Source organism: Diadema antillarum, unplaced genomic scaffold (assembly GCF_040938485.1).
Source record: "Diadema antillarum isolate AM-2024a unplaced genomic scaffold, OU_Dant_1.0 seq00000369_RagTag, whole genome shotgun sequence".
Classification (NCBI taxonomy): Eukaryota; Metazoa; Echinodermata; class Echinoidea; order Diadematoida; family Diadematidae; genus Diadema; species Diadema antillarum.
This window is the reverse complement of record NW_027271370.1, coordinates 916,970-989,058: the sequence shown is the minus strand read 5'-3', so window position 1 is coordinate 989,058 and position 72,089 is coordinate 916,970. Positions and strand designations below refer to the sequence as shown.

The 72,089-nt window shown below is 39.1% G+C and overlaps 2 protein-coding genes and 1 pseudogene across 2 annotated transcripts; 1 reads left to right on the top strand and 2 right to left on the bottom strand.

Moving 5' to 3' along the window:
- Nucleotides 1–7,061, bottom strand: part of LOC139731404 (uncharacterized) — a 7,199-nt pseudogene extending 138 nt beyond the window's left edge.
- A 14,798-nt stretch (nt 7,062–21,859) lies between these two features.
- On the bottom strand, nt 21,860–34,479 carry LOC139731388 (protein C1orf43 homolog). The gene is made up of 7 exons (XM_071642276.1): nt 34,380–34,479; nt 29,397–29,613; nt 28,266–28,319; nt 26,667–26,836; nt 25,816–25,874; nt 24,610–24,706; nt 21,860–22,583 (listed from the first exon to the last, which is right to left on the bottom strand). The coding sequence occupies exons 1-7, from the start codon at nt 34,446–34,448 to the stop codon at nt 22,329–22,331; spliced, it is 921 nt and encodes a 306-aa protein (XP_071498377.1). The 5' UTR covers nt 34,449–34,479; the 3' UTR covers nt 21,860–22,328.
- A 24,102-nt stretch (nt 34,480–58,581) lies between these two features.
- On the top strand, nt 58,582–69,826 carry LOC139731387 (adenylate kinase isoenzyme 6-like). Its single transcript, XM_071642275.1, has 4 exons — nt 58,582–58,670; nt 63,529–63,680; nt 64,140–64,285; nt 65,195–69,826. The coding sequence occupies exons 1-4, from the start codon at nt 58,619–58,621 to the stop codon at nt 65,382–65,384; spliced, it is 540 nt and encodes a 179-aa protein (XP_071498376.1). The 5' UTR covers nt 58,582–58,618; the 3' UTR covers nt 65,385–69,826.
- The last annotated feature ends 2,263 nt before the right edge of the window (nt 69,827–72,089 follow it).

Sequence of the window (72,089 nt, the reverse complement as noted above, 5' to 3'; positions counted from 1 at the left end):
CTCAGCGAACTTGTCTGCTGAGGCATTGAGACTCTTCACATCCGCTTGCAGTCTGATTTGTTTGGCTTTAAGTCCATCCAAACTGTCCATCAGCGCTTTTCGCTTCCCTTCTTTCTTTGCCTTTTCTTTGCTGCGCCTCTCATCGTCCAGGTACATATGATAATGCTGGCGACCTGCAGATGCAGCCAACATGATGGACTTGTCAAGTTTGATGTTGTCAATACCTCCGACATGCTTGATATGGTCGTAAATGGCCCTCAATGATACAAGCGACTGTCGTTGGAGGTTGACCTCCTCCACTTCATTGTTAACGGAAAATCCTCGTTCGATAGAGGCTTGTCCATTGGACAATATGAGCATCATGCGAACTACATTCAATATTGTTGAATACCAAGACCCAAAAGGAACTGGCACATGACAGAGTCCAATCTGTCTTCCTTTGCATCGAAGTCTCGCATCTCTGGACGTGTTGATGCCTCATCACATGCTTCAGCATATTCCCTGATGATATCATCACATGAGTCCTCAAGCCTATTTGCGTCACTCAGGATGCTAAGCATCCGCTTCAGTTTCGTCATTGAGTTGTCCTTGTCTCTCGCCATGTTCCGAGGATTCAAGCACCCCAAATTTCTCACTAGACCATACTTCAGCGGACATCGCTCAATAAGCTTCCGGGTCATAGCAGCAAGAAACTTCTTGGCTTGTGTGCGAAATTCAAGAACTCGGTGGTCACTGATGATCTTTTTCCCCGTCAGATCCTTCAGCTTCTTCTCAGTGTGGAATCCGATGTCCATCTTGGTCAAAGGAAGCTGAATGGCTTCATCACTGACATCTATCTGCATTATCTTGTAAGGAGAAGTTATGGTGCTCCTGTCCAGCTTCAAGAATCGCTGCATAACGGATGCAAGCATGCGAGTGAGGTCTTCAGCCAAGAAGGGCAACATTGGTGCATCAGTCTGGTAGTCTGTCAGGAAAGGATTAATCAGCTTTGCCACTGATATGAAGAAGTGCAGTCTTGCCACAACATCTGGTATGCGAGTACATTTCAGAACAGTTTCGAAGGACTTGTTCTTTGGGTGAGGAATTTTCTTCTCTTCTACTGCTTTTACGTACATGCATACACTCTCCCAGATGTTGATTGCTCTCTCGGCAACAGGAAGGTTTTCCAGCCATCGGGTCTTGCAAAACTTGAGTGGTATGATATGATCTCCAGTTATCTTCTGATAATCCTCTCTTCTGGCTGGGGAATCAGAAAACAAGTAGTACAAGGATGATAGAAAGCTTTCCACCTCCCATTCAGCGGCCTTGGCACCTGTCAAGAAAGCTCCATTAACTATATGGAGCCCACATGAGCCGATATTCAGGATGGATTGGTTCAAGTCAGCAGTGTACTGTCGCGTGAAGTCATCATACATCCTCCAATTGACATTGGGACCATCCATGGATATTTGCAGTAACTTGTCCAAACCAACTGTGTGAAGAACTTTACTGATTTCTTCCTTCAGGTGAACAGCTGAGCTATGTCCGATAAACACAGACATCAAGTATCGAGTACAAACTTGCCCATATTGCCATGTTCTGATGAGGAAGTCCATCTGCTTTTTCTGCAGCTTCTGATTTAGACTTTCATCAAACAGTATCACATAGTGCTTTGATTGCTTGATGTTGTCATACAGGAGGTCTTGCACATACGGGCCCAAACCAAATACAGTCATGTACCGGCATTTTGTTTCTGATAACTGGAACCCTTTAGCAATTGCAGAGTCGGGAAACATTCTCTGGAATAGGATGTTGTTATGATGACAGGAATGGAATGACAAATGGTCTTCAACTACCTTCAGACACCATAGAATTTCTGCTTTCAGCGTATCTTCTCTGGTAGCAACAGCGGCAACTGGACTAGGTGTTACTTTGTAAGATGGAGCACAAGCGCTTGTACTTGCATCAGAATATTGCACACATGGAACTGATGAACCCATCTGTTGTTTTGGCTTGAAGAATGTGTTGATTGTGAGAACTGTTGATTCTACAAAACAAAACAAGAACTAGACCCGGAATTTGTCAAGACTGACAAATTAGGTGATCCGATTTTTTTTAAATCAATGATTCGAGTTTTCACCTGAGATTAGGGACATTGGTCGTGTGATGTTTGGATTCTCATTTTGAAAAGGGAGTCAGACCTGCCATCTTGGGTACCGAATTCCGTATACACTATCAAAGATGCAGAATGAAGTATATTTGACCTTTGACCCCACTTTGCACCCCCAAGATGGCATCTGAGCAAAAAGTGGTTATTTTGTGAAATGATTCTTGTAACATGGTCTTTGCGTGTGCAAAATATGGGAAAGATAAGACATGTATTCACCAAGATACAGGATGAAACATTTATGACCTTTGACCCTAGTTTACATACCCAAGATGGTGTCTGATCAAGTAGTTGTTATTTTATGAAATAATGTACGTAACATCAACTAAACATGTGCAAAATATGGGGTTGATAGGGGCTATTTTTCTTGAGTTATTACAAAGAAAATTGGAAAAAGAAAGAAATATGAAAATACATCGAAGATAATCTTTAATTTCAACCACGTTTTTGGACGTGATCCCGACACCATATGAAAAACAAAGGGAACACGTACGATAGCGCAAAGTCTCAGCTACAACATATTAAAATCTGGGAGAAATTCACCAAAGGGTAGGTGAGCTAGTGAACGATAAAGACAATCATGTCAATTTTCACATCTAGAAAAATTCCCTCCCATAGAGATAACACGTCATAACGAAGATAGAGAAAGAAGTGCATATGACCTCTGACCCCGATCTGCACAGACAAGATGGCATCTGAGCAAAAAGTGGTTATTTTGTGAAATGATCCTTGTAACACGGTCTTTACGTGTGCAAAATATGGGGAAGATAGAACATGTATTCACCAAGATACAGGATGAAACATGTATGACCTTTGACCCTAATTTACATACCGAAGATGGCATCTGATGAAGTAGTTGTTATTTTATGAAATAATGTACGTGACATGACCTAAACATGTGCAAAATATGGTAGTGATAGAGTATGTTTTTCTTGAGTTATTGCAAAGAAAGTTGGAAAAAGAAAGAAATATGAAAATTCATCGAAGATAGGCTTTGATTTCAACCAAGTTTTTGGACGTGATCCAGATACCGTATGAAAAAATGAAGGGCACACTTACGATAGCCCAAAGTCTCAGCTACAACATATTAAAATCTTAGAGAAATTCACCGAAGCATAGGTGAGCTAGTGCTCGAAAAAGATAGTCATGTCAATTTTCATTTCCAGAAAAACTGCACTCCCATTAAGATAACACGTAAACTGGTCAAATTTGACAAGATTACTTTCAATCCAATATTACGAGGTGATGCTGTCATCTAATCAAAATGTTGTTACTATATTAATGAAAGAGCATTTAGTAAGCTACAACATACTGAACTCTGGGTAAAAATTGGCAAAGGATAAGTGAGATACGCTCGAGTGAACTTGTAATTTGATGACGTCATTTTGAAAATTTACTCTTTTTATTTTATTAAGAAATTTGATATCTTTTAATCATTTTTCCAGCATCGCCAACCCATGAAATAATATGTAAAACTCATCTGCTTTCAGAATATGTAAAGAAAATGGGGGGTCATTGTCCATCTTGATGAGTAAAATCGGATTTAAAATTGGCAGTTTTTTTGCCATTGTTGCACTGTATATCGCCATTGACGCGCGCGCGGAATTTCAACTTTGACGGGCCCGAATGACGTCATATTGAGTCGAATTGACTTGAAACTTGGTAGACATATTCCCTGACATTTCAGGCAGGCGATAAGTGTGAAAAAACGGGAAATTTCTATTTCATATGAGCTGTGCGTGCGTATATGCGCGCGCGCGTACGCGTCCGTAAAATTTTTTCAATTTTTCAAAAAATGCTCTAAATGGTCTGAAACGTGTGCAAAAAAAATTTGAGCTCGATTTGAGCATACAAATATTTCAACGCGCGCGTACGCGCACGTTTTAAGATATAGATGAATTTTGAGAATATGAGTAAAATGCGCTTGACTTGAAATATATGTGACGTAAATTTCATTGAAAAATTCCATTCCATTAATGAGATATGATTGAGAATGTGTTTTCATATAATGACGTCATAGTGACGTCACGGTCGACTGATCACTTTGATTTTAGTTCGATTGCCGTGTTTGGGAGACGATACATATATGGTATAAGTTTGAAATTGATAGGAAGAGGACTTTCTGAGCTAATCGATGCACAACTTTTGGGGAGAAATAAGAAGAAAAAGAAGAAGAAGAAGAAAGAATCCGTACAAAAACAGAAGGTGATCCGAGAGGATACTCGGATCACCTAATAAGTCAAGAGTAAATCCATGGTGCAATGTCATGAACAAATGAACACATTTTGAGATTGGCTCATTAACTTTTGATTCGGGGCTCTGAATGATATAACTACATTACATAAGAAAGAGGGGGAGAAAAAAAATCTACACATAGACTTTCTTCCCATATCATTAGATTAATTACGCACATGCACCATTTGTCGTTTGACTTACAAGTTGTAGGTCATTTTTAAAATTAACAATATCACTTAAATTGTCAGAAATCTAATGTAGTTCAAAGTTAAAAAAAGCTTTTTTCCTACAATTTTTTTTCCTGCAAGTGACTCCCTCAGCCGCGCTAGCCCCGGGACGCTCCCGCTTGCGAGAGCTGCGTAAGCGGCCAAGCAGGTCGCACCAGCCGCTGCGGCCCAGTGCTTTATCAATACATTACGCCCTCATCGACGGCTGTGCGTACTATTATACTACGAAGACAGTTCAGGCAGTGGACTACGTACGTACATGTGCTATATTAAAGGGGCATAGTCCCGGTAGTGTAGAGGGCGCTGTTGATGATACTGCCGATCACCGTTAGCAATTGATACGAAGATTACCGAAGTTGAGCTGTCATCAAGAGTAAAGTGCGTAGGTGTTGCTAAGTAACGTTGCCTTCGTTGTCTTCTCTGCGCATCGCGCAGTCTGTAGTAATGCCAGGGTGCGTGCATATGTGCTTGTTATTATGACATCACAAAAGAAGTTTGCTAAAGCTGTCATCCCCCTCAGCCGAATCATAAGCCGAACTGTGATCGGACCACTGACTACAGTGGATCGGACTTCTTCGGACTTGGGGATGTGGGCCAAAGCGTAAGCGCTAAAGAGGAGTCGATAGCGTAGGTCTGTATAGGAAACTTGCGCCGTGCGCCCGCGTACGCATTTGACTAAAACACCGGGACCATGCACCTTTAATATACACACATCGCATCACCTTATCACCGCATGTATACACATACTGTACATGTATGCAGACGTTCATTCAATGTACACTTCAACGAATTATCACGCTACACATACACCATACATCTCGTAGTTTATTTACAATGCCCGACAAACAACAATCGATCACCACAAATGCATTTTAATTATTTTACAATAATAACAAAGAAACGTAAAGTTTGAAATATGAAATCATTTGTTTATTATCATTTGCATATCTCACAAAACATCACATTAATGTCACAATTTTTTGCATTTCCATGACTTTCCATGACATTTTCATCAAAATATCAGTTTTCCATGACATTCAAGGCCTGGAAATAGACTAAGCCAAATTCCATGACTTTCAAGGTTTTCCATGACCCGTACGAACCCTGTTACATCATGAGCATGTTGGGAACGGAGGTGATCAGGAAGTGTTTTTTTGCGGCTTTTCACATACCATGCAAAAAGCAACCTTGTACTTCCGGCGACAAGCATTATCTGTTTTCATTACTGATATCCTTTCATGGTTTCTTCCATGAATTTCTGTGCTGCTTGACACGTCTGCTTGATTCTGATCAGCCATTTCTTTATTTCCTGCTTTACTTGTTGTTCTGGGTGCCCGAGGGATGAGAAGAAATTCTTCGGACGAATCAGAATTATCTTCAGATTCACAGATGAAATCCGGATGCAGATCATCACAGCACTCAACATCACAACTATCTGTACTCTCCTGGACTATGTTTTCTGTCTCCCTAGGACTCTCTGAAGTTGTCGTAATCTCCTGGACTATGTTTTCTGTCTCCCCAGGACTCTCTGAAGTTGTCGTACTCATCCGGACTATGTTTTCTGTCTCCCTAGGACTCTCTGAAGTTGTCGTACTCATCCGGACTATGTTTTCTGTCTCCTCAGGACTATTTGAAGTTGTGGTACTCATCCGGACTATGTTTTCTGTCTCCTCAGGACTATTTGAAGTAGTTGTACTCTCCTGGACTATGTTTTCTGTCTCCCCAGGACTCTCTGTAAATGTTTTACTCTCCTGGGCTATGCTTTCTGTCTCCCCAGGACTCTCTGAAGTTGTCGTAATCTCCTGGACTATGTTTTCTGTCTCCCCAGGACTCTCTGAAGTTGTCGTACTCTTCTGGACTATGTTTTCTGTCTCCCCACGACTCTCTGAAGTTGTCGTACTCATCCGGACTATGTTTTCTGTCTCCTCAGGACTATTTGAAGTTGTTATACTCATCCGGACTATGTTTTCTGTCTCCTCAGGACTATTTGAAGTTGTTGTACTCTGCTGGACTATGTTTTCTGTCTCCCCAGGACTCTCTGAAGTTGTTGTACTCTGCTGGACTATGTTTTCTGTCTCCCCAGGACTCTCTGAAGTTGTCGTACTCTTCCAGACAATGTTTTCTGTCTCCCCAGGACTTTCTGAAGTTGTCACAATCTCCTGGACTATGTTTTCTGTCTCCCCAGGACTCTCTGAAGTTGTACTCTCCTGGACTACGTTTTCTGTCTCCCCAGGACTCTCTGAAGTTGCCGCAATCTCCTGGACTATGTTTTCTGTCTCCCCAGGACTCTCTGAAGTTGTTCTTTGCTGCTTATCAGAAAATGATGGAGGTGGAGGAAATTGAAAGTTCTTTGGGACTCCATAATCATACAACAATTCTTCATCCTCCTTGATCTCCTTCAAAGAGAAAAGCACAAGTTCAGGTTGTCCGCTTTTGTTCTCTATAACCTTCATTCTGCAATTAAATTGACCTCTCCATCCATGATTTACTAGTCTTCCCAGCTGTGGTCCTTCTGTTGATCTACTGAAGCATCACGACTGCAAAGAAATAAAAAAAAATCAAAATAAGACAATTAATACATTGCACCTTGTACATAAAACAAACACTCTGACTAACATAAGAAGGAGATACAAACATCAGTGCCTTTTTTCAGAGAGCTAGGATGTACAATCCCTGCAACATTCCTGGATATCTTGATCAACTACTTGACAAGTGGCACTTGTGTGAAAGCATGAAAGATTTTTTAAAAATACAAGCCATTTCATGAAATTGACTGGAAATAGTCGGGGTACAGTGATATGACCTCAAAACAACAGGCCTTTGTCAAAATTTCATTATGCTCTACAAATTATGTGGTTAGTTCCCATTATGAAATCTTAATTCTCAATGACTCAAAAAATATGGAAACATGTCTTACTACGATATAACCGAAAACAGCAAAAAAAACCTGAAGTTCTGATATTTCGGGCTTACAAGTACACACACTTAATGTACAGGTAATTCACATTTTTCACAATGTTTCCTTACTGAGCTTGCAGATATATTAATGGACCAGGGTTCAAGAGCAGTGATAACATGAGCACTCACCACATTCTCTTCCCTTTAAAGGGAAAGTAGAATCTAAATCTGGATTCATACGCCACATCTCGATTTTCCCCCTCTTCTCCACTTATCAGCTCTCTGCCGTAAGCTAGAAGGGGTGTTCCTTTCTCAAATTTAATTGTGGTAAACACTGCTCTTTCTGTAATTATGTAAATAATAAGATAAGCACATTTATAAAAATTGAAATATTATCCATCATGTACTAAGAATAAATACGACAACAATCTCATATGTCAGAGTGAATCTCCACCTTAAGTGTGCACGTTCTTCCAAAACTATACTCACATTAGAACAACTAACTGTATGCAGTTAAAAATATATGCCTTTGGTGCAATATCATCCTCTTCATGACTCCATAGTTCATTAGCTGTTGTATTTTACACTTTCCCATGAAGTTTTTTTAAAGATATATTTATTAGATTTATTATACATGTATTTTTATAGTTATTGCATAGTGACTTGTCACATTCTCTGCAAATACAATTGCATCATACATCACACACCAACAAATTTCAACACATATGACACTCTTTGAAGATTTCACTGGTGGTGGAACATATATGAGTGCAAGGCTTCACGGTATACCAAGTTATCTTTCTTGAAGCAGTGTCTACATGTGGTCCTGAAAAGGACCTAACCACTCTCGACGTTTTGGTAAGCATGTTCTTACCGGAGAATGAAGTCAGTAAGAACATGCTTACCGAAACCTGGAGAGTGGGTAGGTCCTTTTCAGGACCACACACTACTTCAAGAAAGATAACTTGGTGTACCGTGAAGCCTTCCACTATACACTGTAAAAAATAATGGGTAAAATTTTAACCAGCACTAGGGTAATTATATGTCCAACCAACTTTGGACCATATTTTTACCCAGTGGGGAAAGCATATTGTCCAGTTTAGGTAAAAATAAGAAGTAATTACTTTAGAATGGGCAAAATTTCCATCATATTGGATAAAAAGAAATGCCCAAAAGAAATGCCCAAAGTTGGTTGGTCACATAATTATCGCATGGAACATTTTTACCCAATATTTTTTTGAGTGTAGATGACCTTCACTGAATGTTATAAATGAGCTTTCTTCACCTTTATCTGGAAGATGCTTGATGGTAAAACCTTCAGGATCTTGACGTAATACATCTCCAAAAGAGCATTTACTCTTAATTGCCTTACTTCGCAGATGTCGATTCTGCAGCAAAATGAACAAGAACAGAAAAAAAAAACTTATTTAGTATGCATATATGCTTCTCTTGTCAAATAGTAGAATTTCTTTTGTTAAAAAACATACAACACCATACATACATTCCATTAACATCATCATGTTAAACATGTGGCTCCACATTTCCAATGCACATTGTAATGTTCAGTATCCATACATGTGCAGTAGCTCCACATTTCCAGTGCACACAATAATGTTAAGTCTTTTGGTGTTACATTATGTGCCTTTGAGGCTTGTACATCATCCACGTAAATGAAAACTTACAGTTGTTTTTCAGTACCAGGTGGGGAACCCAAATATCATGTTAAGGTTATAAAATCAGGAAAAATCTAGGAAAAGGGTATCACGTTCAGAGGAGTGATAATGCAATCACTGAATAAATTCTCTATTCAAGGCATGGAAATCGAGATGTTGGACATGATTTCAGGTTTAGTGTATAAAAAGCACCCCTACTTAAAACCATGTTCTAGGGCTGTTATATGAAAGGGGGTAATGGGTGATTTTTTTCAGCACTAAGTGGAGAAAATCAGAGGCGATGATGTAATCCTTGGATAAAATAAAATCCCTTTTAAGGATGAAAATGAAAGATGTACATGTGTCCCTGCTTAGGATATTAAACCCACTGCTATGTTATCCCTGTTTAGGGTGCTTTTCAGAAAGTGATTTATGCAGATGATGTACAGGCCTCAATGTGACAATGGGGGGGGGGTGGTTCAGTAGTATATGGACAGGGCTGTAATTTACTATGATTTCCATCAATGCTCTGTGCTGTTTTGGGGGAAAATAGTGGTAATCCATGCCAAATCAACCAATTTTAAGACAAAATGATCACCCGACCCGGCCCTCCAATAAATTCCCACCAAATATTACCCAGAGTGTCTGATGGAAAATCTCAAAACATCATGCCCGAGGTTAAATGGTTGTGAGATACTGTAGAGCCTTACATGGCAACCAACGCTTGCTCTGACATGTATGAATTCAAATAAATCTAGGCACTTATGGCAGACGGTCGTAGCCTGGATTCCTACGTAGCAGTGTTCATGAGCATCTTATTTTTACGGACCTAAGCGCTATATAAGAGGCCACCATTATTACTTTTAAGAACTTTACACTATTTGTATGAGAAATTGACCATGACACATAGTTGTCGTTTCGGATCATCACCTTTCAGGTCACAGAAAATGGTGTTAAATGTTAATTTCAAAATTTTCTTCACAAGACTAAAGTGTGTGCCAAATTTCATGAGTATTGCTTAAAACATTACGCAGTTCATTCTGCAATGTTTCCCCTTGATTTATTGCAATTGCAACATGCTGTTACCATGGCAACGCAGTTTGTGACACATTAAAAAATGATGTCTTGCATGTTTTCCCTCACAAGACCATGTGTAGTGCTGGAAATCAGCCCAGTCCAGGTCCTGGAAACTTCCAGTTTTAGCATCCAGACTATGTTTCTCTCCAGTCCAGTCAAAAGATTTTTGAGCCTGGAACCCACCCCAAGGGTTGTATGTATACAAGCTTTATAGACCTAGTTGTTTTTGCATATTTAGCAGCGTTATTGCTAATTTGAGACTTTTAGAGATGTCAGTCCAGTCCCATCTAGGTTATACATGTATCTGAAACTGATATAGTGAAAATCCAGTCCACGTCCAGTCCAGATTTTCCTTCTGAACTCCCAGCACTATCAATTTGAGTACCAATTTCAAAAGCATTGCGTGAAAAATTAGGAAGGAGTTTGATTCGCAATAATTCCCTGATTTAATGGGTCATAATATGAAGTTACCACAGCATTGAATAAGCAACCGTCAGACCGACCAACCGCCCACCCGCCCGCCCGCATAACAGTACTCAGATTCCTATACAGTGCGTCCCAGACAAAAGGAAACCGGGATAGTCCATTAATTTTCTCGCGGGAAAATATGAATTATGAAATATCAAACATGTCATGATAAAATTAAGATTTTTCTCTTTTGTTTGACACCTTTTATGATACAAAAGGATCATGCATGGAGGAGCAAAAAGAGTATAGAATGCACGTGTCAAAATAAATTTGCACAGAATAATTGGTGAAGATTTGTATGGAAGCTCCAAGTTTCTCCAACCCTGCTTAAGAAAAGGATCATTCATTAACATTCATATTATGTTCCCGAATGGAACTCTTTAACAAAGAACACAAAAGAAATGCTAACACACGATCCCTTGACGTCATTGTGGGTACCTACTTGAAAACTGCGACAAAGCTGAGGGGCCCAACTATCCTGAAATATTACCATATTTGGGGGTTTTCTTGGCAACATGACTTTTTCAAAACTTTAGACAGATGATTTTCAGCTAATATAATCATGCTCTTTTAAATGAATGAACATTGTTCCAGGATTGGGTACTCCCTTTAAACATTAATTGTGTACACACCTTACTGCACGTTAGGCACCTACACTTTGTTAAAAGCACGCTTACAAGAAAGGGTAGAATATGTCATAATGTTGCCCTCTGTTTTTGTACAGTGGTCTATTAGAAAAACAAGCAAGAGGATAACAAGGCAAATGTTCCCTCCTCTGGTTATGGATTTGAAGAAGCGTAGAAAATACAAATCTTTATTCTGTAGCCACAAGAATGTGTTAGTGGAGTCTGAGTTATACATGTATAACTGTTAGCAGGTATTAGTGGTTGAAAAGAAATGGAATAAAATAGCATATGGAATGACTCACCATAAGATTTTGAAATGTACAGTGCATGCGGGGACATTTTCTGTCTATAGGCTCATGTTCTCTGAGATCCGAAAAAAATGGAACATTCAAATGAACATTGGAACAATGAACAATGGAACATCCATAATGGTTTCGTACCAGAGCAGAGCGGGCTCTGAAAAATTCGAACGAGCCGTTAGTTTGACTCGACGCAGTACCGTGAGAATCTATATACACGTATTGTACGAAACCATTATTGCATGATTACTAAGACATGAGAGCACTTTGGGGCGAGTAAGTCTCACAGTGTTAGTTATATGAAAGGTACTTTAACCTGAAACACAAACTAAGACAAGGAAACTCAGGGGAACTTTTGAGGTACCAAAACTTTATATCATCTTTAAAAGTAAAATGGTTTAAAAAAGAATATTTATTCTGAACATCTTTCAAACCCTCGTACATAATTATCTGAACATGTGATAGGAAGTCATCCCACCCTGTCCCTTTAGGTTTCTTCTATTGTCACTATTTAATGTGAGTCCTGCCTCGGGAGAAGGCATGCTTGTATATGTTGCAGAGACTCCAACTCTCCCGTTTTCGACGGGAGATCTCCCGCCGAAAACCCATTTTTGCAAAATCTCCCATTCTCCCGTTTGAAATTTAATTTCTCCCGCCCTGGCTCTTTGTCTCCCGTTGGAAGGGATTTCTTACTTATTTCTATCGTATGTTGAAAAAATAAGCCTTAGATAGCACAAGAGAGCATCTAGAACCCTAGGAACTTCGCGCCTCGCACACATCAAGTTGGAGTCTCCCGTTTGCTAGGGGTTTCAGGCGGGAGAATCTCCAGATCAGAAGGTGCTTTGGGTTGGAGTCTCTGTATGTTGTATTTTGTCTTTCACTTCTCCTCTGTTGACACAGGAATTTGCTATGTTCAATGAAGAAAACAAAATTTAAAAACAGATATCAAGAATTGTTCATTCTTGGATTATTGTCAAAATTAAAGTACCACCCAGTGCCTGCAGTGTTATGCAAATGACACAATAGGACACACACACAAAAATAGTCTACAAGAAGGCATCATTGAGGTGCTGAGATTTCTTTGATGAAATATTCATGCTATATATTCTAGAATATAGCTATCTGTGTACTAGTATGCAAAAATAAAAAGAAGTGCACTGATACATGTAGTCTTTTCATTCTGTGTTTTTGTATGTGTCTTTGTTTTGTGTATGTGTTGATTTGTCAGAAGTGTCTGGGAAGGAGTGACTGGGCAGGTATTAAAAAATAATGATAATAATAACAACTATCGCTGAAGGTGATTAATACCTCCGCTCCAGCAGCTCAGGCTCCCATGAAAAAGAATTGAAACAGGGTTTGGTAACAGGTTCTGTTTGTGTGTGTGTGTGTGTGTGTGTGTGTGTCTGTGTGTGTGTGTGTGTGTCTGTGTGCAAATAACCGGTGTTCTTTTTGTGAGCAATCGGTAGAAACATATAAACATTTATTTTGGGATTGTGTGTATGTTAAGAATTTGTGGCAGGAAGTGATAGATAGGTTTGAGATGGCAGATCTTCGAAATATAGAGTGGAGAGATGTTCATTTTGGTGTTACGGGAAGGGATCCAAAAGTAAAATTTTATAATACAATAATTTTTATTTTGAAATATATCATTTTTAGATCTAGGTCGGAGGGAAAAATTCCTACTTTGGAGGAAATTTGTAAGAGAATAATAAGTTTTCGGGATGAAGAAAAAGAAATTGCTATAAAAAGAAATAAGTTGGGATTACATTTGCTGAAATGGGAAAATATTTCTGAAACGAGAACTTAAGTATTGTTTTGTTTTCTTTTTCTTTGTATTAGTACAGTGTAGTTATCAGTGGTGAAGGCAATATAATGTGTCATTGGCCGCGTGCGGGGAGGGATAAGTTTTTGGTGGTGTAAAAGTTATAGGATTTTGTCTGCAGCTAGGAGTTTGATGAGTTTTGTTTGATGAATTTGGATGGGTATTTGGAGCGGTATTTGAGTGCGGGCGGACGATGCTTTTCTGCATACGGCCCATTACACGCTTGTATGTTGTACGTATCAATCAACATTTGGAAGTCGTTTTCATTAGGAAGGAAGGTGGTATCGCTTCGGGTGTGTTTGTGTGTGGGGTGTATGTGTGTATGTGTGTTTTTGGTGTTGGTGTGTATGTGTGTTGGTGTTTGGGGTGTATGTGTGTGGTGGTTGTGGATGTATGTGTTTGGGGTTGTGGTGGGGGTGTGGGATAGGTTTGAGTGCATAGGGGTTGGTGGGATGGGGATTTAATTTTCAATGAAATGATTTCATTCTAGTTTTGTATAACGTATTTTTGTTGCTTTTTTTATGTATATACCCTTGTATATATATACCCTTATATACTCGATTTATAATCAAGTTGTTATGTTGTAGAGAGATGATTGGCAGTATAAGTATACCATAGTCAAAGATATATATATATATATTTTTTTTTTTGTACATGTCAACACTTTCTCGTGAAGAAATGGTCAGTAGGATTGATTTATAATCGAGTTGTTATGTTGAAGGGAGATGATTGGCAGTATAAGTTGGTAATGGATTTGTCTTTTGAATGGCATTTGTACCGTTTTTATGTTCATGTTACACCCAGAATGGGTTGATTTATGATTGTTTTGAATGAAATCAATAAAATATCATTGAAAAACAAAAAAAAAGTATTTGTATACAGTAGTACTGTGTGAGTACCTTGTGAGTTTGATCTGGTCTGCCGTGCTCTTTCTTCTGCATCCAAATTCTGGAAGCATTTTGCTCAATTGAAAGATTTTTCAAAAAATGTGTGGTTACCACGGCAATGCATTGTCAGGCACAAACACAAGCATTTTGCAAAAAAACACCTACACTCACAGATCTTCATACACACCAAATTTGACCTTAATAGCTTAAATGCTTCAGTTTGATGTAAGAATGTGTGATTACCATGGCGAGGCCTTTGTCTAATACAGTGCACTCCCGTTACAACGAACACGGTTATAACGAAGTAAATCTTCTGGTCCCAAAATTATCACAATTAAAGTCTATGGTACAAAATTTGCTTATAACGAACATGGTTATAGCAAAATTTTCGAAGTCTTTTCCAAGCGCCACAGACAAAGAAAAACAAAAGAAATGTGCTCCATTATAATGAAATGTGAATTGCTTTCGAAAATACGTAGCGGAACAAGCATATATAGCGTCTCTGCATGGGTGAACGCTTCACACCACTGTGTGTTCGCTCCTTGTGTCACGCACAGTTTCTGAGGGGAACTTGCGTTTAATATTGTAATACAGTTATGCCATCACATTTCACATAGCTTTCCAGTGTATGATGAGTGTTCAGCAAACAGAATATGATATATATACGTGGTTTCCTTGTTTTCGTTATACATTGTATTTGTTCGGTTATAACAAAATTTCGTTATAATGAAAGAAAACTGGCGGTCCCGAGCATTTCTTTATAACGGGAGTGCACTGTACTAACACAGGTGTTTTGCATATCTACACCTATAGATCATGTACATACTACTTCATGTATGCAGGGTATAATAATTTGATGAGTTTCTTTTTCAGCAAGCCTGGCTGTGTTTTCAGGTGATGGCACGACACAAATACATGTAGAATACAAGTTTGCTTGTTTTTTAATCAAATTGTAGGCCTACTATTAAACCAACAACCATGCCAAGATCTATCAACTCAAAACTTAGTTTAGTAACTGTAATAACTGCAATCAAACCACATTTAAATCTTCACACATTCAACAGTCTTGTCTGCGGATTCACAACATAGACCTCCATGAACATGGGAGGAAACTCCACTCATCTAGCACTTCTTTTCAGAAGTCTATCATACATCTCCTTCTCTTTCAATTCACCCACGTTTTGCTCCACACTTCTGTTCACCAAAGAATCTCTTTTCTTCAACTCTCCACTCATTATCCTCTTTCATGCTGGTGCACTCTCTGTAAAACACAATTCATGTGGGGATTTGCTGTTTAGCGGTACCAAAAATGAATTGTTTAGTATTTAGGTATGAACAATAACCAAATTTAGCTCGTAACTGCAACTTGCTCACTTGAAGCAATGACGAAAACAGTGTGTGCATGCTTAACTACTAGTAGTTGTCTTTACACCCAGACTGAGGCAAGCTACCCCAATTTGTTCCACAGAATACATACCGGTATTGAATTTCTTGGTCTCTTCACAAAAAAAAGTGTTAAATGTTGGGTTAAGTTACACTTTTTGGAGGTCATGTTTTTACTTGTGAGTTTTCAGAGTCAACTACTTCCCAAGCCAAACTACATGACCGACATTCAAGTAGCACTTCACAAGTGCATCCTAGGAAATAACCAAAATGTCATACTGTTACCTTGAACAGACACTCCCAACTTTCACCTGATTTTGACCTAAGCTTATTGCGTGAATAGTCCTGAATCATAATTTACAGTACAGTGCACTCCCGTTATAACGAAATGCTCAGAACCAGCAGTTTTCTTTCATTATAACCGAACAAATACAATATATATAACGAAAACAAGGAAGCCAAGCATATATGATGTTCTGTTTGTTGCACACTTGTCATACACTGAAAATAAAACAAGTAGTTATTCAATTTCAGATTATTGTATTACCATAACGTAAGTTCCCCTCGAAAACAGTGCGTGACACACCAAGTGAACACACAGTGATGTGACACGTTCGCCCATGCAGAGACGCTATAAATGCTTGTTCCGCTACGTATTTTCGAAAGCGATCCTCGGTTGGCTATAACGGAGCACATTTCTTTTGTTTTTCTTTGTCAGTGGTGCTCGGAAAAGACTTCGTTATAACGAAAATTTTGTTATAACCGTGTTCGTTATAAGCGAATTTTGTACCATAGACTTAAATGGCGATAATTTTGGGACCAGAAGTTTTACTTAGTTATAACGAAATTTCGTTATAACCATGTTCATTGTAACAGGAGTCCACTGTACTATGCACAGATATCACATTCATAAAATAGATGTAATGACAAACTGAGGTATCACTCATTATGACCATAACATTGACTCTGATTATTAAGTTCTTTATTAATTTTTTTTTTTGCCCATTGGGGGGAGTTCATCTTTCAAAGACATCACTATACTACACATCATAGACTTCACTTTTCCAGACACATTACTATCTTTGTTGACAATTTAAAGCAAAATCGAAACAAAACAAAAAACCCAAAACAAGGACCTGCACGCACAAGAGTATTGCAAGTTCATCTTCCTCACATGCTTGCGTACTATTACCTTAGAAGAACATAGCAAACTTGAAATCTTGCTCGGAATTTGGTCCCAGCTGAAACGGGGCCACCCCTGGATCTGCCATAAATAACTTTTTGTGTATGTCAGATCCAATATAAATAATATGCATCACTGTACTACACGAATGTCATTCTTCCATCAATATCATTGTTGAAATTTGAAAACAAAAACAGAACAAAACAATATATATCAATGCATATATATTATGTAAGAGTATCTTTTTATAATCAACTGTTCAGCTATAACAAAATTTTGATAGAACAAAAGAAAACTGCTGGTTCAAAGGATTTCGTTAAACCAGGAGTCTCCTGTATATAAATTTTGATGAGAATTCCACAATGCAATTTCAAGAGGATCAAAATGAGAAAATTGCCCCCTAAATTGCTATGAGTTTGGTAAAAGCTGACACACAACGCGAAACACACGATGGCTGCAGGAGGATGAATGATCACAATAGCTGTGAGCAAAAAGAAAGGTTAAGGAAGGGCTGAACAAATAATGCCTCCAGCAGGATCCCTTGCACTATTTGGTATAAGAAAATACTGGGGAAAAAAATCACTGGAGTTGGAGAACAGACATATTGCATTTAAGCATGACAGATAGGAAACCAAATTAAACATAATGTACTCTTCTCTTAAACTGACTTTCAATGTCTCATTGATACACTGAAGAAAGTTTATGGAATAGAAATTCATCCTATCCATTTTAAAGGCGCTTAGTCCAGGTAGTGTAGAGGGCGCTCTTGAATGATAGCGCCGATCAACGTTAGCATTGATACAAAGATTGCTGAAGTTGAGCTGTTATCAAGAGTAAAGCGCGTAGGTGTTGCTAGGTAACGTTGCCTTCATTGTCTTCTCTGTGCATCACACAGTCTGTAGTAGGAGAGTTGATCGTATCACCAGTTGCTTTTTTTGCGTGGCTCTGAATTTCGTACTCAGAAGACGAAATTTCGGGCACGAGTTATTCACAAAGTCCTGAAAATTACAAATTCGGCAAAATTATGAAAATTATTCACTCTGATTTTTGGAAGATAGACTTCAAATATACTCCTCTCCGAAAAAGTTGTCTTTTTGCGCGGTGTAAAGTCGCATTATAATTCCGGACACGATTTTCGTAATGAAATAATCGACGTCTTGTACCTTGTCCTCACGCCAGATTCACAATTCATCCCACAAATCACCATACACAGCAGATGACAAAGAAAAAAATTGGCAAATGAGGCTCAAATTTCGTATTTTACGGTAAAATGTCTATCTTGAACATTTCAAACAGTTCACGCAATAAAAAATTGACTTCTATTTTATGTGCTTTGTGTATGGGAGCGTGGGTGACGAGTTGCGGGCCCCTTCCTTAGCACACAACTATTATGCATCATTCATGTTTGAGGACGATAGCTGCAAATTTCCTGTATCGATCAGTGAACTTGTGGTTCTATTGGAATCTTCAGCATTTTTCCTGTATGTGAGTGGGATTTCATGGAATTTCAGTGATGAAATGTGATTCAAACATGCATAAATATTAACTATGATGAGGTGCGAGTCACTCAACTATAAATCTGAGGTAAAATGTGAATTTCTTCACGTTTTTACATTTCTTTGTTGCTTTTTTTGCGATTTCGGTCCACACAACGTTCTGTGACTGTGAGGCTAATCTAGAAAGTCTTGCACGTACTGAATGTCATTAGTCTGCAAAAATGTGCATGTCTGGAATTACCATGCTGTCAGGTAATACCATACCTGTATATAATGCCAGGGTGGGTGCATAAAGGACAAGTTCACCTTTATAGACATGTGGGTTGAGTGAATGCAGCAATATTAGTAGAACACATCAGTGCAAGTTTGGGGAAAATCTGACAATCCGTTCAAAAGTTATGAATTTTTAAAGTATCTGCATAGTCACTGCTGGATGAGAAGACTACTACAGTGTATGATGTCATATGCGAACAACCATATAAAGAAAATAAAAAGAGAATTTCACAAAACTTTACTTTTTGAATAAAGTGCACATTTCTTCGACTTGTTACTGAAATTATGTTAAGGGTAATATCATTCCCCCTGCCTTCTGAAAGAGAGAAGTCAAGTGTTCTTTTGTTGTGTGAGAAAAGTGAAAATATGTTGAATTTTCTTTATTCTTTCTTTATATCGTTGTACTCATGTGACATCACAAGCTATAGTAGTCTTCTCATCCAGCCTTGAGTGAGCAGAAACTTCAAAAATTCATAACTTTTGAACGGATTGTCCGATTTTCCTCAAACTCTCGATGATGTGCTCTACTAATATTGCTGCATTCACTCAACCCACATGTCTATGAAGGTGAACTTGTCCTATAATATGTGTTTCTTAGTATGACATCACAAAAGAAGTTTGCTAAAGCTGTCATCCCCCTCAGCCGAATCATGAGCTGAACTGTGATCGGACCACTGACTACAGTGGATCGGACTTCCTCGGACTTGGGTAAACGGGTCAAAGTGTACGCACTAAAGAGGAGTTGATAGCGTAGGTCTCTATAGGAAACTTGCGCCGTGCGCCCGCATACGCATTAGACTAAACCACCGGGACCATGTGCCTTTAACAAAAATATGGTACTTTTCAGGGTTAGCAAATGTGAATTTCAACAGTTCACCCATCATTTGTAAAAGTACTGGTATCTGTTGAAACACTATGTCACAATAATCATTTGCAATGTAAACAAAATATAATACAAAACATTTTTTCTCTTACCTCGGTGAAGGACTTTTGATGGGAAAATACATGTAGTGTATAACATAAAAGTAAACTAGAAATGTCGCTATTGCGACTGATGCCTCCGCCATAATGCATGATTCTCCCAATAGGTGTATATAATTCACAATGTGTGATGACGGTTTCACATAACTGGCAAAATATTGAAATGACAGGTTTGTCAGAAATATCTTGAATGTTCACTTTCCTTGAACTAGGTTTGCTATAATGGTCTTAAAAGTGCAGGTACATTGTACATGTATTTGGGGAATTGAGGATTTTTACTTGACTTCTGACCGACCCTTTTATAAGTTTATGCATTGAGTAATTTTCAAGGTATGAAGAAAGAGTGTAATTATAGTATAAAATATATATATATTTTTTTGCATTTAAACCTGGCCTTTGACCCTCAACCTTTGACCTTTGACCTTCCAGCTGGAAATTTCCCAGAGAATCTCCATTAGGTAATACATGTACAGTGTATGTATCAAGTTTTAAGAATAATAATGCAAGCATTGCATGTACTAGTATATGAGGGAAATAATAAAATTTTGAGGAGCTGACCTTGACCTTTGACCCCCTGACTATTGAACCCTGACCCCTACATTCCCTACATAATCCCTGCCAGTCAGTAAATGCGTATGTACCAAGTTCCATGAAGATACATTGAACCATTTGTGAGAAAAGTGAAATTGTAACATTTTCATCTAACCTTTGACCTTTTGACCTTTGACCTAACCAAATTGCTTACCAAAAACTCTTTTGGCCTTTTACACATACAATAATCAAATCCATAATTACAATACGCGAACCGCGAGTGATTTTCACCTACCTTCATCTCGTACATCTTTTTATCAACAGTGGTCCTATTCTGTGGAATTCTCTCCCCTTTGAAATACACAATGCTAACTCTTTGAATATATTTAAATCTGGTTATAAAAAAATTCTCTTTAATGATTACAACCAAATATATTTAAGTTAAGAGCATCAGTTTTTATCCTTTATGTTATGAGACATCAGGTATTTTGTTATTGTCATTGTGTGTTGATTGTCACGTCTTAGTCTTGTCTTGTTCTTATGTTTTACTTGCTTCCAACACATTGGTAACAGAAATTTAATGAATGTTTTTAGGTCAGCTGAAAATAAGGGACATTTCCTTTCTGGCTGCTGCCTACCATAGCAATTCCTTTTACACTGTTTAACTGATATTTTTCTAATTGTATTCTAATGTTGTTGTATGTGTTTGTTTGTTTTTATATCTTCTTTGCTTGGTGAAATAAAGAAACTTAATATCTCTAAACTTAATACCTTATGACATGAAATTCTCTACGGAGAATCTTCATGCACTAGTACATGTCTACACTAAGTTTCAAGAAAATACCTTTGGTCATATTGCATGGATATGGGGGAAATAGCAACATTTTTAGCATTTGACCTTGACCTTTGACCTTTTGCCAATGTCACTAAAATCTACTCAACTAATTGCGACATCATACATCATCCTTGGACCAAGTTTGGTGAAAGCTGCTTCAGCTGTCCAGTTTTGAGTTACCACGTAAACAGATAAATTTTAGGATTTGACCTTGATATTTGACCTTTGACCTCTATCCAATTTCATTCAAAAGCTAATCAAGTAATTGCCCCATCATACATCATCCTCAGACCAAGTTTGGTGAAATTTGCTTGATCCAGTCTTGAGTTATCGCGTAAACGGATAAAATTTCAAGATTTGACCTTGACCTTTGACCTTTGGCCGATTTCACCCAAAATCTAATCAAGTAATTGCACCATCATACTTTATACTTGGCCCAAGTTTGGCAAAATTCCAGTCAATATTACTCAAGTTATCACGTAAATGAATGTGGACGGACGTACGGACGGACGGACAACCCGAAAACATAATGCCTCTGGCACCACTTCGTGGCGGAGGCATAAAAAAAATCTATAACACAGTCCTGAAGAGAATGCTGGACAAATAACAAGTACTATGTAAACAATGTTACACACACACACACACACACACACATTCACAACAAATAAAGTCGAATCCTTCATAAAGATTCTAAGGTGGAAATGAGGAGAGCTACATAAATAAATTATGAACTATGTTTACTGTCCTGTAAGAAATACAGCATTTTAATGTGCCAGTTAGTGCATTTGGAGGATTTATTTCAACCTGTCATATTTTCTATACTTGTCCATTCCTGACCATTCTCACTGGAATTCTTCCCAGCTTATAGCTTACTAGTGAAAAGAAAACTTTTAATTTAGAATAACTTTCCACTTTTTAATACTTAAATAGTTTCTCCTACCTCAATTAGAGTTTGTCATATATGAATAACAAGACAGACAAATTTTTACTCTATGGTAGGAATGAACAATCTAGCTTTCACCAGTATGAACAATATCCCACAAGCTCCAATTTTGATTCTTATCACCAAGGTATATAATATTCATATATCAGCAGCAAATGCATGTCTCTATGTAACCATGTGTCATCAGTCACATCTGCTCATTTTTGGGTATTTCTCCTCTGGAGCCAAATTGAGATCACATCAACGCATCAATCGGTTTCCATTAGTTTTCCTGGATGATCACATTCTGGCATCACAGTTTGTCGCATAGGAACTCCCAAAATATGGGGAACACTCTGTCTGTGAGTCTGTACCACAATGCAGACTCTAGCTGCTGTCCTTTCTGTGATGGTAATGTAGGCGGTCAGGATTCCTGATCAGATGTATCCTCTCCGTACTGCCATCATAGATTGTCTGAGACTGTGACTGCGAGCTGCTGCCGTCGGTAAGCCTGGTCGTCTCATCCGCCGTGGACACTGACCTGGAACCTTGCACCGCAGACTTGTGGTAAAGACTAGCACCAGAGGGAAGAGTTCGGCTTCCTGATGAAGGGGTGTCTACATTTGCTGTGGCCCCTGATACCTGTGAAAAGCACGGAATGCCAATAACCATGGACATATCCAAAATCTCCACAAATATTGAATATTCACATCTTTGTTAATGCACAGAACCGATGATATTATGCCAAACAATCACTTCATTCAGGCCACTGAATAGACTCTTCATCTTCTGATTTCTTGTGCTACATCATATTTATGACAAAAAAAAATGTTTTAAAACAAGTTGTTTTATACATTTACATCGTTACAATTCTGCAAACCTGGCAAAATGTGAACTAAATTAAAACCAAAGAAACTGTCATTAGATTATCACTTCTTTTCTGAATCTACAGTCTACAAATACAGGGGAAACTCGGTATAACGAACACTGCTATAACGAGATATCGGTTATAACGAGGAAATTTTCTCGGTCCCAAATTTCCTTCCACACAAGTCTATGTAAAATGCTACTCTTATAGCGAGATCGGCTATAACGAAATAACTGCTATAACGAGATAAATTTTGTGACTTCCAAACAAAGAAAAACATAGTAAATCAAACCTGCTATAGCGAGGTAAAGCAAAATGCCTTCGGTAAAGCTTTACTTCGCCTGTGCTATCATCTTCCGCGATTGTAAAGCTTGATGCGCCAAAAACTGTCTTGTACACACATAATCATTTTCTTCAGTGCACTCCAGCTAGCACTGCATGTTGTACGAGTGAAGTGTGTGTGTGCACGCACACTGATACATGCAGAAAATGTGGTGGGACGGCCATATGTATACATGACATCATCATGACGTTTAGCAGGTGTGAGGCAATCTGATGCTGTGATTGGCCTTCTACTTTAGGGAATTCCCCGTCTTCACACACACGCAGTCATAATGTACATACAGAATGTGTCACATACACACACAGCATTGTGCAGACCATATTCAAGCTTTCCACACAACACACACCCATAGGCCTACGATAACCACATACCAATCCACAGACGATCTTGATACAATCGCAAGCTATATAAATTTACAAATTCAAACATCTACAATTAATAAGAAACACATTCTTGATATTGGATTTCCTTGGCGAAAAACATCTTCTTAGCCATAAAGGTGAGTAATTCCCTCACCCACAATATCAAGTTATCAGTATTGATTGAAATATGATGGGTAGTCCCACATGTGCAAATTAATGTCTTTATTTTATGCCTTCTTTTATGCCTACTGATATAACGAGATATCGGCTATAACGAGGAAAATGACTCGGTCCCGACCATCTCGTTATATCGAGTTTCCACTGTATTGTGTTAGAATTAGATTCACCTTCAACAGGTCAGGAGTGAGGGTGCCACAGACAAGGCATCACTATCTCTATAAGATGTGTGCTGAGTTTAAGTACATGTCAATTGTGAGTGCTTCTCAGTTTAATTCTCTCATTTCACATCAACTTCACTAGGAATAACTGGTGTAAACTTGAGAATGGTAACAGTAAACTTGGGTAGGGAATTAGTTATGTCTCTCTTTTAGCTGCCCCTCTCCCCTAGAAAAAAAAAACAACAACAAAGCAACAGCAACAACAAAAAAACCACTGAAAGCATGGGGAATGATGATGTTGAGAAAATATCTGTATACTGCTCTATATACATCTGTATCCTACATGACACAGACCTGTGAAAAAACATTTTTTTTTTTAAGCAAAACATACTTTTCATAATTTGACCTTTAATTTATGGCATTTTTCACTTCATATCCATCCTGCAAAAAATATCTTGTCCTCGAAATACAGTGAACCCCATTATAATAAACAAGAATACATTTCATTACGATGAGATAATTTTACCATGAAAAAAGAAATTTATCCTTATTTGCTTTGTCTGTTACAACGGGACTGAAAAACTCGGCAAAATATCCAACTTCACAAGATTTACAAGACATCTGGCATTCAACTGTCCTGCCTCATTTATTATATGTACCACTCCATGGCACACATGGCACATCACACCTACATGCACCATGGTTCCTATCGAGGCTTAGACCCACTTTTGTTAATACAGGTTTACATAAAACATACCTGTGAATATTGGCTTCCAATGCTGGATCGTGCACCTCCTTGTGAAGACAGTGCAGACTGGCTTGCCTTCCTTTTCTTGTGGCTTTTGTGTCTCAAGCTGTATTGAAATATGTAATAGCAGATGTCATGTGGATCCTCTTATGATGTCAGCAGTGTGTTTTACAGACAAATGTGAAGCCATGCTCTCCATACATTGATTATACCTGCATGCATTTAAAATTCTGCACAGGGCAAGACATTGCCTATGATAACAATATTACCTAAATCAATACATTATTTGTATCGGATTGATTTCATGCACAGAGGGAATGCATATTTATTTTGTTCTATATTGGCATTCTACTATAACACATGAGAGTACTAAAGATATTCTGAGAAACTCTTAACAATGTTGGAGGTATCCCTGAGTAGCTTTTAAATGTTTACCTCCCCCCTGCTCTTTTCTTTTTGAAACAGATGGGAAGGAGAGGAAAAAGTAAACACAAACACCAGCGTATGTTAAAACCAAGAACAGTAGGATTCTTGCAATTTTGTAAGCTATGCAAAAGCTCCAGCAGCTCTAATAGGGTGAGATCAGATGGGGTCAATTTAACCCTGTATGACCAAGGAGGTTCAACAGCTGGAGTCACAAGACTTATTCCTGTTTAACCCATGCTCAATGCCACTACTCAAAAATATTGGAAGCATGTGCCAAGCTGTTTGACAGTTCTGTTGATTTTAGAGAGGCAAGTGTATGGTCTGTTTGGTTTCTTTCAAACACAAATCTGTTGTAGACTAGTTACAACACAACAACAGGGTGGTCCACAACTTGAAATCTGAGCATGTTGCAAGCTCAGAATCTGAGAATATTGCAGAAATTGAATATACGCGGAGCGCACACAATGAGTACGTAGTACGCAATATTTTGCTGCTTATCTCTCTTTGTGCTGCTTACATTCAATGTTCTCTCTCATATTTTGCACAAAAATATCTAAGTACCAGGTAGTTTGATGTTTCTTATGTTATGCACATGTTTTGCACATTTTTGAATACTTTTACTTTGAGCTTGTTGCAAATTCTTGAGGATGTTGCATAACATGTTGCTGGCTTTTGAGGATGTTGCACAAGAATTTTAGCATGTTGCAGCGACATGCTAAAACCCCTCGTGGACCACCCTGCAACAATCTGACTGAATCAAGGATTAATCTCAATGAACTTTTCACTCACCAGCTGATGAGTTCATGGAGAAGAGCCATGTAGTTGTTGTATTCTGCCTCTCCAAATGGCTGAAAGAGAAAAGGTATGAAAAACAAGAGAAGTCATTTCTTGACAGACAATGATAAAAAGTATGATTACAATAAGATAAGTACAGATTGCTTAACTGTAATGGCAGTGTGCTGATCCCCCAAATGCTTCTTATGAGAGCATTCTTGTTCATACGTTAACTGTGTGCCAAAAGAACTGACAACATGCCTTCAGCTTTTTAGTATCTTGCCTTTTCATGACCTGGCGTTAATAAAGCATTTTTCTTGACCGGCTACAATTTCCTTTTCAAAAGGCCCTGAAAAATAGAACTGATACAGTTGGAAGCCAGAAAAAATGACTGCAGCACAGAAAGTACTACAATATCTGTGCCTTCCAATAAGATAAATATATTCTATTACAAGTAAACCCTTCATTCTATATTCACATGAAGTTCACTGACAGTGACGTTTGACTTTGACCTAGTTTGCACTAAGATTTATTTTCTGATTCATCCCCATTCTTCTTACCATCCAAAAACACAATCTCCCTGGACTTCCCTCACAGAAGGTATGGTCGAAAACGACATTCTTAGTTAAAAACAGCAGTGACATCTGACCTTTCATTCCAGTCACTCAATCTCAACTACTGTCTACCCATTTCTACTCTCTCCAGTCACTTGAAAAAAAAAACCAACAACAACAACAATCTCGAGACAAATTGATCATTTGGTCACATTTGTTTGATGGACAGTTATCTATCTGCAACAGAATTTTCAGCGGATTCACTACTAAGAAAAAAACAACAACAACAACAACAACAACAGAAATACATACCTTGCAACCAAATCTGGCATGTTCATAGGCATCTATGTAGGCTCTGCAGAGGGCATCACTTGCTCCTTTCAGAGGGGTCAAAGGTGAGACTTTCAATTGCTTAATGTGCTCCCTGACACTAACTCCTGTCGATCGTGCAAGCCGCATGTCTACTTTCTTCACTTGCTCCTCTGAAAGAATCCAAAAGATACAAATAAGGATTTAATGCAAGAGTCTCTTTCTTCTCTCTGTATGGCACCATGTGCCTGGTGGATACCATTTGCTGCCTATTGCTAGTTACAAGGGGAAATGAGGGGCGGCCCATTTTTCTGGCTATGCACCCTGTCCTTTGCGGGGAATGAAGTGGAATCTTTTAGTGCATGAGGGACTGAGTGTTTTGCCTCCAACCAGAGGAGACAGCATGTCAAACAACATTACTAAGCTAGACTCACTTGGACTTGCAAGAGTAATCAAGACGAAGGCAACAGATTTAGTCACAGAATGATGCTACTACAGTGCACTCCCGCTACCATGAACACGGTTATAACGAAATTTCGTTATGACAAAGTAAAACTTCTGGTCCCAAAATTATCGCCATTAAAGTCTGTGGTACAAAAGTTGCTTATAACGAACACGGTTATAGCGAAATTTTCGTTATAACGAAGTCTTTTCCGAGCACCACTGATAAAGAAAAACAAAAGAAATGTGCTCCGTTATAACAAAATGAGGATCGCTTTTGAAAATATGTAGCGGAACAAGCATTTATAGCGTCTCTGCATGGGAGAACGTGTCACATCACTGTGTGTTTGCTTGGTGTGTCACGCACAGTTTCCGAGGGGAACTTGCGTTACTGTAATACGATAATCTGAAATTGAATTTACTATTTGTTTTATTGTTCACATAGCTTTCCAGTGCATGACGAGTATTCAACAACTTTATGCGTGGCTTCCTTGTTTTCATTATTGTATTTGTTCGGTTATAACGAAATTTCGTTATAACGAAAGAAAACTGCCGGTCCGGAGCATTTCGTTATAACGGGAGTGCACTGTACAACATTTCTTTGGAGCCACTTAAGTTCACTGCCTTCACGTTGAAAAAGATTCTTAACTATGACATTGCACACTGGACTTTCACACAAAGCAGGAGCTGTTGATGTGCAATTACCAATCACATCACGATCATTTGTGTTTTCCATTGTCTTTTTTAAACTGCTCTGTGTGCTTCAGTGTGTGGGGTACAGGCCTCAATTTGAAACAGAATACAATCACAAACACTCTAACTTGCACAATGTATGATAGATGTATTACATCAACACATAATATACTTGTGAGATAAGATATACGAATGTAAACTTACATGCAAGCAGTGAAAGAAAAGAAATATAACAAACGTTTAAGTGAAAAACAGAAAGCAAATCAACAATACATTAGGTTTACCATTTCTGCCACTTAATATGAACAGCAATATCACTTGAATTGTGCATATTTTACTGGGGCATTTTTAATAGACTATGCGCAATATAGTTCAAAACTGAATCACTGATTCCATTATTTCAGGTTGAGTGTGATTTTTTTAAAATCTAACTTTCAGAGGACAATTGGTATAAGGCTTGATTCTCACCGAAATGAACAAATGCATCAACAGCTTTCATCCTGTACACATATGTGCATCTTTCTGCAAAGGGAGGAAAATCACATTATTTCAAATCATACCAACAGTATCATACCAACACTAAAAGTTATGTGCATTTGCTTGAACACTTAAATCACACTGAAAATCTAAACACTTACAAAAAGGCACACACAAATTCAGGAAAGGTTCATACATGCACTTGAAAATTATGAATGTTTTATATCAATGAAAACCATTGCAGCACAATCTACATTGCTAGTGTCCACGGATCACTCTTCTACTGAGGTACAAAGTATGTCCATACAGTCTACTACTTCAAAAAAATTAGAATCATTCTTCCCCTGTAGTTTCATCACACTCAATTATTGATATAAGTTCTGTAATTATTGTTATCTTTCTTCATACCGCTCAATATCATGTATGGTGTCAAATTTTCACTCACTGTAACAATTTAAAACAACAAAACACTTATACCCCCATTCAACAAACATTTTTTTTTTCTAATCGGTCACTCATTGGAAGCAAAGTTTGTTGCTTGCGGTCACCCACCAGAGTGTATTGGATCGCAGTCTGATGAATCTGACTTTGTTGGTCGACTATCTGGCGAGTGTCAGACGTGTGGCGCATGATCTTCATCGAATGATCTTGCCTCATCGGATCACCACCCGACATGTCTGACACTGACCTAATAGTCGACCAACACAAGTCTGATTCATCAAACTGTGATCCGATACACTTTAGTGGGTGGTCAGAAGCGATAAACTTTGCTTCCAATGAGCGACCGATGAGAGAAAATCTCTGTGGAATGGGGGTATCAGATGCTACATGCACCATGCCTTACAGCACACAGCAGCATGCGATAGTAGTTATGAACATCTGTAACGGTGAGCCCCACAGTATTTACTTGAGACGGGCTCCAGATATTCCTGTAATATCGCCAGTATAGTTACCATTTATCTCTGCTACATTTCAAACAACTATACAAGCAAATCTATGGATTAATGTTGCAGTATAAAATTGGTGTGACCTTGACATAACATAAGTTACTTGACTATCCACTTTGTCTAAATTCAGATTGCAGAAATGTAATGTGCGACACAGCAAAAGTTTTGCACCCACCTGAATCTGTATTGGCCAGGTACTGAAGGCGGTAGTCATCATCAGAGAGGAGTCTGGGAAAACCCTTAATCTGCTGTGTGCGTTGCAATAGGTGCTCAATCTCCAGCTGCAGTCTTTTAGGGGCATTGTGACCAACAGTATTATGTGGTGCCCTCCGTGAACGGAATTTGAAGCGGGTAATCTGGCGCTTGGCGAAGAGTATGACCATAAGCAGAAACTGTAAACATAATTGGAAATGAATTTTAAAATGTAAAAGGGAAAGTGAGTATTGGTCTAATACACCACAAAATATACAAACAGCAAGCTAGTGTGCAGGCATGGAAGTATGACACAGTATCAAAATGGCCCATGTTCCAAACGCATTCAATTGTAGACTGATAAATCTGTCTCTTGTTCAATGGCCTTTTGTTAACTGTACGGTGGGTTATATGGTTGGCCCTCAAAACAACCACATTACAGTCTGCAAGAATCTTCCGCTAATCGAAGGAGGCAGGTGTAACTCTACGAAGGAGGAGGAGGAAGAGGAGGAGGAAGAGGAGGAGGAAGAGAAGAAGAAGAAGAAGAAGAAGAAGAAGAAAAAGAAGAAGAAAAAGAAGAAGAAGAAGAAAAAGAAGAAAAAGAAGAAAAAGAAGAAGAAGAAGAAGAAGAAGAAGAAGAAGAAGAAGAAAAGAGAAGAAAAAGAGGGCACCGAATGGAAAAAGGGGCAGATTTTATCTAACAAACCATTATAAAAATTAGCTAGTTCGAATGGGGTTACCTCAGTAAACATTATTTACAGAAAGAGTTCCATGTATTCCCCACTAACAACCTAGAGTAGGAGTCTGGGGTCTGCATTACCCAAGAAAACTCGAGATCAACATTGCTGGCCTAACCCTCTAACCCTATTAAAACTAGATAGGCTAAACTCGGTCTCTGCCGAACTCTAAACCTCACCTAGCCCGACCAGATGCCTGGTCCATGCGCGGGCAGGGCTGTGTATAGTGAAACTTCACCCTTAGGCTGCATTCACATAGAAGTATACGGTACCAGTATTCGCTATTCGGGCACCCCGTACACCATATCACCCCCACCGTCAACTCACCATCCCATGCAGTGAGGATTTCTTCCTCCTACATCCCAGCAAATCTTATTAACAATTTCTAAACTGCATCAGAATGTCAGTCTACATGCTTATTTTTGCTAAAGGGCAAATCCAGACCAAAATTGTCATTATTTCATAAACGAGAGACGATATACGCTTCAAGAAAATCGAACAAGCTGGATTCCCACTATGCTATACTATTCTGTACTTTCGAATAGTGTCCTCATAGGCTGCGTTCACATAGAACTTAGGAGTATACTATTCGGGTATTCGGTGCGCGTTTTCGAGGGCATGCGAATAGCTTGAATCGAACGATAGGATTTCCTAACACCGGTTCACATAGGAGGGCACTATTCGAAAATGCCGAATAGCATACAGTAGTACCTAAGGTTGATAGCACAGTGGGAATCGCGCTTGTTCGATTTTCGAGCAGCGTATACCATCTTTTGTTTATGAAATGATGAAAATTTTGGTCTGGATTTGCCCTTTTTTAGCAAAAATAAGCATGTAGACTGACATTATGATGCAGTTTGCTAATTGTCATTGCTGGGATTGTGTAGGAGGAAGAAGCAGGGAGTTGATGGTGCGGGTGATGGTGTATATATTGCACTGGGTCGACTTGACGGCGCATAGCGAATAGCGAATAACGAATAGCAAATACCGTATACTTCTATCTATGTGAACGCAGACTTGTGAACCGGTGTTAGGAAATCGGCATCGTCCGATTCAAGCTATTCGCGTGCCCTCGAAAACGAGCCCCGAATACCCGAATAGTTAGACAGAAAGATCCGTCTGTCCAGAGGACTCTTTTTATATTTTGCCATTAACGCTGTCCTCCGTAGACAGACGGAAGGTTGCAGTACCCATTGCTGTGTGGATGTTCTTAACCACTGTCTCTATGGAAAATTGGGTGAGGTACCTCACCCTTCTCGATTGCGTCCAATTCACGGCCCTAGGTCGGCAAATTTAAGCTTGTATAGTGAAATTAGCTTTTTAAGAATACATTAAACTCACCAGATTAATGAATAATCCAAAATTTTAGTAGAATTTTCAACGTAAAACACAGCCTGTCGCGTCGTCACGTTCAAACTGCAGAAACATACACTATGAATCTATTAGCCAATCACATGCGAGGTAGTTTCTACGCGTTTGTTTTACTAAAACACGTACCTCGCATGTGATTGGCGTACAGATTCAAAATGGCGACTTACAGCTTGCGAACGGCGATTTAGCGATATCGATAAAATGTCTGCGTTATAACCGAGTTTATGTGAGTATTTCGATTGGACAATTGAAAAATTTATCCCAAATATTGCTGCATAATGTGTCATGTCATGTCAAACTTGTTTGAATGTAAAAAAGCTGTCTGAAATTTGGTTTATCGTAACGTTTGATCTGTGCGCGACTGCTCCACACAGGAGCCGCAATCATTGACTTCGGTCTCCGCGGAACATTCCCCGACGGACAGATACAAACCGATCTTTCGGTCAACCGAATAGTATACTTCTAATGTGAACGCAGCCTAAAGCCACCTAACTATACACAGCCCAGTCGCTGTACGTAGGTACGTCGCGACAGACAGCGTACTTACAGCGTCTGGTGGTCGGGCTAAAAGCCACCTAACTATAGACCGATTCAAGTGACCGTTCATGGAAGTGCGCCCTCTTAAGGCGACGCCATAACTGGGGGCCAAACAGGCTGGGTCGGCAAGCGCCCTGCGTGCGTAGCAAGGGTGCCAGCGGCAGCCAGTGCTTTTACCACCCGGCGCCAGCCGGCCAGCTAGCTATCTCTGGCGCTGGCAGCGATCGACGCATCTGGCTTTGTGACAACTAGAGTCTACATTTTTTTTTTTCGCTAGCTAATTAAAAACAAATAAAATTAAACAACTTATACCGACTATGAGCGAATCAGGGTAGATGACATACGGCTGTAGCCAAAACTTGAATTTCAAGGTAAATATCGGTACGATCCGTGAATGTTTGTAGACTATTTCTTTGGCGATGACTTGGGTACTCGCGTGTAAAAGCCCCGTAGATTCTTTGTGGAAGAGAATAAAAACCGCTCGGGAGAATTATTGCTAGGCGCAGGCAGACGTCTTGCTAATAAGCCTAGGCTGTTGACAAGTTAACTGATATAATTAAATACAAATAATGAATAAGAATCTTGAGCTAGATATGGCGCAATAAATTGCAAGCTATCAGTTAACTTAACCTTTTTAGGGCAGGCTAGGCTTTACTCGGGAGTGTCGGGCCAGCAGGGTACAATCTGTCTAACGTTAGATCTTGTCTAGAAATCTAGGCAAGAGTCCAGACTATATCTAGACCTATTACAATTGACTTCTAGAACCCTACACGACGGTTGTCGATAACTTCAGGCAAGCCTAACTAAGCAAACCAAACGGAATATAAATCTATAGGCATTTCTAGGCCGTATATGCCTAAACTTACGTAACGACTACGTCGCCTGATGTCTACAACCAAAACTTCTACTGTTTTAGGTCTAAGTAACCTTGCATAACATCACGCTAACGCCTAATATCATAATCTACAAAAGTGATTTTTAAATCATACTTTCTTAGTATGATTATGAAACGGATGTTTGCCGCCATCCATGGTTTAATATTTATAAGTATCACTTTATCAAAAGTCAAATTCAGAGTTCCAGGCCAAAATTGAATAGGCCTATGGTTAATTCAGTGGTGAACATTGAAGAAGTGCAAACAATATAAGAATTTAGCGCATCTTGAAACATTTATTTAGCTGTAGTGTAGGCTGTAAAATGTTTGTCATAATAATAAAGTCTAGCCAGGAAGTGTATTCTAACTTTGGCGAGTAGGACACCAAGGATTTGTAAAAAATAAAATAATAAACCAATGAATTATCAAATTCTTTGATCTTTGATCTAACCTTGTCTTCTAAGATGAACAACATATTTTACGAATATGCAGTGATAACCTAATCAAATAGAGAATCTAGTAGACAGTTTGTTTCGAAATCTGTGCATTTTTATACCGTTGTATTTCACTTAATTGTCTTAAATTTTGCCTTAATTTATCATGCGTCAGCGGTGTCTGAATTTCACACACTGCCGTGCAGCTTCCATTTCCATTTTTTCTGTTATTTGTGCACCCAACGACTGCACGATGTGTTTTCCTGATCCTTCCTTTGAAGCTTTCAAAGTAGATCAATATGTCTGAATCACTCAATTTGTCCAAAAGAAGGGCATTAAAAGCCGCTGAATGACTTTTACACAGTGAGTAAACAATCACAATATTAGCGCGGCGCCGGCGGTCGCCGGCCGCGGCGCAGCGGCCAGGCCCGGCTTACTATGCGCGATGGGTACGCTAGGCTGCTAGCTGCAAGTGCGACTCGCTGGGTAGCTAGCTCGCGGAAGCCCCCGTTGGCCCCCAGTTATGGCGACCGTTATAGCGCCGCTAGCGGCGGTAGGTGAATAGGTCATCGAAATTGAATCGGTCTATACACAGCCCAGTCGCTGCACAGCGTCTGGTCGGGCTAAAAGCCACCTACCTAGCCTTGCCCTAGGCTCAGGCCAGAGCCTAACACGGTTAGGTAGGTAGGATCTAACTTTAATCAGAAAATCATGGATTGCTTGTAGAATGGTGAGGTACCCACACCTTGTCAGGGGCCCTAATACCGTCACCCTGCGTAAAATTGTTGGTAGTATAAGTGCACTGAACAAAAATGTACGTCCAAATGACTGTCACAGATATGATGACATGTTGATTGTTGGCGAACCCAGCCCGACCGGCCCCCGGCCAGCCCGGCCCGTGCCGCATCAGCCCGAACACGAACTGACGTCTGGACGAGACGCCTTATTGCCAGGTGGCCGGACGTGTGCGAATTAAAATGAATGCGTTCTAGCAAAAATTATTTCGCACTTACCAGACTACCAAATCCTGCAATAAGGATAAGAGTTGTGGGTAGAATTGGTGGTAAGTACCGCACCGCCATTATTGTGATTTACGTCACCGATGGCGGCTGCCCTTCGAAATTCCCACGCCCGATCATCATGACACTGACAGTGCTGGTGTACGTGTGTACGTGAAGCTCAAGTACTAAGTATAGCAATAGCGTCGCTATTATACGCGCTCTCTGCATGTAGAAAGCGGACTCGACAGCGCGCAGCTCAAAGAGCGCAGCTGCTGTCCTGCGACAGTACTCGACCCAGAGATGTAGTATCGAGTCTATCGACCCGATCTTCATTGCATAGCCTACTCGTAGCTCCCTCGTCGGCCCGGCGCGCCGTGCCGCTCCTGCACATAGAATCAGGGAGGTGGGAAGAGATCTCTTCCCACTTCCCTGATAAAATGTAAACAAAAACGCCAATCAATAGTCACCATGCATCAAAGAGATTTTTCTCGGATCCTCACTGGGGAAAATCTCTTTGCCATGCATGCAACACGTAGCATGCCGTCCTAACGTTATTAAATTTTATCAAGTATTTAGTAGTAGGAGTATTAAAAAGTTGAAGAATTTATCCAGATTTTGTAAGATAATTATGTCGAAGTTTGACTAGAATCATTTTTAGTAGTGCCCAAACTGTGAAGTGTGTCAGTTGACACAGTGTGCTTTATTTGTTGCACTGAACTCTATTGGAGTTCAGTGCAACCCTTAAAGCACACTGATATAGAGTTCAGTGATTCAGTGTTGTTAAATCTTGCCGATATTATATTACATGTCGATAAACTTGGTCCAACTTCTTGGATCACCATCCCATCTAGCTGATGAAGGCTATTAAAACCATTATCCATTGTTCTGTCTTCATATTCAAGACATGGTTTATTGTCGCTGCGAGCTATATGTTGAATATGAACAGAGAAAGGGACTGTGTGGGTTGGCCTCACTGAACAGTTTTGAGTTCAGTGGTTGGCCTCTGTGGGAGTGACCAAGTTATCGACAGGTGACCAACGAACCATAGAAGGTTAGGAAAAAACCCTAAAACATAAACCTGCATTCGTACAGGCTGGCCTATTTACTGATGCCATCCACTGATCGAGGCATGCATTGTTCCTTCACAATACATGTAATTCACGCAAACTTGGAAAAAGTGCAATTTATCATTGTTGTCTTTAAAGTTCATGTGCTCGGTCATGCATGACATTTGTCGACATAATTAGGTATCAATGTAAAGAGGAAGAGTTCTTCTTTCCTCACAACCAATATTGTGCTCTCCATAGCTGACAATTATGAAATAGTAGTGTTACCCCACTCCGGCGGGGGTGAACGGAACGTAGAAAAGACGGACAACGAAGTGACAGATACCACGTTGGTGACGTTGTGCCAAGGAATTATTGTCCCAGGAATATTTTATCTTTGATCGAAAATCTTTTTTGAATAATTATTACATTCCATCAAAGTGGGCACCGGGATTGCTGAATTTCTATTTTTTTAAGCTCCGACGAGATGGAGGGAGCAGTGGCGTATCCACAGAACTCTTACACATAGAAGAATCACTCGCCACCCGTTTTGTCGCCGTCGCTCGACTCATTGTCACGTGACGTCCGCCATTTTGCTTAGCGGAACTTTTTTGCGTGCAAATCCCAGCAGACGCCATCCACATACAGTGACTGCATGTTGCACCGTGTTTTTCTGACGTTCCGAGACCCTGAGCGAGGCATTAAAATGCCGTATTGTGCGGCTGTAAACTGCACAAATCACTTGACAAAAGGATTTGGAAACAGGTAAGTTTGACACCAAGCCATGATGAGAATAACAAGTAATTAATTTCCCAAGTAACGTTACAATTAGGCGGATCGGTCGTATGTTGGCTTTCTTGTGAGCGCAGTAGCAAAGGTAGTCCCAGACACTGGATTTTGTGTTTGCCGTCGACATATCTGTTTACCACCAACTACCAAAATACGCAAAATAAAAAAGATCAAGTAGGCCTAATGTAGGCCCTGGGGCTATACACTCTGTACGTTGTGTGTTGGGGCAAGCAGCTTTGTACATGAAAAAAAGTACTATCTATTTATGTAAATTTGAGCTTAGGTGTAAACTTTACACGTAGATTTATTCTTGTCAAGCTAGAGTCACAGTACTAGTGGTGGGTCAGTGTCAGTGACAACACTGTCGTTTAGATACTAGATTGTCTAGACTGACTGTGTACTCTAGTATTATCAGGAGCTTTCCATGGACCATGTCCATGCATGCAATCATCATCATGCTTGCCATAGTTGTATTGTAGGTACACATGTTTTATGATTATGAATATGAGGTCTATACAAATCTGATATGGTAATAATTTTCACATGTATCATATGTTCTCTGTGTGTTAAAAATCCTAGATTTCCAAGAAGGGGTGTTGCTCTTCGCCAAAGATGGATTGTGAACATGAGAAGAGACCACTGGATTCCCAAACCATACTCTACCTTGTGTTCTGACCACTTTGAAGAGAAGTACTTCGATCGCACCGGCCAGATAACAAGGCTGCGGGCAGATGCTGTACCAACTTTATTCAACTTTCCACAACATCTCATGAAGGTACATGCAGAAGAACAAATTTTAATTTTGCATGTTAGGTGTTTGAAATTGAGTTTTAGTTTTGAAATCCGTCCGACCAGGAGCAGACATATACCCTTCTGTGTATGTCTGCTTCAGAAACGGATTTTAATCTACCATCACATCTCATCCTGGTCGCTGATGAAGAATGCGATGACTAACCTGTTTGGTGTCTTGTTTCTAAATAATGCACTTTCCTTGCCAGGATAAAGTGTTTTGAGGTCTATTGCCATTTTAGGTTTTTATCACATTCACTTCTGTTCCTTCAAACTATATTGCAGGATTTCATTTTAAATGGTGCTTAACCTAACAAGAGCAAGTGCAATTTTGCACTACATGTATATATGAATGTATTGCCTTTGTTATCATTGCCAAGAATGCCTTTCATATTCTTGCCAGACAGTGTCCATTATTCATGGATTTATTTTTATGTTGTTGCCACATTGCCAATTTAATGCATGTTCATGAAACATTGCTTTTGCAGTATGCAATATTTTTCATACATGTATTTGCGAGACTTGTCTTGCCTACATATTGTTGCCACGTTAACATTTCGTACTATACCATAGTATGTTTTCACACTCATAAGGATTTCATTTTGAATTGCGCTTGAAGCGAACAAGTGCAAGCATAGGCGTACCCAGGATTTTTTGGAGGGGGGTGTTCAGTGGCGTACCGTGGGTCAAGACATTGGGGGGGGGGGGGCGCACCTCATGGAAGCAACATCAGAATTGCATAACTGTACAATTAAATGCGAGCAAGCGGAGCGAGCGAGCTTGAAAATTTTGACATTTCACAGCCCCAAACTGCCGTTTGTAGCTATATATAATAATATATGTATTTGCTTTGGAAATAAAGGGGGTTGCACCGGGTGCAACTGCTGGCAGTTGCTGGCAGTAACATCAGGAGAATGGCATAACGATTAAATGCGAGCGAGCAAAGCGAGCGAGCTTGAAAATTTTGACATTTTAAGTCCCCAAACTGCCGTTGGCAGCTATATTTTTTCGCTTTAGAAATTAAGGGGAGGGGGCGCACCGGGTGCAACTGCTGGTAATTACTGACAGCAACATCAGGACAATTGCATAACGATTAAATGCGAGCGAGCGAAGCGGGCGAGCTTGAAAATTTTGACATTTTACAGTCCCCAAACTACCGTTTGTAGCTATATTTTTTCGCCTTAGAAATTAAGGAGAGGGGGCGCACCGGGTGCAACTGCTGGCAATTACTGACAGCAACATCAGGAGAATTGCATAACGATAAAATGCGAGCGAGCAAAGCGAGCGAGCTTGAAAATTTTGACATTTTACAGTCCCCAAACTGCCGTTTGTAGCTAATTTTTTTCGCTTTAGAAATTAAGGGGAGGGGGCGCACCGGGCGCTACTGCTGGCAATTACTGACAGCAACATTAGGAGAATTGCATATAACGATTACATGCGAGCGAGCGAAGCGAGCGAGCTTGAAAATTTTGACATTTTACAGTCCTCAAACTGCCGTTTGTAGCTATATTTTGTCGCTTTAGAAATTAAGGGGAGGGGGCGCACCGGGCGCTACTGCTGGCAATTACTGACAGCAACATAGGAGAATTGCATATAACGATTAAATGCGAGCGAGCGAAGCGAGCGAGCTTGAAAATTTTGACATTTTACAGTCCTCAAACTGCCGTTTGTAGCTATATTTTGTCGCTTTAGAAATTAAGGGGAGGGGGCGCACCGGGCGCAACTGCTGGCAATTACTGACAGCAACATCACGAGAATTGCATAACGATTAAATGCGAGCGAGCGAAGCAAGCGAGCTTGAAAATTTTGACATTTTACAGTCCCAAAACTGCCGTTTGTAGCTATATTTTTTCGATTTGGAAATTAAGGGGAGGGGGCGCACCGGGCGCAACTGCTGGCAATTACTGACAGCAACATCAGGAGAATTGCATAACGATTAAATGCGAGCGAGCGAAGCGAGCGAGCTTGAAAATTTTGGCATTGTACAGTCCCCAAACTGCCGTTTGTAGCTATATTTTTTCGCTTTGGAAATTCGGGGGGGGGGGGGGGCGCACCGGGCGCAACTGCTGGCAATTACTGGCAGTAACATCAGGAGAATGGCATATAACGGTTAAAATAAATGCGAGCGAGCGAAGCGAGCGAGCTTGAAAATTTTGGCATTTTACAGTCCCCAAACTGCCGTTTGTAGCTATATTTTTTCGCTTTGGAAATTCGGGGGGGGGGGGGGGCGCACCGGGCGCAACTGCTGGCAATTACTGGCAGTAACATCAGGAGAATGGCATATAACGGTTAAATGCGAGCGAGCGAAGCGAGCGAGCTTGAAAATTTTGACATTTTACCGTCCAAAAACTGTCGTTTGTAGCTACATGTATATTTTTTTCGCATTGGAGGGAGGGGGCGCCCGGTGCGCCCCCTGGATCCGCCACTGGTAGTCAAGGGTGTCGGTTTATGTTCATGATTGGGGGAGGTATGACCAGCGAGGGGGCGTCGAAGTGACCAAGCGGGAGAAGGATGTCCAAAATCTGCACTTTATACAGAGCATCCCCTAATTTGTTTGTGTTTGTGAGTGAGTGTGTTTCATACAGATGGAAAAGTTAGGAAATAGCCAAGGTCAAGTCTTATTATTGGCAATGCAAGGCATTTTAATATAGACTAGTATGTAAAGCAACACTGCAAAATCAATGATCAAGCTTTGATAGCAAATGTGTACAACCTATCAAACATTGCGCAACATTGCAGCGACTCTTTTTGTCATTCCGATATTCTGAGTACACTGCGCACATCCTGCTTGTATTCAAAATGCCAATCAGGAATCACGCTGAATATCAATCTTTTGTCGTCTCCGGGCTTTTTGCACAATGTTATACCTCTTTAATTATAATATGGTTAAAAGAAATCTTAGAAAAATATCTTTTTTCCTTGATCATCCTTTCATGTCGATTTCAAAAGCAGTTTACTAACCTTTGAATTACCATTTTCGTAGGTTTTTTTTTCTTTTTTTCCTTTTTTCTTCTTTTTTTTTCTTTTTTTTTAATCAGCGGATGGGGGGGGGGGGGCACGTGCCCCCCCTCCATGCCCCCGTAGTTACGCCACTGTTCCTAGACCTAGATATCTAATGAATTTTAGACGCAATAAAGTCATCCAACCACAATTTGTAGACTCACACTCAGTTATTTTTCAGTTTTAACTTTCAGTCATTGAAAAAATTCATATCTACTATTACTAAAGATTACCAAGTCCATGTGCTATTACTAATTACATTGAGTAGCAAGTAACTTGCTACTCCCAGAGCTTCCAGAGCTTGCTGCTTCCAGTAGGCCATTATACTGACTTTACTTGGTAGTCAGTGGCGTATCTAGGGAAAACGGCGCCCGTGGCAAGCGCGAAAATTGCGCCCCTAATTTCTGAAAAAGTGTTCAACCCCAACCCCATCCCGGTAGGGACTTAAAAAAAGTCCTCATGATATGCTTTTTGAAGCACTTAAGAGGGGTCTTTTGAGGGTGATTTAAATGTAAATAGGCAACCCTAAATTTTGATGTGTTTTGGCGAGCGAGCGCAGCAAGCGAGCCGAAAATTTTTATATTTCAGCTTTATACATAACATGGAATTCTTGTCATTTTTGGTTATCAAATCTTCGAATTACAATTCTAATCATAGTGACGGCCTTATAGATAACGATTTGTACCAACAGTGTCCAACCCCATCCCGGTAGGGACTTAAAAAAAGTTCACATGATGTGCTTTTTCAAGCACTTATAGAAGGGGTCTTATGAGGGTGTTTTAAATGTAATAGATATTGAAGAATTTTGGCGAGCGAGTGCAGCGAGCGAGCCGAAAATTTTTGTATTTCAGCTTACAAAATATGGAATTCTTGTCATTTTTGGTTATTAAATCTTCGAATGACCATTCTAATCAAGATATAGTGACGGTCTTATAGATAACGATTTATACCAACAGTGTTCAACCCCAATCCCATCCCGGTAGGGACTTAAAAAAAATCCACTTGATATGCTTTTTCGAGCACTTAAAAGGGTTTTTTTGAGGGTGATATAAAATCTGATAAATTTTGATAAATTTTGGCGAGCGAGCGCAGCGAGCGAGCCGACAATTTTTGTATTTCACCTTACAAAACCTGGAATTCTTGTCATTTTTTGGTTGTTAAATCTTACAATTCTAATCAAGATATAGTGACAGCTTCATAGATAACGATTTATGCCAACAAACTAAGGACTTGGAAAAATACTCTGAATTACTACGAGTGAGTGAGCCGAAATTTTTATATTTCCACGTCATCATTACGTTTTGCTCTTCTTACTTTTTTTTTGGGATAAATTTTGGCGAGCGGGCGCAGCGAGCGAGCCGAAAATTTTTATATTTCAGCGTTACAAAACATGGAATTCATGTTTTGTTTTTATCTTGTTTGATTTGGTTTTCTGCCCCCCCCCCTCCCCATTCTCCTTCCCCCCGTCCGGGCGAGGTTTTTTTTTCTTTTCTTCTTCTTTTTTTTTTTCACGTGCCCCCTTGCCCCCCCCCCCCCCCCCCGCCACTGCCCAGGTAACATGCCCATATGGGACCCATATGGGCATACTCCGGGCCACGTGGGCCATCTGGGTTAGGGTGAATCCCATATGTATTTAGCATCAGACCCATATGGGATAACCCATATGGGTTTTTAAATGGGACTGCCCATGTGGGTATCATAATGGAAATGAACTGGGCAAACCCATCTGGGTAAGATTGTTAAATGCCCATATGGGTTACACATGCGAAAAAAATGGGTAAACCCATCTGGGCGAGATATGTAAATACCCATATGGGTTTCATGTGGGTATAAAATGGGCAAAGCTATCTGGGTAAGATATGCAATGCCCATATGCATACCATATGGGAATCTACTGGGTGAATCCATCTGGGTAATAAATGTAAATATCCATATGGGTTTCACATGGGAATGAGCTGGGCAAACCCATCTGGGTGAAATAAGTAAATGTCCATATGGGTTACACATGTGAACAAAATGGGTAAACCCATCTGGGCGAGATATGTAAATACCCATATGGGTTTCATATGGGTATAAAATGGGCTAAGCTATCTGGGTAAAATATGCAATGCCCATATGCATACCATATGGGAATCTACTGGGTGAATCCATCTGGGTAATAAATGTAAATATCCATATGGGTTTCATATGGGAATGAGCTGGGCAAACTCATCTGGGTAAAATAAGTAAATGTCCATAATATGGGTTACACATGTGAACAAAATGGGTAAACCCATCTGGGTGAGATATGTAAATGCCCATATGGGTTTCATATGGGTATAAATTGGGCAAAGGTATCTGGGTAGAATATGCAAAGCCCATATGCATACCATATAGGAATCTACTGGGTGAATCCATCTGGGTAATAAATGTAAATATCCATATGGGCTTCATATGGGAATGAGCTGGGCATACCCATCTGGGTAAAATAAGTGAATGTCCATGTGGGTTTCGTGTGAGAAATAAATGGGCAAATCCATCTGGGTGAGATATGTAAATATCTATATGGGTTTCATGTGGGAATAAGCTGGAGAAACCCATCTGGGTAAAATAAGTAAATGTCTATATGGGTTACACATGTGAAATAAATGGGTAAACCCATCTGGGTGAGATATGTAAATATCTATATGGGTTTCATATGGGAATGAGCTGGGCAAACCCATCTGGGTAAAATAAGTCAATGCCCATACGGGTTTCACATGGGAAATGAATGGGGAAACCATCTGGGCAGTACATGTAAATGCCCATATGGACTCCAAATGGGAAGTAAATGGGTTAACCCACCCGTGTAATACATGTAGCCTATAGGCCTATGCCCGTATGGGCTCCATATGGGCATGGAATGAGCAAACCCATATGGATGAGATATACAAATGCCCATATGCATACCATATGGGATACAACTGGGCAAACCGATCTGTGTGAGATCTGTCAATATACATATGGGTTTCATATGGATATGAAGTGGGTAAACCCAGGTGGGTTAGAGGTGAACATAATTATCTCTGTGGGCAGCATATTAGAATGAACTGGGCAAACCCATCTGGGTAAGAGATGAGCATATCTATTTGGGTATCATATGGGAATGACCTGGGCAAACCCACCTGGGGAATAGATGTAAATGCTTATATGGGTTTCATATGGGGTCAACCTGGGTAGAACCATCTGGGTAAGATATGCAAATGCCCATATGGGATTTACATGGGAATGAACTGGGTTAACCCACCTGCTCATCATAACACACCCCTACCTAAAAATGGAACTGACCCAGAATTTGAAAAGAGGGTCTGGTTCATGCCCGTTATGCAGTGCAGTATATGCATTGGCATTAGGACTGATTGATCTCCTTCAGTACAGTCAGAGCTTGATGATCATCTGTCTTCGCCTCATTTTAGGTAAGTAAATAAACTTATTTTTAGGTCAGTTTAGGTTTAGGTCTGGTCAGTTTATTCTGTCTTTATTTGTTACAAACTCAAAAAGCTGCATCACTTCGGTGATCCCTCGCATTTATCCCCAAGTTGAATTATCCTTCGGGTTTATGCCAGGTTCAAGTGTGTGCGTGTGTGTTACACACAAACACACTGCTATAGCTTCTGACCACCCGAGCATTGAGAATTAAGGGTTTCTGGGACGAACACTGTACTAGGGCTTTCTATAGCTCAGTCGGTAGAGCACCGGTCTAGCAATCCGGAGGTCTCGGGTTCGAATCCCGATGGAATCCCATTTTCTTTGCTCACTTTTCCACTAATAATTTATATTCTTTCTGGTCAGTTTATTCTGTCTTTATTTGTTACAAACTCAAAAAGCTGCATCACTTCGGTGATCCCTCGCATTTATCCCCAAGTTGAATTATCCTTCGGGTTTATGCCAGGTTCAAGTGTGTGCGTGTGTGTTACACACAAACACACTGCTATAGCTTCTGACCACCCGAGCATTGAGAATTAAGGGTTTCTGGGACGAACACTGTACTAGGGCTTTCTATAGCTCAGTCGGTAGAGCACCGGTCTAGCAATCCGGAGGTCTCGGGTCGAATCCCGATGGAATCCCATTTTCTTTGCTCACTTTTCCACTAATAATTTATATTCTTTCTGGTCAGTTTATTCTGTCTTTATTTGTTATAAACTTATTTTTGTCAGCATGTTGTATTTCAGGTAAAGATGTTGATTGCGAGTTATTGAAAAAGCTACATATTGAAAACTTTCGCCCTAATTCACGCAGAAAATCCGACGTAGCAGACGCTGGAGAAAGTGAGTGCGTGTGGGGCGAGTGGCTAGTCGACACGTTAATGGGGGTGGCCTGCAGCACCGTGCGTGGAGGGACATCATGTTCACATAATTTCACGCGTAGTGTGTTGTGTGTAGGCAGCAGAAATCGGGTAAAATCTACAGTTGAGATATAATCTAGGACCTTATCATTCCTTTACAACATTATTTCAGTTGATTACCTGTGCACAACACGTGTATATAAGCACCCGATTGCAGACAGCAGGTGGCAAGCGACCGTTGCAACTACTTACATTATTACCACCTCCGAAGAAAATGCACCAGTCCGACTAGAGCCATCATCGAAAAATGAGAAGGAATGTGAAATATATTTGGTTGTTTTTGCTCCCAAACTTAGCAGTTATATTGCTCATAAGGCTGCTACGTATCTAGATAATGTCTCACATACAACCGTATCTTGATATTGCATTGAAAATGATATTTGGCGAGAAACAAAAGCTTGAAATCACAGGAATTCACACTGCTGACGACGGCAGACAGTGAAGGTCAACGGCTCAAATTTTCGTTGGTAGTCTCGTCACGTGATAGCTCTGTCTGGATTGTACACGTTCCCTATGACAGCAATTGTGACTGGGTAGTCTAGCTTTACTGCTTATTTGCGTCAGGACTGCTCAACCAATGAACAAGATTCTTATATCACAAAAATGGGCAGAATCTCTACTTTCTAAAACCGTGCGCCCCAAGTTCGTGCGACTTTCCGTTCTCGAGATATCCCGTGTGGAAGAATTGCAAGACGGCAAATTATGCTAAAATTCGTCAAATTTGGACTGTTCGCCATAGACAAATCTACTTCAAAGGTACTTTTCTGATCAAATTTGCGTCACGACTACAAATGTTACAATAATGATATATACACATAAATAATCCCTAAAGTGTCTACATTCAGAATCCGGGCGCCCCAAGTTTGCTTCTTAAATAGTTTAAAAGTTATGGCAGATTTTGTGGGAAAATGAGTCGATTTTTGACCCGTTTTACGTGTTGTAGCGTTCGCGCGGAAGCGCGGCTTCGCAGATGACCGAAAGTTTTCAATATGATCCCAAGTCGGCAAGCTATATAGGCAATATAACAAATATGTAAGTTGGGATGGTATGTGAGCATGTTGCCTCAATGGATCATCCATAGAATTATACACAAGTCATGTTGATAGAGAGGTGTATTCTAAGGTTATATGCCTGCTGTGTTATATGATTTTGTTTAATTCTTATGTCAATATTGCTTTATAGATTTGATTTGGGGTTTAATCTCGTACTCTGTGTATAGAAATCAATGCTGTATACCGCTCAACCTGTCTAGCATTATTGCATTTTCATTTCAATACTTCATACCATTGAGCTTCATTTTAAAAAAAAATGCAGTAACAGTATTTGAGAAAGCATTTACGCATACGAAATTTTACAAATAATTGCAATGAGGGAAAACACTAGCTGTGAGCTGTATTGAAACAAAGGGAGCTGCTGAAAGCACTCAGTGATTGCAATTGCAGTTCACTCATAGTTTAAAGTAAAGTATACATTATGGTGATATCAAATCAGAAATTACGTTTTTACATACATGTATTATAATGGAAACATTAAAAAAACTAGACTCGCTATTTTCGGGTTCACCACGAAAGCCCAAGTGGAGAATAAGTTTATGCGCAGTACTGTGTAATGCATTGGTATGAACACGTCCCACACAGTAGTGGTAGTACAGCTGTGTAGTATTCAATCCTGAACCATCTAAACACACCCACACCGTACGGTACTTAGTATGAGGAGCTGGCAAGGTCATTCAACTCCCCAACTCCACAGCATCTCCGCAGAAGGCTGTGGTCAGTTGTTTGGGTTATAATAAAGTCACAAAGGTCACATTCCACTGCAGGGAGACTCACCTCCCTGATTCCATAAGAAAACACCAATTCTCAAATGAGTGGAAGACATATGCATATTTAGCTTGGCTCTATTACTAGATTGACTGTATGTCCTGACAATTTTAACTGGAAAGCACAAGTATTTTGCAGTTACCAAATACTAAGCGTGTGAGAAAGAGGCTTAGCTTCAGAAATACTGCAGTTAGTTTTACTGTGACATGCATAAAATGTATTTAGGAGGAGATATGAGTGAAGCCTAACTGCGATTTCCATGCTCCTGTATTATCAGAGATGTGTATAACGTGTACGTAACACTTTAAACACAGTATATACGTTTCACAGTATAGTAATCAGTATAGCAGTGGCATTTGGAAATATATGAAAACAAGCATAGGCCTACTGATATTTGTGTCATCATAGCTCTAGTTGGCATATTTTTTTTCTATCTACTATAAATTATTTATGTTGTTTAAGTTGTATTACTCCTTCTCTAAAGAGGTAATTGATAACCATAATGCATTCCCTCTTATGATAGAAGTACAATTGCAAGATAGTTTGGGGGGTTTAAAGGCTATCTATAGTGTATTGTTATCTCAAATCCTTTCTAAGAAATAAGTCATATATAGGTTTATAAATCATACCAGATTATAAGCTTAAATAGATTTAATTTCAAAAGGCCCTACTGGTAGTCAATATCGAGTAAATAGCAATTAATTGTAGGTTTAACTTCATATCGTTTGTCCAAAATATTTATTGACCACTCGCAATCTTTTTTTTATGTATACACATATTCCTTTGTCTGTGTCTGTCTTTCTGTTCACTTAATCAAATTATACTCAAAATTTACTCAAATTATAGCTTCTCCTAAATCTTAATTGTCATTTACCATTTCATGGATAATCAAAACTTGTCCTTTGATCTTCCTGGGTTTGTTTTACAATCAAATGAATTAAAAGATTCATTCAAAAAAAAAAATCCTACGTAATGAGATGAGGTGTAAGTTGATATCTTTCTACTCACCCTCAAGCAGTAACTTATTATGCAATGTTCTAAGTCGTTTATCCTAATTCGTAATTGTTGTAATTTCCTTTGCTCTGCATGTATAACAACTATATTTATCCTTGGACTGATTTTGTATCTCTCAATAATTGAATCTAGCAATATTTCTGATGAATAACATGTGTAACACATTCTATATGAAGATTGTAATTTCGTGAATATATTTCTTCCTCTGTCCTTGCAGATCTGGCGAAGAGAAAAGATGGAAAAACACAGCAAGACTTCACGCAGCACACATTTTAAGGTCTACACAATATTTTATAAGAAATCAGAACAGTGGAATAAAATAGCAGGATGGACAAAAACAGAGGCGGTTTGCAGCACAGGTTTAGGGAGAATTAGATAGCATACCAAAATTTCAAAAGTGCATAATTTTTGACAGAATTGTGCAATTTTCTTCAAACCTTACTGAACTGTTCTTTTCATATTGCTGCATTCACTCAATCAACATGTTTAGTTTGGGTATTTTCCCCTTACAGAAGCTGTTAAAAAGATCTCACCATTTATAGCTTTTACGCTTGTTTATCAAGTAATATTATATGAATGCCTATATCCAGCTGAGGGACACAGGTCAACAGTTTTCAATTAGAACAATGCACAAATACACTGTACTTGTATATTCACTTTGAGAATAAGATACTTGATCTATTGACTACATACATTCAAGAGTGAATTGAGGGGAATAATACTTCTCTATGTGTAGGTCATTGGTGGTGGTGGATGTACAGTGTATTTACAGTATGTTTACATGGTATTTAGGTAGATTTCGAAGATGTGCCACCTTACTAGGGCTGTTCATCGAAGAAATAAACACAAAATCTACACAATAAGTGGACTGCTCATAACAGAGGTTTGGTGTCAGTTTTCCATCAACTCAACGTGCCAGTGTCTCCTGCCATTGCCGCTGGGCAAGCTGTGGTTAATCATAATGAGGTAGGCCTGTTCCATAGGTTAAAGACACGATATGGTAAACTCACCGTTTGCAAAAATGTTAGCCAAATTACCCAGATGGGACCCACGGTGTACCTATATGTACCATCTTGGATCCCCCATGTGGGTCCCATGTAAATCTTGGGTGCAAATTCCTAGGGCCCCATATATGCATACCCATGTGGGACCCATGGTGAAACCCCATCAAAAGCCCATATGGGGAACCCAGATGGTGCCCACATATTTACCACATACATTACCAAGATGGGTCCCATTGGGAACCCATATGGGTCATTTTGGATTGCCCACATGGGTCCCATGTAAATCTAGGGTGCAAAATACTAGGGGCCCCATATGGGCATACCCATGTGGGACCCATGATGAAACCCCACCAAAAGCCCATATAGGATAACCCACATGGTGCCCACATATTTACCACATACGTTGCCCAGATGGGTCCCACAAGGAACCCATATGTGTCATTTGGGATCGCCCATATGGGTCCCATGTAAATCTTAGGTGCAAAATCCTAGGGGCCCCATATGGGCGAACCCATGTGGGACCCATGATGAAACCCCACACAAAGCCCATATGGGATAACCCACACAGTGCCCACATATTTACCACATACGTTGCCCAGATGGGTCCCACAAGGAACCCATATGTGTCATTTGGGATTGCCCATATGGGTCCCATGTAAATCTTGGGTGCAAAATCCTAGGGGCCCCATATGGGCATACCCATGTGGGACCCATGATGATTTCCCAGCTAAAGCCCATATGGGAAAACCCTCATAGTGCCCACATATTTACCACATACATTACCCACATGGGCCCCAGCGGGAACTCATATGGGCCATCTGGGATCGCCCATATGGGTCCCATGTAAATCTTGGGTGCAAAATCCTAGGGGTCCCATATGGGCATACCCATGTGGGACCCATATTCAAACCCATATTGGGCCCATATGCAACCCATATGGGCATGTTACCTGGGTGTTGGTAGTTGATACTACTGACTTAGCATGCAATGTGCCTATAATAGGCTGCAGCGCAGCATGCATTGTACACACATAATATTATGCATCATACACAATTTACGGTACCGAGTACAGTATAATACCGGTAAACGGTGAACATTATCGCAATGTATCTTCGCGATTCGGTCAGAAAGCAAAGCAGGGATCGGGAATGTCTACTGTTTGCGCGTCAGCTTCGCGCGCGGTGCAGTAACGTAGTATTAACACGTACTGTACACGAGTTCTTTAGTGTGTATAATATTATGTAACTCCATAATGTATCATCATCCACACAAACATAAAAACAAGGAAGAGAGAGAGAGAGAGAGAAAATGAACGCAAAAGAAAGGAAAGGCGGAATTCAAAACGGAAATAAAAGCGGTAAAGACAGCTTTTGTTTCATTTGTCAACATCTAAGCATTGCTGAAGAGGGGTGTTGAATAGCTCAAACACCTCCCTTTTGCCCAAGGGGGGTGTTTGAACACCTTAAACACCCCCCTTTTGGCAAAGGGGGGTGTTTGAACACCCAAAACACCCCCCCTCGGTACGCCCTTGAGTGCAAGTGAAATCATGGATTATACAGTATTGCCTTTGATATTTTTTTTTATATTCTTGCCAGTGTCCATTATTCATGGTTTTATTTTGCTGCCATATTGTATGCTAAGTGATTGTACATGCATTTGCTTTTATGATATACAAGACATGTAGTTGTCATATTTGTGACACTTGTTTTACCTACATGTACATACTTTGAGATACAGTGTAGTATGTTTTCACACTCTTTAGATTTCACTTTGAATTTCGTTTGAAGCAAACGGGTGTGTGTGAAATCTTGCATTATACAGATGTTCATGTATTGCCTTTAGTTGATATTGTTATACCAAGAATGCATTTGATATTCTTGCCCGACAGTGTTCATTATTTATGGATTTTATGTTGTTGCTATATTGCATGATAGTTGATTATACAGGCATTTGCTTTCGTGATATACAACATTTGTTGTATATATCTGTGATACTTGTTTTGCTTACATGTTGTTACCAAATTATATTTTCATACTATACAGTGTATGGGGTAGTTTTTGTTAAACTCATTACTAAGGATTTAATTTTGAATCATGCTGAGCTAACAAGTACAAGTGAAATCTTACATTTACAAATGTATTGCCTTTAATACTCTTACCAGGAATGCCTTTGGTGTTCTTTTCAGTGTCCATAATTCGTAGATTTATATTGCCATAGTGCATGCGGATCAACACAATATGTTTTCATACTATACCATAGTGCGTTTTTACACTCATTAGGATTTTCTTGTTGAATCACGCTTGAAGCTATCAAGGGCAAGTGAAATTGTGCACTATATTGATGTACAGCCTGCATTGCCTTAGATAATCTTGCCAGACAGTGTTCATTATTCATGAATTTTATGTTGTTGCCCTAGTGCATGTCCATTATAGATGTATATATGCATTTGCTTTTGTGATTACAATAGTTGTCACAAATTTGGGACACTGGTGGTCTTGCCTATCATTTGCATAACATGTTCCTGACGCATGTACTGCCTGTGATTATAGCCGCCGTATTAGGTATGATAATGGTACTCGTACTTCAAGCAAATGGTATATCACTGTACTGTGGTTGATTCTCAGCAATCAACTTTGACCTTGATAAATGTCAAATAAATTGTAAAAAATCAGGAAAATTAACTCTGTCCAACTTAACTTTCTGTTTTTTTGTGGGAAGACAATCTTGAAAGGAGTTCATGTTTGTAATGTGTGTGTGTGAGTGTGTGAATACATATATATATATATATATATATATATATATATATAAAACATATATACATACATAGATAATTATATATATATATATATATATATATATATATATATATTGATTGAGTACCGGGTAGTCTACATGTTGGTGCAGCAATATCATGATATCGAAAGTAAAACAGGAACCAAGTTCATGTTGATCACCAACAATTTATTTACAGCACACAAATATTTGAGCGATTCGCTCTTTCTCAAGTGTTGTTGCAAATCGCTCAAAAATTGGTGTGGTGAAATAAATTGTCGGTGATTAGCATGAACTCGATTTCTGTTTTATTTCATGTATACAGATATACAGTGTATATATGCCTATAGGCCTATTGCTTCCTATACCAATATGTGCAATAGTGATAACTACATTGTACTACACACTACTAATGATAATGATAACAGCAGGAATATATATAATTAAGGTGATGTTGTCTTCCAAATTTCTAATATGTTGAACAAGTATATGTCAGATGGGGAAGATGTATTACATGATCATATCCACAAATCATTGATTTTTAAAACTGGACTGACTGGAAATTTAATTTGACCTGTTTAATGGGAGAAAAATCAAAAGCACGAACACACATCTTCTTACAATATCATTGGAGGGGGAAAATGCAAGACATAGGGTTGAGAGGGGTATCAGGAAAATGGCAGGACACAGACAAGGACAGGCGCGCGTCTTAGATTATTTTATACCAAAGCAGATCACGTCTCCGAAGTCAAATAGATCTATCCAAAAGGGAAAAAAACACCTGTTTCAATACAGACAACTTTCAGGGAAGAGTGTGAAATAAATAACATAAATGAGTACATGAATCTGTGGTCAACGCTGGATTGAGAAGTACCAGTTTGACAGTTTACAAGTTCAAGTAAATATCAAGGGCTATAGCGGCTGTCATACTGCCCGATCAGTGAGTTGACCGTACCGTACCCGCGAGGCTCCGGAGCTGCGGAGGTAGGTTCCGCTAAGCAACATGGCGGCGTGTGCACTGAGGCGTCACATCCGGGGCGCGCGGTGGCGACACCGAGCTCAGCGGGTTGTGAATGGGTGTGATTCTTCTATGTGTAAGAGTTCTGTGGGCGTATCCCAGACAAGTCCTCGCATTTATCAGACCTGGAGGTGTGGTGTAATTTGCGGCCAAAAGAGACGATCTCGCGGTCAGGAACAACCCCCCAAAACACACACACACACACACACACACACACACACACACACGCACACACACACACACACACACACACACATACACACACACACACACACACACACACACAGACACACACACACAGACACACACACACACACATACACACACACACACGCACACACACACACACACACACACACACACACACATCAGTACACATGGCCGATTTTATGCCGGAATATTTTTCTATGAAGCACTCATGTCAGGGCACGGTAATCAACATTTTTATTTCGTTATATCTAGCAAGAGACGCTGAAAGTTTTAGGGATCAGAAAATGTGAAAATGTATCGGTGACGGCGACAAAGATCACGATAATAAAAATAAGATGATAATGATACTAAGAAGAAGAGTGCTGATAATAATACATTTATTTCATTTCATTTCATTTCTTTTCATTTATTTACTTCAGCACGGCACACATGATTCAGCCAAAAGGGCTATTCTTCCTCATGTCCGTGCATCATAAAGAGAATACCACTCATCCATTGGTCCATGTTAATTCATCAGTAAATTTTAAAAGTGCAACACAGAGAAAAAGCTCACGCGTATCAAGAAGTCTATACCCCATCCCCGGCAGCCCCCATCTCTCCCCCCCCCCCCCCCCCCCCCCCAAAAAAAAAAAAAAAAAGAAATGAAAATAACTCGACTCAAAAGAAGAAATAAATAATGTTCTGCAGCTTTTCTGACTGTATAGAAAGACTTGAAGGATAATTCTATTGGCCGCCGCAATGATTCTTGTTGGTTGTTCTAGAGAAAATCATATTAGCCTATATATACATCGTATAAATAAAACCAACCAAGAGAAGGGCTGAGAGAGAGGGAGAGAGAGGGAGTGGAGAGGGAGGGGGCTCTGAAGCTGTGAGCACCCCCATGCATATATCGAACGCATGGTTTATATGATACTCCCTATATCATTCTTATAGCTCAAATTATGAGGGACTGCAGATTGGATAAAAAAGAGAATTTTTCATTCACATTTAGTCTTATAGGCAGGAATGATACTTGATTCTAAATGCCGAAATTAGGTCCAAAGTATACATCTTTTACTCTGTATGCGCCCTAAAAAGGAGAAAATAGAAGGGAGGCAGATAATACCATGCACTCTTACTGCGAAGGAACAATAAGATTGATTGTTATGAGTAAGTGTTATAAACCTTTGATTTTAAGAGACTCTTTGAGATATAAATCAGGCATCATATTGAGCAAGGTAAATTATCTATTACACTGATGAAGAGTAATAATTGTTATCATAGGTATTCATATCAGCATATTTGCATGTGTCATTCACATTGTGTTGATGAGAAGGAGTGTTTGATAATTATTTTGATTGCGATTAATATGATGATTGAAACTCGGTATGATTTATACCAGAATAAAGAGACACATTCATTCCCGCATTAATTGTGACTGGACGTCATTCTTCCTTTCTTTCAGTTTACCTATCTACGGTGCACTGAATAACTGACTTGGAGGTCGAACAAAGGTCGGGGGGGGGGGGTGGGGACTTAGATGATGTCTCCCCAAGCGAGGGAGATTTTGTAGTCTCAGAATAATCTATATTATCTGATTTGGTGCACACTTAATGGTGGAATATTTGCAATTTTTGATAAAAAGATTGAAGAAATGCAGGGAAAATGTAAATGGCTAAATCCGTTCTTATTCGTGACCTTTAAATAGATCCACATAATTCGCGTCTTTAATGTGTAAGTTTATGAGAGGTGGACCGAAGGGCCGGGGAGGGAGCCTATAATGATGCATTTTCAGAACTGAAATTCAGCGATGTGATGCACACCTTTGGTGGAATATTTGAAAATTTTCAACAAAAAATTGTAATCTTTTGAAAATGATGGCATTGCAGATACAAACCCTATCAATAGTGTGAACAAACAAAAAAGGAAAAGAAAAGAAAAAGGGATGATCTTCGACACATCCCCCAAAGGTGTGATATTATAAGGTCAAAAGAGCAGGGGCAAAAGAGAGAGAGCTCTAGGGAGAGAGGGAGAGATGGAGAGAAGGGCACTTCAGTGGTGCTTCCATAGCTCGAATTTTGAGGGACTGCAGATTTGAAAGTAATGGACATTTCTCATTATTTCATTTTAGAGATGATGCTTCTAAATGGCATTTGAGCGATGCTCCCATGGAGAAAATGAAAGGGAGGCATATATACAAATATACCAGGCCTGAGAGGCTCTGGTTGAAACTATGCGCATGAGGTGACTTCAGTAGCACTATTTTCTGAGGGGCGCATTATCTCTATCGAAAATTTAGCTAGATTTAGCAGTTCCCTATTACATTCTGTATTGAATAATTGATTCATCTTCAATGTATTTGGGCGGATCCTATAATACGGTTTGACAAACTTTTTTCTGCATGACTCCAACTTTGGGCATTCAAATAAATAATGAAATTCATCTCCTATCCGACTCAGGTTACAAAAGCTACACAGTCTGTTTTGTCTTTCAATTCCGTTATATCTTCCAGAAACTACAGGTAAACGGTGGTTAAGACACCTAAATTTCGCGAGTGAAGTTCTATAAAAACATGGCAATTTAGTTAAATAAGAATCGAATGATAAGGAGCTCTTAAAAATCCTATAGTTGATGCACTGCGTGCTAGTATTAACTTTATTCATCCAGTTTTGAGTATACAAATCACAAAGCCTGAGTTTAATTGCTGGCCTCAGCCACTTAATAGACAAGTGTCCATAGTCTTGCCACACATTCGACAGTCTTTTCTGGATGTGTAGTAACCATGGAGAGGAATAAACGTCATGTTGGTGTACAAGCTTTAGGATATTGCACATAATCGTAGATATTTTAACTTCTTTACCATTTATTGTTCGGAACCAAAAATTAACCATTCTTTCCTTTATTGTTCGCGACATTTCAAATCTCCCAAGCTCACCAAGGACCATGCAGTTCATTGTAGTTTTTCTTAATCTTAGCACCTGTTTACAATAATTTGTATGGAAGGCTTCAATTTGCTTTAGATTTTCGTAACCCCATACCTCGCTTCCGTAGATAAGAATTGGCAAAACAAGTTTATCAAAAAGATCTAATTGAATATCTAAAGGCAGCCTTAATTTTCTAGATTTTATCAACAAGTTATACATGGCTCTCTTTGCTTGACTGATTTGTTTATCTTGGGCATTTTTGAAATTATTTCTGTAGCTGAACACTACTCCCAAATATGTATACTCATCAACAACTTCTAATATTTCTGTGTTAAACATAAATGGTTTAAATCTCCTGACCTTTCCTCTCGAGAAAATAATCACTTTCGTTTTACTGATATTGACTTGGAGAGACCATAACTTACAGTATTCACTGAGAGCATTTAAAGCCAACTGTAATTCGTTTTCGCTTGTTGCTAGTATCAGCGTATCGTCTGCATACAGAAGCGAATAAAGTTTTAAAAGAACGTCTATGCCATTGTCGAACATGAGCTCCTTCATATTTTTTGGTAACAAATGAACACCATCGAATCTCTCTCTCATGTATAACTCAAAATCGTTCAAATATATAGCAAAGAGAAGAGGGGATAAATTCTCACCTTGTCTGACACCCATATTGCAATTGAAAAAACCAGACCTCTCATTATTACTTATTACACAAGATTTAAGATGGGAGTACATATTATATATTACTCTGAACACTTTCCCCTTGACGTTGTTTTGTATAAGCTTATACCACAAAGATGTTCTGTCTATTGAATCAAATGCCTTTTTGTAATCTACGAAGGCGCAGTATAATCTTTTCTTTTGGGAAAGGTACAAATCTATGACAGAATGCAGCACAAATACGTGGTCAATTGTGGAATAATTCTCTCGAAATCCTGCTTGTTCTTCACCAATGAGATCTAAGGAATTTAGATATTGATTGAGTCTTTCATTTATAATGGAAGAAAATAGTTTTTCAACACAACTTAACAATGAAATACCGCGATAATTATCTGGATCATCAATGGAACCTTTCTTTTTATAGATTGGACGAATAAGACCTATGGACCATTCTGTTGGTATGATCCCTGTATCAAGAATGACATTAAACAATTTAGTTAACACACCTATCAATGAACCACTGCTATTTTTCAAACACTCGTTCACTATCAAATCACTTCCAGAGCTTTTGTTATTTTTCAGTAGCTTGATATGCTTTACTACTTCTTCCCCAGATATTGGGTTGTTAAATGATTTTGCATGCGTTTATACGATGCGCGTAGTGAACGTCTTTGGGTGGAGGGGTTGCGGACACCGCGCGCGAAGTCTAGTGTACTTGTTATGTGTACAAAAGTCGCGGAGGGTTTACGAATTCTATCACGAGGGTTTTGCCTTTCTATCACGAGGGTTTTGCCTTTCTATCACTTACATGAAAACCCTAAGGCAAGATAGACGGGACTACACCTTGTCACGTGATATACTTTTGACCAATCAGTGATACGAATCTCACTTATGAGGTATGTAAATTTTTTTTTTTTTATTTCATCACTTTATTGATATACAAATCGAACAAAGGAATACATAAATACAAAACATAAAAGCCCAGGACATAACTGGATGAACAGAATAAGCAGGGCATATACATAAATATCACACAATGTTACAGAAGATTTACGAACATAAATACACATAACTTTGACAGAATCCTACACATATTCAAAGTGTGAAAAATATTGTATAAGCAGGCAAAAGGATAAGAAATGAGACCAGAAAGATTAGGAGTAGAGAAAATGGAGACATAGAAAGAAAAAAAAAGGAGAAAAGTAAAATAGCATGAAGAAGAAGACGAAGAAGAAGAAGAAGAAAACTCGGCCAAGTGTAGTACATACATGATACACTTTTCTCTTGACGGCATTTAACATACCTATTGAATTTTAACAAACATTTGCATTATTTTGTATTCCAGTGAGTCCTATATAATAAAGTGGGGCGATTCCGCATACATAAATTATTCACAATGAGACACGGTCATTCATTCCGCGCACATTAACATAACAATAACAATAAATTACATAAATTATTAATATCACATGAGACAACTCAGCCCCGGGGAACCGGAAAAACCCTGGAAAAGCCCAGACCCGGATGGGGACGCACCATTATTATAAACCTTTAATTTATATTCATATACATTAAAATATATATATATATATATATATATATATATATATGTTATAATGATAACCCGTCTCACAAAAACTCATGCCCGACAACAAACCCTCCCGAATATCAATCCGATACACAATTAATCCAGTGGCCTCAACCTAAACAAAGGGCCACGGATTAATATAAAATTATGTCAAAACAATGAATTTTGACATTGCCATTTTAATTCTTCCTTAGCCGAATAAATTACAAATAAAGAAATGATTGCAAGTGACGGCAATCTGTCCCGATAAGTCTTAAAAGACACTGGTTTCCCTCACATAACTCAAGATAACAAAATGTATTCAGACTAAATGGACAAAAAAAAAAGCCCTTTCCAAACCTCAAGCCAGAGCCCACCCGACGGCATAACACACCCATCACATAGAGCAATGAACTCGACTAAATGCAAACCCTACACACATCTCAACTATACTTCATAATTATATGTTATAGTGATAGCCCGTCTCAGAAAAACTCACGCCCGACATCAAGTCCTCCCGAATATCAATCCAATACACAATTAATCCAGTGGCCTCAACCTATTATAAACATTGGGTCAAAAATTAAAATTGAATTATGTCAAAACAATGGATTTTGACATCCCCACTTTGGTTCTTCCTTAGCCGAATAAATTACAAATGAAAAAAAAAAATGATTGCAAGTGACGACAATCTGTCCCGAAAAATCTTAAAAGACACTGGTTTCCCTCACATAACTCAAAATAACAAAAGTTTATTCAGACTAAACGGACAAAAGAAAGGAAAAAAAAAACCCTTTCCAAACCTCAAACCAGAGCCCATCCGACGGCAGAACACTCCCATCACATAAAGCAATAAACTCGACTATGTGCAAACCCTACACACATCTCAACTACTTCATAATTATACTCTCAAAAAAAAAAAAAAAAAAAAAAAAAAAAAATTATATACACCGTAATTCACTCCTCAGATACGCTCGCGATAATCCGGTGGTTTGCTTCCTGAAATGGCCGCCGTTGGATTCCATGCATTGGGCCCATTGGGCCGACTACACCTGTTTACGAGTAAAATCGCGAGAGGCACACTGCGTGCGCGTCTATACTCTTTGCTGAGTTATTACAGGTCTGGTTCATTAAATGCAGGGAGGTGGGAATGGTTCGGTTATCAGTACATACAGTGCATGCTCCGTACGCTTACGCTCGGATTGCGATCGGCGCGCATGCATTGTGCATATTCGCATGCATGCAGTGAATGAACTCGAACTGTCCGTCGAAATTCTTGTCTTGGCAAGAATGGCAAATTATTACTCAACTCAACGAGTAGAACCCAACATTCTTTTGACAGGTACGTGACATTATTTGGCAAATATCGTTGACTTCGTTTGTTAGGGCGATATCAATACAAAGATATGGGGTGTTCGACGGTGTGTATTTTCCAGACAAGGGCACTCAACGGCGCGTTTTCATTGCACTCGCCAGCGTCATACCCATGCCATGCATTTGAATATTGTGTTGATTATGCTGCTGCATGCGTATGCATGTTGTTTGTTGTGCCTGGCTGGGCCTGGGCGCTTGGAACATGTCATGTTAGTGGTTGTGGGACTCGAGTGTATGGAAGCAGGAGCCCGTCAAAAACACGGGTATACGTCGCATAATAATTCGAATTGCTACGTGACGTAAATAATTACGTCGTGTCATTATTCGAATTACTACGCGTCGTAATTCGAATTACTACGCGACGTAATTATTTACGTCGCGTAGTAATTCAAATTGCTACGCGACGTAATTCCGAATTACTGCTCAACGACTTAATGTCACGACATTGAATGAATTAGTGTCATGTTGTAATTCCTAATGCTACGCAACGTAAATAATTACGTCGCGTAGTAATTCCAATTACGACGCGACGCAAATAATTACATAGTGTTGTAAATAATTACAACGCGACGTAATTCCGAATTATTGCTCAACGACTAACACAGCGAATTAACGTAGCGACGTTAAATCAACCAATGAAATCGTTCGTTATTCGCTCAGTGATGCATCAGTGGGGATCACGGTGCACGTGCAAAGGGCTAGACACTCATTTCCTACAGCATGTTTGTCAGTACAGAGTAACTTTGTTACTTGGTTAGCTGGTATACCTTGTATTTCTGATGCAATGTAGGCCCAATAATTTAGGTTATAAACATTTCATAGGATTGTACTGTCAACAAAATGGCATATGGCTCGCTGCATAGAGCAGGGAGGTGGAAAGGAACTTCCACCACCCTGCTGTATAGTCAGCTCCAGTTTTCACCAGCACGCAGTGAGCGGATTGCATGCGCTTCACTACCTGTTTTTCACACGCTATTACAAACGATCCCATTGGTTGATTTAACGTCTCTACGTTAATTCGCTGCGTTAGTCGTTGAGCAGTAATTCGGAATTACGTCGTGTTGTAATTATTTACAACACAGCGTAATTATTAGCGTCGCGTCGTAATTGGAATTACTATGCGACGTAATTATTTACGTTGTGTAGCACTGGGAATTTACAACATGACACTAATTCATTTTATGTCGTGACGTTAAGTCGTTGAACAGTAATTCGAATTACGACGCGACATAATTATTTACGTCGCGTAGTAATTCGAATTGCTACGCGACGTATATCCATGTTTTTGACGGGCTCCTGCTTCCATACAAGTTGGAGCACAAGAAACAAGAAGGGTTCCATTTTGTGGTTGCATCCAATATCTGTGATTATTTTTACAGTAATTCCAGCGAAATGTGGACATGTGACGACATCCTGAGGCTTTGACCGACAAGTATGTCTAATTCCGCGAAAAACTTCTCATTTATAATAATGACATTTGTTGCTGGGTCAGTTTTTGGCTTCTTTACTGCCTTTAGAGTTTAAGAATCGAAAAACTGACCCAGCATCAGCAAATGTCATTATTAATGAATGAGAAGTTTTTCGCGGAATTACACATAGAGGGTCTACTTGTCGGTCAACCTGAGGCTGTGCCCACACACACACAGCCCTCAAAATGTGTCCGACCAAAGGCATACCATTACTAGAGGTGGGCTATAGAGGGTCAATTTTATTTTAATATTAGGTCACATTCTCAGAACATGCTCATCACACCATAGTTTGATGACTTTGTGCCTACTGACACCATTTTTGAAAAAAAGAACAAAAAAAATGCGAAATCCAGGGTGCCCCGGCCGAAATCGTTAAATATCCAACTCCAAGATGGCCGCTGCATCCTTGCCAACATTTTCATTTGAGAAAGCGGTAGAATCCAGGATGCCTATGCGAGCAGCACTAGCTTGAATGCTGATGAAATCTTTCAAAAGTGGTAGTCTACCGCCAAATGCGGTAGAGTTGGCAAGTATGCCGCCGTTTCAGCTTTGGCTATGACTTGGCTATTTTTTGGTCTATTGTGATGGTTTTGGTGTCTAACCCCATGTTTTAGGGGTCAAGGAAGTGGATTATGATGATAATTTTGGTGTTAAACCTAATCTTCCACATGATACTGACCTTTTTACCACATTTAGGGTTAAATTTTCCTTGTCCTTAACCCCTACCCCACCTGCCATTTTTTTGCACTTTTTTCTGTATTTTTAAAAAGTCATTTTATCTACCATATGCTCAATAATAAGTTCTAGCTATCAGTCTGGTGTTTTCTACTGATGATACAACAAGAAATAACTTATGCTATATGTATGTGTCATTCAGATACCGGTATGCGACTGCATGGTGCATTCAGGATGCATGGTAAATGTGCTTCGTAGTGCTAATTAACATTTGGTCATTAGACATGTAATCATACACTGTATGGACAGTTCTACTGTAGGTGCACAAATTGAATTTTAAATGACTTGAATAAGCCTTCTGTGATATGCCAATATTGTCCAGCACAAAGGTAATGTTCCGGCTGGATGATGCATCCCATGAGCCAATATGGAAGAATCCGCATCAGCAGTACTGTCCGTCATCAGCTTGCTTTGGGCATCACTAGTGCTGATGCTGATCTGTCCCCTTCATTCTTTCCATGTGCTCGATTCCATATCCCTTGTGCTCTTGGTCTCAACACATACCAAGGTACCAGTTTCGTGCACCTTTGTATGTAATCCATTATCACAATGCAGAATCATTGATGCCCAGTTAACTATCAACAGTTTCTTCAAGGTTGGTATGGGCAGTTTGTTGTACGATGCCATTGGTTGACTTTCGATTGAATGCATTCACCATATCATCTTCAGTAGGCAGATCAGGGCAGGGAGATTATCAGACTCTCCTCCAGTCACTAGAAGAGTCAAGTTCACCTTCATTTCCACCTCAGAGATTTGGTATCAAGACCTTATACATGTGTGGGTGCACAATAATCTCAATGGGATATGAGTCTGCGGTATGACAGCTGTCCATGTGAAATAGCTTTGAGTTTGGTGAGATCTCGGGTATCCAGGCATTCCTTGAGTTCGTCACCATTGTTTAATTAATGGGCTTCCCCATGTTTTACGTTCCTGTTACAGACAGCCTATGCACACTAACTGCTTGTTGTGCTTGGGCCACATTTTGGAATTGGAAAAGAGAACTGGAAATAACAATAAAGTCAACAGATATTAATTACCTCAGTTTTAGGTACAGTATTTTCAGTCACAGAGAGTATTAATGATGACTTTACCAATATGATGCTATGTGAGGAACATACATTGTACATTGTACATAACATTAGTTTGTCATAGAACTGGTTGGATAATCACCCAAATGGTATCAAATTCCCCATCAAACGTGAGGATTCTTGCTTTATAAAAAGTACAGCAATATACCATACATGGTAGGGAAAAGCAGGCATGAGAAATAAGGGACCAAGTGGTGATGGTGAAACAGCAAAACTAGGCTAAAAGATGAAAAAGCTGACTGAGTTATGGTAAAAATATGTTTTTTAGGCAAGATGGCAGATACAATGTACATCATCCTGTCAAGTACCTTTGTGCTGGACAATTGGCATATAGAAGGCTTATTCAAGTCATTTTACAAAATTGTACACCTACAGTAGAAATTATGTTTGTACACTTTGACTATTGTTAAAGGTCTAATGACCAAATGTCAATGGGCACTATAAAGCAGATACAGTATTAGCATTGGTTGTACAGTTACCATGCATCCTGAATGCACCAGCCACATACCGGTATCTGCATGACACATACCTATAACGTAAGTTGTATTTCTTGTTGTCTTGTCGGTAGAAAACACCAGATTGATAGCTAGAACTTGTTATTAATAGTATTGTAGATAACATGACTTTAAAAAAATACAGAAAAAAGTGCAAAAAATGGCGGATGGGTAGGGGTAAAGGACAAGGAAAATTTAACCCTACATATGGGAAAAAGGTCAGTATCATGAGGAAGATTAGGTTTTACATCAAAATCATCATTATAATCCACTTCCTTGACCCCCAAAACATGGGGTTAGACACCAAAACCATCACAATAGACCAAAAAATAGCCAACTTATAGCCAAAAATTTCTTTTTTTAAGCCGAAACGGCGGCCATCTTGGATTTTTAATGATTTCGGCCGCGGCACCCTGGATTTCGCATTTTTTCCGTTCTTTTTTTCAAAAATGGTGTCAGTAGGCACAAAGTCATCAAACTAAGGTGTGATGAGCACGTTCTGAAAATGTCACCCTCTATAGCCCACCTCTACTATTACTTTACTTTAGTTCAATTAGTTGTAAATTTAACCATATGAATTTATTTCATTGAGTAAGAATACCTACCTATGACAGTATCATGATGTTGACGTGACTGGGTATGTATGATGAGATGAGCTAGGTTGCGGCATAGATACATAATCCCCCCCCCCCCCCCCCATTAAAAAAAAAAAAATGTTAGCTGTGTTGCATGTTTGCTCATATAAATTACTGCCTCACCAACCCTACCCTAGGGCCACTGCACTGGACACTTCGACAGTATGACACTGAAACCTGGCCTTGGCAGGGAAGGGGCCCCTTCCCTGCCTGCCAAGGGTTTCACTTTCAGTTGTTTTACTTTTAGTTCAGTTTCAGTTTCTGCAAATGTATGTTGCAGCCGGTGACTGTTCACTTGTACATTCCAGAGAACATATCATGATGTCAAAGGAATAAATAGCTGCACCTCACAGAAAAAAGGAAAGAGATTTCTACTTAATTTGACTGGCTTTTATTTTTATACAGGGACCCCAGGGACAGGGAAGACTACTCTGGGCCAGGAGGTTGCACAGCGCTTGGGCCTTACCTATGTCAATGTTGGCGATGTGGCAAAAGAGAAGGAACTTTATGAGGGTTGGGATGAGGATTATGAGTGCCCAATTTTGGATGAAGATCGGGTAAGAGATAGGAGATAATATTGTTTTCAAAATAGTGGGGGCATTTACCGATTTTAAATCTCTTGTTCCTGTGGATGTCAAACTCCTTGAAGTTTATTTCATAATTTATTGCTCAATAATACTAGTACAGTGTACTTACAGTAAATTGCCAAACATTTTTCATATATTGATATGTTATCTTCTGAAATTCCCAATATACATGTAGTTTCAATAAAAAAACAATACAGTACTTATTAACTGCACAACATGTATGAGATGGCAGAAACTAAACTTTGCCTTGAAATGCTGAAATGTATAGTAAAAGTGTATGGACCAATTCTTTTCATTTTACCCTCACCAGATTTCTTGCCTGCTTGTGTTCTGTAACAATAGCAACAAATCAGTTTTATCTCAAGCTACACAACATGAGCAGTGATATTGAGGGGGAAAACAGATAATAAATGAGGTCCCTCTTTACAGGTAATTGATGAGCTGGAGGATGAAATGAAAGCTGGAGGAAGAATATTAGACTACCACAGCTGTGAATTCTTCCCTGAACGCTGGTTTGACCTTGTGTACGTCCTCCGTACGGACAACTCTATCCTCTACAACAGACTTGAACAAAGGTATGCACAATGTAATCGATGGTTGTTGCACTTGCATATTTAGGATTATTGTAATGATACTCTGTTCAGCATTTCCGTTAGCATACAAAGGCAACATTTTTTTTTTTTTTTTTTAAATTGTTGTTGATATAACTGTGAAATAGTGACATTCAAGCCAAATGTTACATTTGGATGGTGTTGTTTCATATGACACAATATGTCTAGTTGATGATTGTGCCTCCGGTTGGTGGCTGCCCAGATTTAACTTGATTGCATTGAATCATCAAGTTGAAGTCACAAAAATCTGTGATCTGAGATTTGGTAAACTTCAGAGCATGCTCAGAGGTAAAAAGAAAAGAAACAAACTAACAAAACAGTGTAAGGCAACAGACAAACATATACCTCAATAGGATCATTTTGTTACGATTGATTAGATATGAGTACTTTGAAAGAATTAAAATCAGACGGCTGATAGGAAATCAATAGAAACCTCCTGGACTGGTAATTCACTGAAACAGCTTTCACAGTTGCAGTCACAGGAAAGGATGCCATAAGATAAACACTGTTCTCTACCATTTACATCAATGCCCAAAGCCAGAGTCTTTGTCACACCCACTACTGTTCCCCCTTTTTTTTTATCACATGGCAGTTTAACATTTTTCTATCAAAATGCATGTATGTAGAGAGCTGCCTAGTCCCTCTGATCTGCAGGAGACTGCCTGAAAACATACACTATTCCTTTGTGTCTATATCTCCCTGATTCAGGAATTATTTTGCCCATTGAGATGTGCATATTACATGTACACAAGTACACAATGTATCTCCATTCTTGCTTTTTGGAATACCCCTGATTATGATGGGTGAATGTTGGTAGCCCTGTGTATGGTTTTTCGTGCTAATACTGTAACCAACCTCTTTTTATCTGTGCAGAGGTTATGCTGGCCGCAAACTGGAGGACAATATTCAGTGTGAGATTTTCCAGACCATACTGGAGGAGGCCTTTAGCTCGTACCTGCCCTCCATAGTCAAGGAACTGCCGAGCAACACACCAGACGACATGGAGCAAAACATAGACCGCATTGCAGAACACATCCGACAATGGAAAGCGAGCAAGAGATGAGAGGGTTCCAAGGATGTTAGCTTGATAAACTCTCATGTCTCATTTCAAAAGTTTGTGCGTTATTGGACAGACCATACAACTTGTTTTTGTGGCAAAAATCATGGTATTTTGATAACATTTGGAGGTTGCATGAATGTGTTATCATGTATTGTGTACACAGCCTGCTGCAGAGAAATAGTTTGCCCCTTCCTTCATATGACACAATTGTGTCTGTCCTCCACAAAGACATGATCATATGTAAGTTCCTTCCCCTTTACTATTTTCCACAGTTTTCTGACCGTGTTTTATATGTAGATGTTGTCACTTGCCCTGTTACTTATCTTTCTGCATTGTTTTTCATGTTGTGTACTTTCACATTGCTGTGCAAAAAAAGTGGATTGCTAAGGGTATCATAAGCACAGTTTAGCAGCCAGCAGTCCATGTAGTAAAGTAAGCCCAGACATGAAAGCTGCATTTTATATAAGCATGTTGACTGCTGAAGAATATGTGGTGTGTAATTATTTTTTTTCCTCCTTATTTTGATCTATATATTTTTAAAGAAGAATGCTGAATGCATGTTGTTATCCATAGAAAGAAGTGAGAATGTGCCAGTTTTACAGACACAACCATCCAAACTTTCTCTGCAGGACCTACCCATTTTGCCAAAATTTACATTGACTGTGCCCTGCCATGTTATCTTGTCAGTAGAGATGTAAGGAAGAGCAGGGTTAAATGGGTATGCTCCCTGCCTCCCAAATAGACTAGCATCCACAATGAAATGTCCATTATGTCACAAAGGGGTGTTGCTTTTCTTGGTAGTTTGGAAACTTGTAACAAAGCAAAACAAAAATGGACACGAACATATTGTCATAACAAGAAAAAAAGTTTAAAGTACTGGTAGGGTTATAACATGGCTATTTGCATTGCAAACATTTATGCTTTGACCAAGTCTTAATATCATCAGGGAGCAATTTAATCCACTGATTTCAGCCAATACTGTAATAGATGCTCAGTTACACAGTGTGAGGTAACTCTCTCAAATTCAAATTCCAGCAAAGTCAATCAACAATGTATAGCCAAAGGAATTTTACCAGTAATTGATTTTGGCCATCTCCAGAGACTTCATATAATTTGATGTTAAACATCAAGTTCCAAACAGATGACTACCTCTCTATCATTGTCATCTTGTGCTTTGACTATGTGGGATTGGGATTTTTGATTGTCACCCATTCTATCCCATTATCCTTCTGATCATTTATCTCTTCATCAGCTGATAATACATGGTCACGAAGCAAGAGGTGATTGTCAGTACTATTTGGGCCAAAATTACTTGGTGTAATGTAGCATTTTATGCTGATGGATGCCGGAAAGCAAGGCTGTGGTAGATGTTTGGATGCCCCCAGTTGATTGACATGTCTTCTCTGAGAAGTGGAACGGCTCTTAATTTTCTGAAGGATTCATACATGTATGTTCTCCAAGCTGAAATACACACTGATTTGACAACACACTACATCTAAATGCATCATTCTATGCTGTTTTCCATTTCATTGTTTTCTGGGAAACATACTGGATGTGGAATCACTGACAATCACAGAAAACCCACAGTTTTTTTTTTTCTTTTTGTTATGTTTTGTTCTATTCTACTCTTTGAATGATTAAGAGATGCAATCATTTGTGGATCCTGTTGTGAAACTTCAACACTTGTTCCTTCTGCACCTTGCTTTCCATCCAGCCTCCATAAATGCGACATGCGCATTCTTCAGTGAACTGAATTCATGGAATTTTTCTTCAACACATTTTTACTGGCAACCGGCTTGTATGGTGCTTTGCATGGCTATGAAATACATATTTATCATGCATCATTTTTACTGTGTGACATACAACAGGTGAGAGGCAGACAAAATTTGCCCTCAGTTTCTGTTGAGTGCGCACATTTCTGCACCACTGGGCTAGAGCAAAAACCCTTTATGACCCATGCTATTCTTTTTAGTCTTCATTTGTAAGTTTGTGTATTTGTGTGTATATGTTTTCTGTTAAGAGTGTCATCTGTTGAACCCCCATTGATGATACAACGTAGTGGCAACTGGTGCTTGCATTACAGAGATCTCCTTTTTTCAGAATTCTATTCAAAATATTACCATGAGATAGCTCATTGGAGAATGGCTCTCATTGTCTGGCTTTCTCCCAAGATAAATTTCTTAAATCTTTTGTTGAGAGCTAATGTTTATCATACATATTTTCTACAGATTTTGTACAAATGCTTGTACATGTATGTGAGACAATGAAATTGCTATGCCTTAGATCCAAGGATGTCACAGGCAATTTAATGCTTCTGTTGATTCCTTTAGTCATAAAATAGTGTACAAATAATGCATGGGATAGAGTGGATCGGTGAGAATTTGATGCACAAGTTTAACTTTGGAACTGTTTAAACCCACAAGTGCAGCCAGTGGGTTTTAGACTGTTCGGAAGTTAAATGAGAGCATTCAATTCTCACTGATCCACGAAATAGGCCTGTGCATCATTTGTGTTATAAAGTGGGCCTGTAAATTCATGAAATAAGCCGTTTTCCCCATCATGCATCTGGTACACCTACTACACTGAACAAGTCCTTAGTCATGCGTTCAGATTTTAGTGGACACATGGCCATGCCTTTCGGATTTTACTGGACGCATGGCTCAGTGTGAATCAGCAAAAATCAATGCATGACAATTGTCCAATCAGATTGCAGAGATTCTAAAGCCCATTTTATAATACAATGTTCATTATCAGATTTTTATGAGTATCAGTGGTATGAGGATGAAATGTGAAGGCATGATTTACTGATGAATTCTCATACTGGTCAAGGTCAACTCCCAACATTGTAGACATTTTATACACACTCACGGTAGAAGCGTTCATAATGATTTAGTCAAACTTTGTAGGTGGATAAAATACAATAAGACAGATTGTTGATATTTGAAAATCTTGATTCTTGAAGGTTTTTGGCTGAATTAGTGGAGGGGAAAGCCAGCAAGGAAAGTCAGAACATAACATGGTTTGTTTGCAAAATTTTTCTGTTATCTGTCAAACAATCTGAGTATGATTTGTATGATGCGATACAACTAATTGATTTATGAGACATAGATGAATTGTCTGATTTTTTTCACATCTGGCAATGATTACAGGTCCTAGTCTTACACTAATTTTAGAGATTTTATTGTGTGGTCAATAACTTCTCAATATTTGAAATGAAGTATAGTCGATCTTGGTATGGCAGTGAATTGCCAGTGCAGTTTACATCAGAGTAAATGTTTGGCAACTATGGCAATGGTCAGGGTTCAAAGGTCAAGTACTCGTGAATGTTCATGTTCAACGCTTGTGAAACAACACAAATATATGTATGTAACAGTAACCTTTGACTTTGTATATTTTGGTGCTTATAAAGTCAAAAGATAGATGGATGACAAGAATTAATCATTGTTTTCTGAATCACATTTTTGCATTATATGTGATTATTATTAGCTCACAATGTATTTTTTTCCACAGATTTTCATCACTCTGTATGTGATCAATTTTTTTAAACCGTGGGATTGGTTACATGAATTTCATCCTACATAATAGCAGAAGGCATTGTTTGTATTAAATTTTCCAGTTTTGTAGCAAATTTTACTCTGATTAACTTGTATGGATATCTTCTTTTTAAGGCACAAAAGTACCACATCACAAGTATCTTCCAAAGTAAGCATTCTTAAATGCATTTGAGTAGCCTTTCACATGCATCTGGCATTTTATTGTTCCCAGGATGAATGGAACAATGATACATTGTATAAAGTATTTTCCTCTCCTTGCAGTGTGGTACCAAGGAATCTATTTATTGTCTACTTGTGCTTTATTGGCATTTTATTGAATGAATTCTGTTACGTATTGTGCATAAGCTGAACTACTGTACATCCAGCCTTATCAGAGTCAAAGTCATTGTACATGTGATTTATGAATAATGCTGCATATGTGGTACATGTACAATGTATGCAATGTACAAGCTAGTACACAGTATATACTGAAAACAGACAGAGCTCTTCTAGAGGTCGGCTTATCCAGTTACCTGTGGTATTTAACTTACATTGAATCACATTGTGAGTTTAGCTGTGTGGCTTGATTTGTGTCAGTAGGATTGTTTGCTTTTTTGTTGTTTTGGCTCCGATTTCCCATCGGCTTTTAGTCACTAGAGTTTCTTTCTTCCATTTCAGTTTTAGCTGTCAATACCTAATGCAGTCATGCACAATTGTGTCCATTTGCTGTGGTATGCCAAACCAATAAGAAATACCAACTGAATGTAATAACAAGAGGAACAAAAGGTACCTACGAAGTGATAAAATTTCACTTTAGTCTTGGTTTGGGCACTCTACTACTAGATTTTGAGGCAGAATATGCAGTCACACTGTACATTGAATGCATTTGCAAACAAAGCAAGTCTGTGATGATCACTGTACTGGGCTTTTCAGAGAATTGTTTTTGCACAGAGCCGTTTGGACTTGACTGCTATGTCGACAAATTGTTCTTTCCAGGTTGAGAGTTGTTAGGTGAGAGTTGAGCATTAGAGGGGAATGGTGCCAAAATGTACATGTGGATTGAGTAAATGCAGCAATATCAGTAGAACACATCACAGGAGTTAAAAGGAAACCCAAACCCAAAGAGAAATGTGGATTCATTGAAAGCAGCAACAGAACACATCAGTGAAAGTTTGAGGAAAATAAGACAATTGATGCAAAAGTCTTGAATGTTTAAAGTTTTGGTGTTGGAACTGCTGGATGAGGAGACTACTAGAGATTATGATACACGCCATTAAAACTAAAACAACAACAAGTACTGTAAAAGTGGATATTTTTGCGCAACTAATTTTTCGTGCTCAGTGGGGTATGAAGAGTTTCGCATGTTTTTAATTCCGCGGAATCAAAGACCCCAACTACTGGAACATACGGCAGACAAAAATATTCGCATGCTTTTATTTGCGCTAGTTTTTGGTTGCACGAAATGCGTGAAAATTTCAACACTGCAAAAATTTCCACTTTTACATTATGTGTGGACAACAATATAAAGAAAATATAAAGGCAATTCCCCCAAAATTCCCTTTTATAGCATAATGAAAGAGCACTTGACTAACTGCTTCCAGAAAGCAGGGGGAATAATTGCTACACTGCTAACATATGTCAGTATCAATTTGATGGAATGTGCAATTTTCATGAAAAATGATTTTTGTGGAATTCCCTGTATATTTTCTTTGTATTGTTGTCCACAGATGACACCATAACCTCTAGTAGTCTCCTCATCCAGCAGTTCCAACACCAAAATTTTAAAGATTCATAAATTTTGCATCAATTGTCCGATTTTCCTCGAACTTTCACTGATGTGTTTTACTAACATTGCTGCTTTCACTCAATCCACATTTCTCTGACAATCTGAGTTAGCCACCATCACTGGATCAGAAAAACACAAGTCTGTGACATCACTGCAAGACAATGATATAAAGAAAATGTATGAAAGCATTCATCATGTTGTTTTTTTCTAGCATAATGAAGGAGCACTTGTCTTGCTTCTTTCAGAAAGCCGGTGGAATAATATTGGCCTTACATATAACATGCCTGTAACAAGATGAGGTAATGTGTACTTTCCATGAAAAAAAAAAAAAACCAATGTGGAGTTCTTCATATATCGTCCTTGAATTAGGAATTTAAGTTATAACTTTATTGCCCAATGCTACCATATTTAGGTTGTACAATTTGTATACATACTATGTACGGTATCATGTATGACACAGTTTTTACAAAAACACCATCCATCACGGATAATGACAAGTACATGTATTCAAACACATAGCACACAGTATGTATACAAGAGAATATCCAAGATGAAGCAGATGAAATCAGAGGACATGGAAGGAGGGGTAACTGGAAATGCGAGTTAGATTTGATTGAAACACAACTTCTCAGTTTCTTCCATGCATTTTCTTTTTTTTTCCTTCATTTTCTTGCAAAAACAAAACAATTGCAATCACATTGGTAACAAGCTATTTGTTTACCAACTTAGTCCTTTTTGTGGAGGCTGTTGTGTTGACAAATATCATCCAAGTGTGTGTGTGTGTGTGTGTGTTTATGTTGTCTGTTAGTCTTGCAGTGGATTCATTTATGTTAATTATACATTTTGCATGTAGATAAAATTGAAATCTTGAAAGAAGTCAATTAATTTGTCTTAATTTGCAACTACCCCAAGAAATATGCTTATGAGAGGACAAGCTCATTACATTGAGGTATGCTTTACTAGTCCAATTTGAAAAATATGAGTGCCATTTGTATCTATAATTTAATCATGAATGGCCCACTTCAGGATGATGTTATCTTTGGCCTGCCTTTTGTCATTTTCAAATAAAGCCCATACTGAAAGTTAGATAAAGATTTTGATAGAAGGAACTGCTTCTGGTAGTAGACAAAAAAATTTAATGTGGGGAATTAGTACTGTCCATTTCTATTCTCTGCCTAATAACATCCATTATGATATTTCAGTAAATGGTTCATGGGTAGACTGGTCACACATTATATTTTTTTTCATTTTAATTTTTAAGTGTTGTAAGAATGAATGTTCATACCAGACTCTACATATATTACTGCATGTAGGCATACAACTGTAGGTCAATTCATTGAGATAAAATGCCTCCCCATTGTCCTAAAATCAAATGGCCCCAAGAGGCTT

Coding starts and splice junctions, on each gene's coding strand:
- LOC139731387 (XM_071642275.1), top strand. CDS start 58,619: ATGGCAAATTATTACTCAACTCAACGAGTAGAACCCAACATTCTTTTG. Junction 58,671..63,528: donor ACCCAACATTCTTTTGACAG/GTACGTGACATT, acceptor ATTTTTATACAG/GGACCCCAGGGACAGGGAAG. Junction 64,286..65,194: donor TACAACAGACTTGAACAAAG/GTATGCACAATG, acceptor TTATCTGTGCAG/AGGTTATGCTGGCCGCAAAC.
- LOC139731388 (XM_071642276.1), bottom strand. CDS start 34,448: ATGGCGGTGCGGTACTTACCACCAATTCTACCCACAACTCTTATCCTT. Junction 29,614..34,379: donor TTGCAGGATTTGGTAGTCTG/GTAAGTGCGAAA, acceptor TTATGTTTACAG/TTTCTGCTTATGGTCATACT. Junction 25,875..26,666: donor ATGCCAGATTTGGTTGCAAG/GTATGTATTTCT, acceptor TTTCTCTTTCAG/CCATTTGGAGAGGCAGAATA.